The sequence below is a fragment of the Cyprinus carpio genome, chromosome A3 (genome assembly GCF_018340385.1).
Source record: "Cyprinus carpio isolate SPL01 chromosome A3, ASM1834038v1, whole genome shotgun sequence".
Classification (NCBI taxonomy): Eukaryota; Metazoa; Chordata; class Actinopteri; order Cypriniformes; family Cyprinidae; genus Cyprinus; species Cyprinus carpio.
Genome location: NC_056574.1, coordinates 33,269,863 through 33,341,951, shown reverse-complemented (window position 1 = coordinate 33,341,951; position 72,089 = coordinate 33,269,863). Strand labels below are relative to the sequence as shown.

Here is a 72,089-nt window from a genome sequence, read left to right as displayed (position 1 = left end):
AATAACCCTGGTCTAGATGATTATTGAGAGGGGTTATATTTTTAAGTCTATACTTTATTCTGCATAATGAATGAAATGTTAAAGGGATAGTTTGCCCTAAAATGTAAAATCTGTTGTAATTTTTTTTTTTTTTTTAAAAAACAGAAACAGAAATTTTTAAATAGTCATCTCTATTTGCAGCACTTGCTTAAAGCTCCTTTTCTCAGAGCTCTGAGTGGATTGGATTGGATGATGATGTGAAGCCACTGGCAAACTACCAGGAACAATGTTATTTCAATTTAAGAGTCATGCTTGCCATGAAGACAACAGCTTTTGTGTGTGTGTGTGTGTCTGTGTCTGTGTGTGTGTGTGTGTGTGTGTGTGTGTGTGTGTGTGTGTGTGTGTGTGTGTGTGTGTGTGTGTGTGTGTGTGTGTGATTGCAAAAAACAATGAAGAGAATTTGAGCTTCTTTAAAAAGACAAATACTGAAGGGAGTTATGCCAGCTACACCTTTGATAAATATTTGTTTTGCGTACTCAATTGAACCAATGTGTTTCACAATGAGTAAAAGTAATTTTTGATTAACACTGATGGTAATACTTTTTTGTCACATTTAAGTGGCATGAAAGTTTACAATAAATGTATCCAACAAAATATTTAAAACATCTTTGAAATGGTGTGTAAATAGCCTTAAAGAAAACATGAACACATAAAATATGACATTTGTGAAACAAGTGTTTTTATTTTTCCCTAAAAATATAAATAAATAAAAAGGATGTCCATTTCATTTTCCTGTAAAATGTTCTCATGTAACTTGTACATATTGGTGTTCAACACTTTTTTTATACATTATGTTTTATAATTACATTCCTACTGAAAAACATCGGTTTCCCTATATTAAATAAAATTAAAGGTTTTGGTATGCTGAGATGATACTTAGAAGCATCCATATACTGCAGCATAGAGGAATTCTTTAAGAACAAAATATGAGATCTGTGTGAAAACAGCATTTTATTTTATGTTTTTCTACATTTTTTAAAAGAATGTACATTTCCATCTAATGCAAAATGTTACCCTAACATGTACTTGTACGTATTGACAACAGACTTTTATAGGATTTAAACTAATAAAAATATATATTGGTTTGCCTACATCAAATAAACATTAAGGCTTTTCGTACGTTGAAATGTTACCATATAACACAGAGGAGGAATTAATAATAATAATAATAATAATAATAAAATCATTTAAAAATGTAATGTTTAAAACTTGTATTGAAGACGGCTCCTTTAAATGAGCGGTGTCGTAGATCCTTCATGAATGAAGCCACGTGATCAAACATCATATGACGTCTGATGATTTCAGTACAAGAGAAAGCGAATCCGAGCAACAATAACACATTTACACATCTGATTTCACTCAAACATACGTTGGATCCTCTACTCACAAATACACGCTCATACAGAAAGGCTTCTGTTCTAACTGGTGAGTCGACTCGATTATTGTTTCATCAAATATGTGACAGTGTTGTTGTGCTGAGTGTGCATGCACGCCTCCACTCACTCTCATCACATATAGGTTATATAGTCTATCATATACCTGTAGCAGCTCTATAAACGCACATGCATTTATTATTCAAAATGTAAACGAGTTGCTGTGTATCATAAACATATTTAATAAGCGTGACTGGAATCAGAGACGCACAGCCTATGAGGATTCCCTGTGTGAATAAGAGGCATTATAGTGACAGCTAGGGGGATGTGCAGAAATGTGTGGATAGACGCGCGCGTGCACACACACACACACAGACACAGCACAAAGCTGCTGTTTCATCATAAGGACGCTGTGCGCTTCAGCACCAGGTAGGGAGCGTGTTTAACAATATGAAATGATGCTGTATTCATATATTCGTATCTAAATGAGCCAATTGATTATTTTATTATACAGTTTTTCCATCACAGATCTATGACAGGTAAATATCAGAGTGAAAGAGGGTTTCATTTGTTCGAATGCTATTCAGATGTCTTTCCTGTAGGCAGGGGGAAAAAGTGGATCGCTTTGTTTGTTTAAATCGGATCGTGGATGCTGATTCATCATAATGCTGCTTGGTTCATGCATGTCTCTAGCTCAGGAATCAATTCCTGGATCTGTATATTTGTCAGTGTAATGAGTATCTGTTAAATATAGTATGACATTCAAAAGAAGATGACTTACAGTGTGAGCTTATTTGCGAAATGTTGATTAATAAACGTTTGTATTAATAAACGCTGTTTGTTAATGTACATTGACCTGTTTGAATGCTTGTGTTTGTCAGTTTTAATTCTACCAAATGTAAATTCCTGATAAACTTTGATCATTGTCTTGAGAATGATCCAAGGCTTCATTTCTGAATTTGTATTTGCTTGCTCTTATGTTATAATATGCGTAGAACAGGATCAGCAGGAGCAGGTATTTGTTGACCATAGTTCTAGGCATCAAGAGCACTCCTGAGTCCTGATAGCCATGAGCATCTGAGATCCGTATTGAGCTGAAGGAGACAGTGACACTTTAAAAGCTTTGGGAATATAGTGCATTACCCATGACCACCCTGCCTGTACTTTAGGAAAGATGCATGTAACAGTTACAGTGTAGCAGGTAAATATTTGGACACCACTTTAATCTGGCATATGCCCTGGTTACAAAACAAAAGCTATTGCAAATTTCCAGCGTTATTGGCTTGGAAATAAAGATAGAGTTCATTATGCACACAACATGCCCAGTTGCGTAATAAAGTTATACATTTTTGAAATTTAACTTGGCCTGAAAAAAAAATGGCAGTTTGGTTTTATTGTGTTCATTTGTTTACCTAACAGCTGACTTATATTTTTGTTTGATGATATTGAAATTTTAGTTTGGAGGACCGAATTTTTCCAATTTAAGAGGATTTTGAATGAGGTGTACAGAATCTTAGCTTTTTTGTATGGTACATTTATGTATTTGAACAAATTTGTGTAAGAGATCTTTTGACTTAATCAACAATGGCTTTGGGCAAACCTTAAACTGCCTAGAATTTAAAAGGATGCCCTTTTGTGTTATAAACCCCATTTATTCATATGTATTTGCACCTGCCATAGCAGGTAACAAGAACAGATGAGAAACTTCATTGAGCAGCAGGGGTTTAGACAGCGGCTTTCTTTTGAAAGATGTATGGTATATCACATGCCTTGTATAAATACAGCCTCCCTTTTTTCCTGCGATACAGGCTTTGACTGGTATTTCTGTTTAACATGAGCTGCCATTCATTGGCTGAAGCTCTGCTAGGACAAGAGTTGATGCAACCTAAAGAAAGTGTTTAATGAGTGGAGGAGGTGCTCCTCATATCTTCCATTTCTTATGCCATCTCTGTAGAAATTACAGTCCCTGAAAGAGTCCTTAAATACAGTGTTATCTGGATGCAGAGCTCTAACAGCACAGGACTCCAGAAGAGATCAATAGGGTTTTTGGGGGGTGTTGGGAGGGGTGTCGATGATGAAACTCGGTGTAAGTGAGGATGTTTTTTTTTTTTTTTTTACTGCAGTTGTCTTTTGCCTGCTGTTGCTAGGCATTTTTCTTCTTTCTGTCTTTATTTGAGATTTAAAGGGTTACTCCACCGCATTAATCACTTACCCCCATGTCGTTCCAAACCCGTAAAAGCTTTGTTCGTCTTCGGAACACAATTTAAGTTCCATAGACTGCCAAATAAATAACAGTGACAAGGTCCAGGAAAGTATGAAAAGCATCGTAGGAATAGTCCATCTGCTATCAGTGGTTCAACTGTAACGTTATGAAGCGACGAGAATAGTTTTTGTACGCAAAGAAAACAAAAATAACAACTTTATTCAACAATTCCTCTCCTCTGTGTCTCTCCAAATCAGCGTAGCACCATTTTGACAAATCTGACTAGTACGCAGGTGGCGTGCGCTCTTCTGTGTCAACCGCACTGCGCCAATGTGCTGTTTTCTTTCAAACCAAAGCGTAACTACACGTAAAAAATGTATCCTTGTGGCGCGGCTGACACAGAAGAGAGTATGCTATCTGCATAATGCTCAGAATTGCCAAAATGGCTCTACGTTGATTTGGAGAGACTTATTTTCATCCAAAATATCTTAAATTGTGTTCCGAAGATGAACGAAGTTTTTACGGGTTTGGAACAACATAGGGGTAAAGTGAATAATGACAAAATTTTCATTGTGGGATGGAGTATCCCTTTAACACTGTCCAAGAATGTTTTACTTTAGTTTTATTGAAAGATATTCTTGTACACGTGAATTAATGAGAAATAATATGTATATTAATTTATTTTTTAAGTAAATAAGGAGCCAGTTGCTGATTACCAACCCCAGTCAAAGTACTAGGGTCTTTGTATTATTTGACCTAAGTAAAAAATTTTAAAAATCCAATAGATGACCTCTTTTATCTGGTCAACAGGTCTTTCAAACTGCAAACATGTTCAATTAAATCTACTTATATATTTTTTTATTGCTCTAGCTTGTCTGTTTTCCTATATCCTGAGCTTTTATATCCTGAAGTCCCTTTCTTCAAGCACATCTATTTAACATCTTGTGTCCTTCTCTTCTCTTATTCTATTGCCTTTCTAGTACATTCAGTTTGTTTGATAACTCAGGATTTTAGCCCTTAATATTTGACAGCTTTACTCAAAGTCCAAACTTCTCGCCTGTGATTTAACTCTGGAATGAAATGCGTTTATGAAAGCTTGGTTTTCTTATTCTAGTTTTCCATTCAAAGCCTTACCCATTTGTGTGGCTGCAAAATCAATACAGCATTAGAAAGAGTCTCTAATCTTTTTGCAATGTTTGAGGGTGTCTCCAAAAGTCAATAATGAATCTACCATTCATTGAGCTCACAAATTCAATCTCTTCGCCAAAGTTGGACTCCATTGTTATCACAGCTGACTGATTAGGCTTTTTTTTCCTGAAATGTAAGCAGGGTTGACTTTGAGAGAATATTTCTCAAGATCTTCTTGGTCAGCCCCACTCATCTATCGCTGCAGTTTCTCCTATCAATTGTGCATCATTGCTTCTTCACTGCTGAAAGCATCAGAATAATTTGCATCTCTTTTTCATGCTCTGAATAGTTTATGGTTTCCCTGCCCTCTGCAAATAAATTGATGCCCGACTTGAAGAAACACAACCTCAGCCATCAGCCAAGTCTGATTTTTAATTTGCAGTTAAATGGTTCTTGACACGTGCAGGTTGTTTGATTATTGACTTAACTCTGTTGAAGAGAGAGATGATTAGATCTGCATACCACTACTTGTTTTCTCTCCTTTTCTTTCATTTACTTGCTGAGGCATATAAGAAAAGAGGTGCTGATCATGCATGAACTTAAATATAGGGTTTCTAAGCCAGTAACAGTCTTAATTAAGGGGCACCATGGCTTCTAAGAGGTCAGCAGGTTGAACAATGACTTGAATGTACATTAGATGTACACCTGATGGTTTTCACTAAAATACACACAACTTTTTTTCAGTTATTTTTCCTTGGTGGGCTTATGGTTCTTAAAGGGATAAAGAAATGTATTCACTCTTTATCATTCCAAAACCGACTTACTTTCTAAGTCTTAGGGTGTGTGTGTGTGTGTGTGTGTGTGTGTGTGTGTGTGTGTGTGTGTGTGTGTGTGTGTGTGTGTGTGTGTGTGTGTGTGTGTGTGTCCAAACAGTGTAATTCAGTGGTCGCCACCAAACATTGGTTACCAGCGTTCTTCAAAATATCTTTTGTGTCCCTTGAAGAAAGAAATTCACACAGGTTTTTGAACAACGATGAGGGTGAATAAGTGATTAAAACTATTTTCATTTCGGTTAAACTATCCCTTTAAGCACCAAATGTTTATGTGTTACCTTGTCATTCTCACTGAGGTGTCATTTCAGGTCATTTTATCATAATTAAAACATTCAGGGCTGCAATCTTTTGCACATTACAAAACACTCATTTAAACGATTGCAGAGGCTTCGATTCTGAAGACAACATTGAAAAACTACAGGAGCTAGAAAAGTGTTAAATCAAGTGTTACGCTCTGCACTGAATATTTCACAGACAATCAAAACAGAATATAAAATCTAAGACATGCAGAATAAGGCATTAACCATAAATCATGGTCATGCAGAATAAGGCATTAATATGTGCTTTATAAGTTTTAATAAAAAGCCAGTATGCTAGTAATATGCATGCTAATAAGCAACTAGGTAAAAGTGAGAATTGGTCCCTGAAGTAAAGTGTTACCTTTAATATGATTTATTTGTGTGTGTGTGTGTGTGTCTGTGTGTGTATATGTGTATATGTGTGTATATATATATTGTTTTAGTTACTAACATAACATTAGTAATCAAATTCAAACTGTTAAAGCTATGGAGTTGCAAATACAATTACTAAATAAGTTACTTGCTTATTATTATTATTATTATTATTATTATTATTAATGCCAATTTAAAGAATACAAATGATTTTACGCTCATTGTAAAGAAATGATTAACAACAGAATACTACCATTGACCAATCACATATTCCAGAGAGCTGTGTAATAATTTCAGGAGCAGTGAAATTAGTTTTTCTTTTATTGGTGGGTCACATTGTGCTGTAGAGGACGAGTAAATGGGGCAGGTTGGTGTTTCTTTAGTGTAGACTGGTCCAATGGCATCCATCTGTGTACTAGTCCCCGAGGCCTCGGAAAAAATAGGCAATCATTAACACATGACACAGGGACACAAGGCCACGGTGCTTTTGTTAGCTCAGCATTTATCATATCTATATGTACTGAAATGTATTTATCATTGGATGTATCTCTAGACCTTGCAGGTTCGAAGCATCCTCTAAATTTATGAACTCTGGCAGGGATTGAAGGTTAGAAATGATCACTGTGGTCATTTGAGTTGAGCTACACAGCCTCCTAATTGGTGCCTTGGTCGGGGTCCTTGCTGAGATCAGGGGTTTTTACCCATCATTTTGCAAGCTAGCCCAAATGTGCTGATGACACATTTTTCACAAGGCTGTTTCCTCCAACACCCCTACGTTCCCTCATTTTATTTGTTCTTTATTTATCCCCCTCTCTCTTTCTCTTTCTGTTACTTCACCTGCTTTTTTGTAAGTGGCTTCTCTCAGCATTTTCTGTTTTCCTGTGGATCTGATGTCTATTCTCCACAGATAATCAGCTCTGACTGGTCAGAGTTCTTTTCAGTGGTTTTAGTCAGCTATACTGACATCACATATCACTGTTTCTGGGTCTGATCAGATCCCAGAGCAAACAACAAACAGTTCTAAAATAATACTGCAAAAAAATCATCCTAACCTTTATCTTCATACAAATCTCAGTTGGCCAGACATAAATTCCAGCCTGGAGACTGTAGTGTACACTGTGAGTTTTAAAAGTTTAGCTTAAACATGTGCTATGAATAAATAGTGCTCATAAACAGCTGTTGAGATACCTCCTTACTTCTCTTCTTGTTAATTTGTAGTAAATTTGTGGCAAACTGCCAGAGGTTTGCAGTTCTTCACTGTTCACTACTGGCAAGTAGTTTTGCAGCAAATATCTACTACTGGAAACAATCCCAGCTCTCTCCAGCCTCTAGCAAACCTGTAACAACATCTCTAACCTTCTTATGTATGGTGCCCACTATAGTGGACAGATCTATACATTTTTAGATGGTACATTTCAACCATCTAAAGTATGTTGTTCCATCCTAACCTTTGACCATTACCTTACATTTGACTGTCTTCTTTATATGTAATTGATTCTGTTTTTTTTTGTTTGTTTTTTTTTTTTATGAAAAAAAGTACATTTAAAATATTAAACTATATGGTGAAGCAGGAAGATTTAGCATTATGTTCTGTTTTAAAATACATAATGTAATGTTTGGGTAAAATTATAATAGTAAATGCTTATTGTAGTATTATATTATAACATTTATATTTTAAGTCCACACACACATACAAGCAGGTGATTTTTGCCTAATCATCTTCTGAAGTTGATCTTTGCTATTATTTTCAATAAAAGCACTATTCACATCGTAAGAGTGCCGCAGAAAACGGTAAATAATGTGCTGCAGTAAATAATGTGGCACTGAACTGTGATAATATGTACTATCTGTGTTGCTTGCCTCAGAAAGCACCAAGAAAGAGAAGCAGAAGTTCCCTGGTTCGAGTCCCAGCTGAGTCAGAAAGTCTTTCCTTCAGATCTGGTTTCCTTCACAATCCAAAGATGTGTGAATTACAGATGCTAAGTTGTCTAAAGGTGTGAGTGATGTTTCTTTTCTTTTCATGATTTCTGGAAAAACAAACACTGTGAGTTGCTTTTCACTTACAATTGGAAATTACATTGAAATAAACGTCATTTAATGCATCCTGTTTGTCCAGAGATAGTCCAGATATAAAGTATAAATTATGTCTAAATGAAACCTTAAATGACATTAAAAAAAATGTCCATAATGAACACATTTCACCTAGTTTTTAACCTTGTAGGTTTCATGAACATCTATATCAGATGTGTAGAACACGTCAAAAAAAGATGTCATGAAAACTTTCATTCTAGCTCCTCAGTGGACACCTTTTTACAAATTTTTTTATGAAAAGATGTCTTTTGGACAACTTTGCTCAGTGGGTAATGCCAACGTTCTCTGGAAAGGTGTGGAAAGAGTGATATTTACATTCTGCCTGGTCATGTGCTGAGTCTGAGCAGCGACGTCTTCCACTTGTTGATCCAGTCCACATTGCAGTGGGAAGAAAGAAGTTGGATCCTTTTCATACTCTTGAAGATAAAGCACTGGTGAATGATGAACTCCTAAGCACTGAGAAGGTCCTTGGTCTGGAACTCGCAAATGGAGGAGCCTGAACAGAAGATCTGGACAGTTACAAATGATCTGCTCTTATCATCTGATCATGGTTGTATTTCTCTATTAGTGCTACAGGATCTTAGTGCTGCGTATGACACTATTGACCACAACATCCTTTTGAGTAGACTACAAAATTATGTTGGCATTAGTGGAATTGCATTGTCATGGTTCAAATCTTGTTTACCTGACTGTCATCAATTTGTAGCAGTAAATAACAAGATCTCATATCGATCACAAGTACTGTATGGCGTGCCACAAGGCTCAGTACTAGGACCATTGCTTTTCACATTTTACATGTTACCCTTGGGAGATATCATCAAGAAACATAGTGTTAGCGTTCACTGTTATGCTGATGATACTCAGCTCTATATTTCTTTGCGGCCTGATGAAACATACAAATTTGCAAAACTAACGGAATGCATAGTTGATATAAAAAAACTGGATGACTAGTAATTTCCTACTGCTAAATTCTGAAAAAAAATCAGAGATGTTAATTATTGGACCAAAAACCTCATATAACCTAAACCACTGTATATAGCCTGATTCGGACGGTAATTGTTTCTCATGTGGCCGTCTGTAAAAATAAATGTACATATCACCTCAGTGATAAAACACATGGATTCGGATGGCGATCTATTCACAGAGGAGGAGTGAGTTCTGTGATCCTACGAACCTGGGAATGCGCTGCTCACGTGACCAGTCACATAATTGTCTGCTGTAAATAAAATTAATTTTATTTACAGATGTATTCTTGTTATTGTGTAAAATGTATTTAAAAATACTTATGAAAAATGTATTCTTATTATTTCAGTTAAACTGAGAACAGTTAAACTGAGAACTGTTCTTCAGAAAAATCTTTAAGGTCCTGCAGATTCTTCAGTTTTCCAGCATCTTTGCATATTTGAACCCTTTCCAGCAGTGACTGTATGATTTTGAGATGCATCTTTTCACACTGAGGACAACTGAGGCACTGAAATACACCTATTAAAAAAGGTTCAAACATTCACTGATGCTCCAGAAGGAAACAAGATGCATTAAGAGCTGGGGGGAGAAAACTTTTGGAATTTAAAGATCAAGGTAAATTGTACTTAATTTGTGTTCCGGGAAACATACAAGTATCTTCTGTTGCTTACAAAGGGCAGAACTAAATGGAAAAAAAAAAATATTTCAACAAAATAAGAAAAATTTGGCCACCTTCATCGTGTTCAAAAGTTTTCACCCCCCAACTCTTAATGCATCTTGTTTCCTTCTGGAGCATCAGTGAATGTTTGAACCTTTTTTTAATAGTTGTGTTTGAGTGCCTCAATTGTCCTCAGGGTGAAAAGATGTATCTCAAAGTCATACAGTCACCGCTGGAAAGGGTTCAAATATGCAAAGATGCTGGAAAACTGAAGAATCTGCAGGACCTTAAAGATTTTTCTTAAGAACAGTTCTCAGTTTAACTGCTCAGAACAAACAAGGGACTCATGCACAACCATCACAAAACAGAAAGACAGTCGTGGATCATCCAGGTTACCACACAGAGTATTAAGAACCAAGGGTTCCCAAACTTTTGAATGGGGTTATTTTAATAATTTCAGCAATTTTTTTTGTCTTGTGGACTAAATGTAAACAACTTTTATGTACAATATCTTACTTAGGACAGTACTAAATAAAAAATAACATGCATTTAGTATGATCGCTCTTATTTTTTGAAAATTATTCACATTTTCACAGATACTGCAAGGGGTGCCCAAACTTTCGAGCCCCACTGTAGTTATGTAGCCTATATATCCGTTTATAATACACATTTTAAAACTGTATTGCATAGCTGCTGCCATAATAAAGACCCATTTTGAATGTTTGCGTGCTTTTCCTCTCTTTCTGCTCCAAGTTGCTGTGAGCAGTTATAAAGTAATGTTCTTTTAAATATTTTCCTGCATTTCAGAAATAAATATGTATGCAAATTACACCGAAGTACAACAATCTTACGGTGTTCGGAAGTGCTCAAAAAGGGTTTAAGCACTGAATTTTGAATTAATTTCTTCTTGTTAACTCAGAGATGTGGATTCGGATGGCAGTTAAATTACCACACGACCTCTGTGTTTGTCAAAAAACATTAGGTAATTTGGCCGGGGATTTTTACAGGGGTGGTGAGAGAAAAACACCGACATCCTGGATTCAGACAGCAATTAAATCACCAACTATCCCCTGTTAATGGTGAAAATCACTTGCGTCCCCCTAAGAAACGTCTCAGGTTATGAATGTAACGAGACACTGCATCCTCTAGGGGTCGCTATGGGGAACACCTCGTTGTGACCCGTGTCTGAAGCATACATTGAAAAAACACCAACGAGTTGGCCGGCGACAGCCTCTGATGTCAATACCGGCGCGACTATAAACAGGCACCGGGAGAACACGTCATTCACTTCTTTGACTGAAGCTTGCGTCCGGAGCATGGCAGGGAGCTAGAGGATGCAGTTTCTCGTTCCCTACTCAGGGAACCATGGTTACAGTTGTAACCTGAGAGGTTCCCTTTCAAGGGAACTTTGAACTGCGTCCTCTAGGGGTCGCTATGGGGAACAGTATACCCACTCCGCTATGCTGAGGGGAGTGCAGGCCAGAACCATGGCGAACACTAAGTACCAACTCTACCATTTCCATGGGAGTTGCCCCTGGGACGTTACTTGACAGTACCCCTTACGGCCAAAGGCCTAAGCTACATACCCAACTTGATTGTTAGGGCCTCGGCCCGGGGTAGAGCTGAAGGCTTGGAATCAGGAAAGATTCCTTTAAAGGGATACGGCTAAGAAGCTAGCATTTTATACTAAGTCTTGCCTGTCACACAGGGGCTACTGCTTGCTTTCGCATAAGATTGCTGAAGGAGCTGTCTCAATAGATCTCCAGTAGCAACACCCTGTTTAGATAGGTATCCGAGGATACATAGGTGGAGTGGCGCCCAAGATGAACGGGGCTTTTACCAACTCAAGAAAGGGCACGAAGCAACCACGCGAAACCCTCACCATATAGGATTTTAGAAAGAACGCAGAGTACTAGCGTGTGAACTTACCACAGTGTGGATTTAAGAAAGTGTGCAAAAACTTCACGTGCACACTTACCATAGCATGGATTTTCAAATACTGTTCTAAGGAGGGGCACTCGTGGCACTCTGATAGAGCAGCTCATAGATGGAATGGTGCATCTCAAATACAGTATGTTTTAGAGAGTCATCAACTCGATCTGTGGAAATAATGCTGGAATGCTCTGGGGAAAAACAGCGAACTCAGTCTCATATGAGAGGAGAACTCTGAATTCAGAGTAGCGCGCTCATAGGCGACCCTTCTTGGAAAAGGGGAGCGCTGCTAAACTACCACGAGAATCGCCCAAATAGCCCCTCATGTTGAGGGAAGCGATGCTTGAAGTGTATAAACAAATACACACTGGCTGAATGGAGCCCAAGGAACCAAGGTCTAATCATCTCAAGAAAGGGAACAAGGCTGAGCGTGTAACCCTTACCGTACAGGATTTTAGAAAGTGCGCAGAGTCTTGCGTGCACACTTGCCACTTACGTGGATTTTAGAAAGTGCGCAAAGTGTTCACATGCACACTGACCACCATGTGGTTTTCAGAAAGTACACAGAGCTTAGCGTGTGTACCTAAAGGTTCCTAAGCATTGCAGAGGTGCTGTACTGCATGGGAGAGGCAAGCTCAAATTTTTACAAACCTCTGGCGAGGGGAGCATCACCTGAGGCAGCATATACAAGAAGACTTCTGTAACTGCCACCTTCACTTCCCGCTGGATGCGACAGCACAACTAAGCAGCCAGGAGACCCCTCAGGGTGACCTGGCCGGACATCCATGAAATTCCCTGCAGTGCTGTGCCAGGCCTGATGATCAAGAAGGCTCCGTAGAAACCTGTGATCTCAGCCGCCTAATACCGGAAAATGAAGTTGGATGGCTGGTGCTGACGAGTGTTTAGTAAACACTGTAACTGAGCACTGCAAAGGAAACTCAGAGAGTTTAATAGTAGACACATAACCACCAGAAATTTAATACACAAGTATATACAGAAAGGGTTATCATACTCCCACCCTCCTGCGCTGGAGCCCTGCTCAAGGGGCGCCTCCTTTTAGTCCAGACCATCAGTAAGGTGGTTGCTATGAACATAGAACCAGCCAAAAACATTATAGGTCCAGCATAGGAGACTGTTATGCGAGAGGTTTCCACCTAACCTCGATCAGGTGGAGAGCTGGTGGTTACAGGGGAATTAGGAAGGGGAGGATAAAAGCAGAAGTTAAAAATCCCGAAAGGGAACGAGTAGATACCTCTGTATCGCTCTGATTCAGACGAGAACGCTGCCTTTTCTTTCTTCCCGATGTCTGCCAGGTTCATCCACAGAAGTCTCTCCGCTACCACCATGGCCGCCATAGTCCTGCCCCTGGCAGAGGCGGCCTGCTTGGTAGCCTGGAGAGAGGCCTGTGGTGCGGTGCAGCTTGGCTACCTGATCAGGAAAAAGGCCTTCGCCTCTATCCAGGTCCCTTAGCAGATCAGTCTGATATGCTAGAAGCACCACCATCGTGTGTAATAAAGCCACAGCCTGACCTGCTGCTGCGTATGCCTTGCCATTTAAGTGAGATGTGTTTCTTGAAGGGGCTTAGATGGCAAGGAGGGAGATTAAGAGAGGATGTCTCCCCCGCAGAAAGAAAGCTCTTTCTACAGGGGGCATCCTCTCATAGCCGTTTTCACGCACCGCCTTGATGTCGGCAAAAACTCTTATGCCGAAACCGATGGATGCGAGAACAAAACGGCCTCTTTCATTTCTTTTCAATCTCTGTATGGAGATCAGGCAGAAATGAAAGGCTCACCTGAGCTGGAGGGCTATGGTCGGAAAGATAACGCTCATCGAGGCGACCTCATGGTGTCACCTTGTTAGCGTACTCTCATGGCAAGTCCAACCTTGCCGTGGCGCGATCCATAACCTCCAACAGCTCTACATACGCAGGGCAGGAGAATTGAGAAGGCTTAGCCTCAGCTTCTTCACCATCCTCAAATATCTCCTGCTTTTCCTGGGTAAAAACCCAGCAGAGCACTAACCTCAGTATCAGAAAGTGTTAAAGATATAACATCATCCTCCTGAGGCTCTCTCTCGTCTGCCGCCGACGAGCGCGAAAGGGAAAGTCCCTCTCTAAATCATTCAGACAGATCCACCTGAAATTCTCACAAGCTCATTCTCCTCCGTGCCTCAGCAGCAGCGGGTCCTGAACCGCAGGAAGCAGATGGTTGCCTTTTTTTTTTTTTTTTTTTTTTTTCGGAAAGAGAGACGAACGAGAGCAGAGCTTTTTCATTGAAAAAACACTCACAATGCACGTAGATTGCCTCCTCAAAGACATCGCGTGCATGCTCTTCACCCAAACAAATGACGCAAAGATCGTGTGTGTCATCGGGTGTCAAATAACGCTGACACGGATGCACACATTGTCTAAACGCTTGCTAGTAGTCACCATGATAGACAGAGAAAGAGTGCTCTTACCGGTTCTTTCAGATGCACACTCAAAACAAAACAGTCAGTGAAGACGAAGAAGAGAATGATGTGTTCTCCCGGTACCTGTTTATAGTCGCGCCGGTAGTGACGTCAGAGGCTGTCGCCGGTCAACTCGTTGGTGTTTTTTCAATGTATGCTTCAGACACGGGTCACGACGAGGTGTTGTCCATAGCGACCCCTAGAGGACGTAGTTCAAAGTTCCCTTGGAAGGGAACAATTACCATCCGAATCGGGCTTAAGACTCAATGGCTGCTCTGTTAATTCCTTGTCATCAGTTAGGAACCTAGGTGTGCTATTTGATAGCAATCTTTCCTTTGAAAACCATGTTTCCAGCATTTGTAAAACTGCATTTTTCCATCTTAAAAATATATATAAATTATGACGTATGCTTTCAAACTTAAGTGCAGAAACGTTAATTCAAGGTTAGATTATTGTAATGCTTTATCAAACTCTGGAACAATCTACCTAGTGTTGTTGGAGAGGCAGACACTCTCTGTCAGTTTGAATCTAGATTAAAGACCCATTTCTTTAACCTGGCATACACATAGCACACTATCACATTTCTATAATTCAGATCAGTTAAAGGATTGTTAGGCTGCATTAATTAGGTCAACCAGAACCGGGAACACTTCCCATAACATCCGATGTACTCGCTAAATCATAAGAGTGGCATCTACACTAATATTAGTCTCTTTCATTCTTATTCCGAGGTAAATGTAGCCACCCAGATCCAGTCTGGATCCAGCCCAGATGGTGGATCAGCACATAGAGATGACCTCTACAGCCCTCAATTTCAGCAGAGAGCACGTCAACTAGATGTGACCCAGAGACAGATCCCTTGCGAAAACCTCGTCACCTCGACGACCATCGGCACAAGACCATGGGAAACAGACAAGACCTCTGCACCTGTGTTGCAGCCTGCAATTAAACCACGTCATGCTGGTTTCGTCTGGCCAGAGGAGAACTGGTCCCCCAACTGAGCCTGGTTTCTCCCAAGGATTTTGTCTCCATTTCTGTCACGGATGGAGCTTTGGTTCCTTGCCATTGTCGCTTTTGTCTTGCTTAGTTGGGGACACTTGACTGATTGCACAGACACTATTGGAAGACAGCTGAACTGGATGATGACATCACTGAATCATCAATGAACTGACTTTAGCTGAAAAATGACTCTATTATCTTCTTGCATTATTGACAAACTATTTTCCTGTTTGACTCTGTAAAGCTGCTTTGACACAACCAGTATTGTTTAAAGCGCTATACAAGTAAAGGTAAAAAAAAAAAATGTCTGGAACACGTCTGGATCGGTGACTAGACAACTCTGACGTTGGTGGAGAACATCCTGGCTGTCTGGAACACGCAAACAGAGGATCGCTGAAGAGAAGGCTCTGAAGTTGTTGCAGAAGATGGGGGGCACTAAGCTTGTGGTCCTTGTTGCTGTTTTCTTTCTAACTAAATAGATTGAATTACTTTTTTTTTTTCTTATTAGGACTTATTTTATTAGATCTTGTTGGGACAAATTTTTTTTATTATGTAGAGTAGAGCAACAACAGCTTAACACATAGAAAGTGTCTTTGTCTCAGAGAGAACCTTTTAATCTTTAACTGAGAAAGAGAGATTTGCAAGCTGGTGCCTTTCAAATACAGCATTTTCATTGGCCGATGCTGGCATGAGGTTTATCTGCATAGCTTAAAGTCTACATTTAAGACAATGTCTTTAAGGTTTTTCCTGTGCATAATTCACCAATTCCAGATTAACCTATACATTGTGCTGAAAATATGAAGATCAAACATCAATGGGTGATGCTGAACATTAATCCATGCATTTATATGTACAGTATATACCTTAATAGGTAAGGTCGCATTGTGTTGTATCAGAAACAGCACCCTTCAAGTTTATACAGTTCTATAAATGGATATGAAGGCTTAATCAATTTTGTGTCCATTAAGTGTGAATCCATATTAAGATCTGTTCTTCCTTTGTGCCTTGGTCACATGGCAAAACTTGTTTCTCTTTTGAGAGGAATTTACGATCATTCACACTTTAATAAGATTAAGGGAGAACAGAGCATTTGCTGAGCGGGTTTACTGTAAGTTAACCCCTCTCTCCACAAGAATAATGTTTTTTTATCTTAAGCAAAAGTCATCTTTTGTTGTCCACAACAAAAATTCACTTGGCAAATGATAAAATAAGTGGAAAAAATCCACTTAAGGGAGCATTGCATCAAGGGAGGAGCCTGTATCTTATGTAGAGATCAAAAATATCATAAAAGCTTGGATTAACCACCCAGATCATCCTATACTGCATATTAACAAATGTAAAAGGTTTTAATAAAGAGAAATTAACACACATTCTCTCTTAACAGAACAATTCATAGCATGGATTTAAATTAACTTTGTAATATATCGTAATGATCAGATCTTTTGTGTCTACGATCCGGACTGAGAAACATCTGTCTGATCCTTCAGGAAAACTCTTTTTTTATTCACAGATCTGTAGAGCGGGGCAGTGGAGAGTGGCTCTCGTGGTATGACTACTACAAACAAGGGCAACAAAGCACTAAAGGTGTGTTTAGATGATATTTCCAGAATTTTTTTTTTCTAATACTTCAAATCAGCAGAAGAAAAGTATTAAACCACATAATAAATCACGCTGCAATCACACATGCATTAGCTACCATGAACTATAAATGAGCAATATATATTTACAGCATTTTCTCAAGCCAACATACTTCAGTGCAGTTATTGGTGTGACTGTTCACCGAGGTCCTACAATACTGATTTTCTTTTTAAACTTAAGATTATTTAGTGTAAGTGTTATTTTTTGAACGTCTGCTGGATAGGACTGTAGCTTGTTTGATATCAAAGATCATTCCAATTGACCTAAGTCTCCCCTGGCCTCCCTTCCCTCTCTTTTCTGTTGATCTCATCCCTTGTGGTTCCCTGCAGGTGAAGCGAGAGCCAGGTGAAAATGGCACAAGTCTTACGGATGACGAGCTGGTGTCTATGTCTGTGCGGGAGCTGAACCTGCACTTGCGTGGTCTGTCCAAAGAGGAAATCCTGCAGTTGAAACAGCGGCGACGCACGCTCAAAAACCGTGGTTATGCCGCCAGCTGCCGCGTCAAACGTGTCACACAAAAGGAGGAGCTGGAGAAACAGAAAGTGGAGCTTCAACAGGAGGTGGAGAAGCTCGCCTCGGAAAATGCTAGCATGAAGGTAGAGCTTGATGTGCTGCGCTCCAAATATGAAGCTCTCCAGAGTTTTGCCAGAACTGTAGCCCGCAGCCCTGTTGCTGCTGCCAGGGGCCCCATTACATCTGTCATAGGGCCCCTCATACCAGGCAAAGTGGCTGCCACCAGTGTCATCACCATTGTCAAGTCCAAAACAGAAGCACGTTCATAATGCACAAACAGGAAACATTTGTAAGTATATTGGTCAGCGTATTCATCAGGCACAGGGTTATGCATGATATATGACATGATAAAATTCAGCAATATCTGCTCTGTGACTTTAAAAATATAAACAGACAACACTAAAGTCTCTCTGATGTCATTAACAACCCTTGTTGTTAATAAACAACAACTTTTATCAATATATATCAATATTACACACTTGAGGTTCCCTCAAAAATTACTAGAAACATTTGCCATGCAGTCACCGTCATGCTGTACTAAAGATTTTAGACATGGCCACTGTATGCTTTTATTGTATGGAAAAGAGCGTGGATATTCTGCTAAATATCTTCTTTTTGTGTTTCATGGAAGAAAGTTAATCATACGTGTTTTGACTGACACAAGGCTTCATGTGAATTCAAACATGTATGACCAACTTGAAATGTCACAGTTTTCATTATCTGGTTTTGGGGTTAACTGTTCCCTTTAGCTCCAACTTAAGTTACCTGTGCTTGATATTGTCCACTGACTGATATACAGATGGGGAAAACTAAATATATTCACTATTCTTTCAGAAATGACACCGTTCCCTTAAGACATAAGGATCTTGTAATTCAAAAAGCGAGCAAAAATTATTTTACTTTCCTGTTAAGTTCAATTCCAGTAGCGGAATGATGTTTACAAGTTATATTCTGAGGAATATGACCAGGAGAGGCAATAAACTACTGTATTTATGCATGGGAGAGCAGAGACCCTGTTGAGCCATGAGATATGAGAAAGCATTTTCTTAAAGATATCGCAGAGAGAGGAGGAATTTACTTGTTTTTAGAAAATATCTGAAGTTGGTAAACCGTGTTGGTAAAATGGATCATTCTAGCTTTGTTCAGAGTTGTAGAGCTGTAGTTTCGTTGTTCTGTGCTTTGTGGATTGGCTGGTCTCAGTTAATTTTCCCAAAGCAACCAAACACAAACTTTATTGTTGAATTGTTAGCAAATGGTCTCTGATATCTTACTCCAGCTACTTTGTTGTTTTCCTTTCCTGAATAAGAAAACAGAAAAAAAAAAAAAGTTATTTATATGAACAAAAAATAGTTTGATATCTATTTTGCAATTGTACCAAAAGTGGCTTATTATTGAAGTCTGATTGCTTTTCTAGTAAGTAGTTGCGTGCAGTGGGGTAGCGCGTGGTGTGCTGTGTATGTGGTCAGGTGGCAGTCTTGTTCACTGTGTAAGTGTCCAGCTGTATTCTTTAAATGAATATTATAAAGTAATATAGACAGTGTACAGAAGCCAGTCGTTCATATCAGCTCCTTCTATATCTCTGTAATTAAGATGTCTTGCACTCAGAACATCTGGGTTTTGTTGAATGACACAATTTGTAGCTTTACTGCAGCTTACTATAACAATCCCAATTTGATGCTTCATAATGGTGCAAAGCCAGTCTGCGGTTCTCTTCCAGCACAGAAGGTTGGGCAAAACACAATTTTCCTTAATGTTTTAGGGCAACAAAAATAGCAAGACCTGAATTATGTTGTGTTTCTGTTCCAAAACCTAGTGACCTGTTCATTTTAAGGCATCATAATGTGCTCTTCTAACGTGAAATCTGTTGTAAAAGACATCAAATGAGGAAGCATGGCATGGCACAGAACAAGTGACAAACTCACTAAAAAAAATTAAAGAAATGCATCCATCTATTCTTCAAACCACTATATAATAAATAGCCAATACTTTATGAGCAAAATATACAAGTGAAAAATACAGTAGAATGTGACTTGATTTGATTGTGACATAAGTGAAGGGGTTGAAAATGAATGTCAGCTTGATGTCAGCTGAACAGGAAAGGTGGATAAAGTTATTACATTTAACTATAATCATTGCTAAAATGTCTGTATATAAATAACTGAACAGTTTTTAACCAACAGTACTTATTTGTGGTATTTATTTATTGTTTATTAGACATATTGTTGGGTAAGCATAGCAATTCTCCAATGTCAAACTCTATAGACTGTTTTGTATCGGTCATTTACAGTAAGTGGCTCCGTTTCAGTACGGATGCTGCCTACCATATGTCTACAGACAGCAAGGCAATCCCTCACTAGGGTTTGGAACAGAGCTATAATATAAAAAAAGATAATTGACTGTCAATCCTGTCATTTCGCTCATGTTCTGTATCTTATGGACAGATGTTGTCTGTGGAATCAGAGCAGAACTACATACAGCATAAAGATGTATTAAATAAGCTTGATGAGACTTCTCTGTGAGAGATGATCAGGGTAAGTGAAATGCACTAATGAAATGGGCTTATTTTGATATGCTCTTCCCTGTTGTTATCTCAGGACATATGTTCAGTGTAATATAAAAAGAAAAAGCACCAGAAGTACTTCAACTTGTAACCCTGATGTGTGTGTCACAGCTGTAAAAATCAGCTGAATGATTTTGAAGTGGAAAGAAATATACACACACACACACACACACACACACATACATATACACTTTCTGGCATTGCAAAGTAATAGCGACCCTGAGAACTTTGACTGCAGATCATTGACTGTGGTTGATTTAAAATTATAGTTCATCCAAAAAAAAAAAAAACATACACCCACCCTCATGTTGCTGCAAACCACTATGAAATTTCTGGTCTGCTGTTTTTATATAAATTTTAAATCAACAGTATTTTTTAATGCCAAGTTTCAAAAAAAGGAAACATGCAATGTAAGTTGTAATGAAAGTAATGCAAATGACTTGTTCACTCCATAAGTCGTATAAGGCTAAACAATAAAATGTAAGTAATTTATTCTCTGCAAATCATCCCCTTAAACACAAGTTAAAAAAAAATGCTTTCACTCTTATACACAGTATTATACGTCATATAATGTCTATCATTATTATTAAATTAAATGTGTATTAAAGGGATAGTTCACCCAAAAATGAAAATTTGATGTTTATCTGCTTACCCCCAGGGCATCCAAGATGTAGGTGACTTTGTTTCTTCAGTAGACCACAAATTATGATTTTTAGCTCCAGTTGTTGCAGTCTCTCAGCCGTATAATGCATGGCAAATGATAACAAAATCTATGAGAGTAAAAAAAAAATATGAATAGACAAATCCATATTAAACCCTGCGGCTCGTGACGATACATTGATGTGTAAAGTAACTAAACAGTATTTATATTGTTTTTTACCTCTGATTCACGCAACGTCCGAACTGTTAGAACTCTTGTGAACACGCTTCACAGCAGCAGGCGCCTCAGGCATCTTCTTCTTATTCTTGCTTTGTTTGTGGTGTTTGGTGGATTTGTTTGTTCTTTTTCGCTAAATGTCTGTCAAGTGGACCATTGACACTCTATCTCCATTAGGAGTGTCAATGGTCCACTTGAGAGATAGGCGGCAGTAATGCACTTATAAGTCTGCGATCCGCCATAAAGCAAGCAAGAAGAAGAAGAAGATGCCTGAGGCGCCTGCTGCTGTGAAGCGTGTTCACAAGAGTTCTAACAGTTCGGACGTTGCGTGAATCAGAGGTAAAAAACAATATAAATACTGTTCAGTTTCTTGCACAGACTGATCATTTTGTGTTTTTACACATCAATGTATCGTCACGAGCCGCAGGGTTTAATTTGGATTTGTCTGTGCATGTGTTTTTTACTCTCATAGATTTTGTTACCATTTGTATACATGCATTATACGGCTGAGAGACTGCAACGACTGGAGCTAAAAATCATAATTTGTGTTCTACTGAAGAAACAAATTCACCTACACTTGGATGCCCTGAGGGTAAGCAGATATACATCAAATTTTCATTTTTGGGTGAACTAACACTTTAAACAGGTTAATTTACAAACAGCAAAATGAACCCCTTCAGGATGATAAATCCTGACCACCTGGTAAGGCTTGTTTTACAGCAATGAGTGGTAACACACGGCTAAGTAATGATGACAGCTTTCATTTACGGATGAACTATTCCTTTTAGGTGTTAACGCATTGAAACTGATTCACTGTGACAAGAATGCACTGCCCTCTTACCTCAACTCCGCCTCACATTGTAGATTCAAGGCCAGATTCTGAAAACATTTCTACCCGCCATCAGAAAGAGGTTTTGCTACAGTAAAATATGCATCCCACATTTTCAGTATATAGGGTGTATTGTTTCAGCAGTTTGATGAGTAATCTGTTTTTAGAGCTCGTTGCTCACATAATGGACTCAACACATCCACCCGTCTTGTTTTGTTGCTTTGAAAAGCAACTTTTTGGAGTTTTTACTCTTTGAGATTTTCAGCATACTTTTATGCACAGCACTTCTCTGTGGTGTTTAATGTAGTTCTTGGATAAGTGCCACACTGTACCCTTATGTGCACATAAATTATTGATACTTTTGACCAGTGATGTTTGTGGTAGTTTGTATTATAGCACCATTGTAAAAGGACTGCAGAGGAGAAAGATATTTCAGTGTGATACAGTCACTACTGCAAAGCTAAATGTGTGTTTATTAGCTCTGTTCCAAGCCTAGTTATCATCCTAATGCATCATAGGCACATTCCTGACTCAAAGGCTGTTCCAGCTGTTTGCTTTCTAAGAAAACCTGTTTTGGCCAAATTCTAAGCCAATGAATTTCTCTTAGTATATCCAAAATGATCATTCAAAAAATTCCTCCAATATGGCAGACATACTTCATACTTAAATCAGTTTTATTCAGTATAGAAAGTAGATAATTCAATTAATTGAAAAAATGTGGATGCTTGCCAACATTCTTATGTCAGAATCAGTTGGAACTACAGACTCTTGTACATCTAATGTGAGAAGCACTATCTGTGTCATTTCATAACATGCCTATGTAGCTCACTAAGTTTTGGGACAGAGTTATTGTCACTGCTACAAATTAACTGTATTGTGACTACATTAATTTAATGGTAGGCTATGCAACAGGCCTTTCATTGTTTTTATGGGTCTTGAATCATTAATGAATCCTATCAAAAATCAGCTTTTTTTCAGTCAGTACATTAATGTCAGAGTTATCAAGCTTTATGCTGATAATTCATCACTTTCTTTGTTTGCTGAGCAGGTGACTGTAAAGGGTTTTATATTTGGCACTCAGAGTAGTTATTTGTCTCAGATTTGTGGGTCATAAAATAAAGATATGAAATGTGAGTTTATGATCAGTGATCATTGATAGAATATGTTTTGGTTATTTTTATCAATGGATTGTAATCAGATATATTGCAGTGCTTTGTATGAAACACCGTAACAAAATGGGTGAATTGTAACTATTTACTGATGAAATTGTTGTACTTTTTTGCAATCTAGATACAACATTGTATTCATATTTAATAACTGTGGAGTTGAACCATGCAGTTAACCATTTTTCAGATGTGGCTAAGTTATTGATTTACTGTTGTATATAATGTATGTTTGTTGAATTACAGCTTCTTTTATTTTGTATATGACCAATAAAAATGTTTTGATAAAGATGAGGGACTTCAGGGACCCAAATACTTATGTATGTATATGTGTGTGTGTGTGTGTGTGTGTGTGTGCGTGTGTGTGTGTGTGTGTGTGTGTGTGTGTGTGTGTGTGTGTGCGTGTGTACGTTTTTGTGTTTGTTTGTGTGTGTTTGTGTTTTTGTGTATTTGTTACCTAGTTTGAGAAATATGATGATTATATAATTTCATCCAGTAACCAAATATATTTTTGGTTATGTTCCATGGCATCGTTATTGACCTAGTTCGATTCATGTAAAAATAAACCAGTGGGGAAGGCTTATTGCTCTTCATTTTGGTTTTAGGAGACTGCTATCATTTAGATGGCACAATTTCTCTCTCTGTGATCCAAAAAAAGATGTCAGTCGACCTAGTTCAAGCAACCTCTGAGAACGTTTTTTTTTTCCTGACGTGAGTAAAACACTGGAGTCATGAGCAATGTTGAGGTGTGCCTGTCCTAAATTTGGGTCGGTAGCATACAAGGCAATTTTTCCCCTCCATGTTTAGAAGTGTTTACTGGCCCAAACGCTTCTTTCATCAACACTTTTCTCTCAGCTTTTAAACTGTGGGATTTTTTTGTAATTTGAATAATTGGTCACAATTTATTTTAAGGTCCAATCTCACTATTAACAAACCATTAACTATGACTTTTGCCTCAATAAACTTCTAATTTGCTGCTTATTAATAGGTACTAAGGTAGTTGTTAACTGTAGTTATTGGGTAGGATCAGGGATGTAGATTTACATGCTTTATAAGTACTAATAAACTGCCAATTATTGTAGCTAATATAATTGTAATTAATGTCATATATCTATTATCTAGTCTATCTAGTGGCTGACCGGTCCATAGGACATTAAGAGCTCCTCAGAGATATGCTTCCCTCCAGAGGAGAGCCCAGACTGCCCCCAGGATATGAGTAATTTGGCACATGGAGGGGAGAGGTGAGCGGATGGGTGATGTAGGACAGCATTCGTCATTCTTACCCACTTCTGCAGCAGGTGCTTGCCCCAGATCTCTCAGCCTGGAGCCAGTGGCACAATTAATGGGGCTCATGCACCATCATCATCAAGACATCCACTCTTCCATGTCTCTTATATCTAACAACATAGCAGCTGCTCCCTGAGGGAGAATTATAGCATACCATTGGCTGTGTTTGGAATAGAATACAAGCTCACTATTTATGTGATATTCTTCACAAATAGTACGGGCAATGGATCATTTAAACAACAGTGTGCTACACGGTCACATGATGTTAAGTCCAGTTATCATCTTGGGGGGGGGAATGTTTTTTTTTTTTTTAGTAAAATTTTATGTGAAAAGTTAGCAGTCTGACCAAATAATAAAAGAGATATTTGTTATGTTGCTAGCATGTTGTTAGCTTTTGTTAGCAATACTTGGGTCTTTCTGTAATTTAGGGTACATTTCATGTCCATTGATGATAATTAAGTATTTTCTAATAATCTCTAAAGAAATGTCGTATTTTATCCAGTAAGAGAATAGATTACTCTAACACAAATATTTTTGTGCATTCTGTTTTTCAGTTTGCTTGACATTGCTTTTATGTCCCTTAGATTACAGTTGTTGGAGTGTCTGCTTTTTGAAGCGATTTGATCTTGAGTTAAAAATAATGAATAAAAAAAGTTAAATGGTGCATCCCAGTCCACAAACTTATGCACTATTTTATTCCATTTTGTAGTATAAATAGTGTGAGTAGTGTGTTCACACAAAAAATTGCAAAACAAAAAAGTACACACTATGTACTGTACTTAACGGTGTAGTTTATGAATTTTATAAGATTATTTGTCATTCATAATCAGAGTCTGATAGCCCCTACGCCTTTGCTATGTAATTAAAGCTGGGTAACACTTTATAATGACTTTCATTAATAAATCATGAACAAACATTATATATTGCTTAATGGATCATTAGTTAATATATATTCAAAGAGTTAGAAACGTGAGATAATGTGCTTGTTAATGTTTGCTAATAAACTTATTAACATTAGATAATGTTCAAACAAATCATTATTTCATGTAAGTTAAAATACTTACAAATGTCATTAAACTTTCAATTCCATATGATTAAGCACTTATTGAAAATGATTTTAAAAGATGCTATAAAATGATTAAAATCTTGTGTTAATGCACAACACTTCTGCTGCTGTTGAAGTGTGATAAGGTTAGGGACAGGTTTGGTGGTGTGGGTAGGTTTAAGAGTTGGTTAAAGGGTCATCAGTGTACAGGGGTCAATTTGATTACTATAAGGGAACACGGTTCAATCTGTTTATACTATATTGTTTTGATAAATTAACAAGTAATGTCTTTTAAAAATTATTTGTTTCCCCCTGTTTATGTATAATTCAAGGAATACCCTGTTTAATGATATAGTGAAGAGTAGAATACTAATGTGAGTGTTGAGGCAATAAAAAACTTTTTTTTATTACAATCTGTTATGTCAGCATTTAACTTAATTAACCACCCTTTACACAAACCTTGTTATATAAGTCCAATGCCCATAACGATACTAAATGATTAGTAATCGTTTATTAACAAATCGCAAATTATGAATAGTTTCAACTTTAGATTGGCTACTGCAAAAACAAGAACAAATGATTAATAGATTATTTGTTATGATGTGTAAATAGAGGTCTACACAACAAACAAAGACCAACAAATGAAGATCATATGAACTGAAAGTTTACCAAATATGTAATAATTTCAGTCTACATTAAATAATCATATTTTAATCATAAGGTAATGTTTAGTAAGTTAACAAGAACATTATCTCATATTTCTAGCAATGTGAATATATATTAACTAATGATCTGTGAAGCATTATATAATGTTTGTTAATGATTTATAAATGAAAGTTATTATAAAGTGTTAACCAGACTCTGATTATGAATGACAAATAACCTTATAAAATTCATACACTACAACGTTAAGTAAAGTACATAGTGTGTAAGTGCACAGTGTATCTTTGGGAAGCAACTAAAGTCAAGATTAAAGATGTGTGTGTGTGTGTGTGTGTGTGTGTGTGTGTGTGTGTGTGTGTGTGTGTGTGTGTGTGTGTGTATTTTTTTCTGATCAATTAAAAAAAAAAAAAAAATACTTTTTCTTCTGCAGCAGACATTTTGAACACATAAAAGGTGTTGACTTTGGCTGCAGCTGGACAAAACCTGCTCTTGAATCGCTCTTGTGGTACTTCAATGAAATACGTCACAGCAAAGAGGTGTTAGCACTATCTCAAGTTAGACTAATTTTTTGACTGGCATGCATTGCTTCAAGTCAGATGCAGATCAGTCTGCACAGTGCCGTTTCAAGCCAAACACACCTTATGCTAATTGTCATCTTAATTTTTTTCTGTTTTATCTCCAGTGACCTATTGTCAAGGAATTTATGAATCACCTGTCAACTATGTTGGGTACATAGTTATAATTTGGAATATTTTTATGATTTCAATTTAGTTAAATATTCAAATTTGAGGTTAATCAAGAAAATAACAGTGTGTTGGCCACACAAGGACTGCCACTGAAATTATGAGTAGAACATAGCTAGAAATATGAGATAATGTGCTTGTTAATGTTTACTAATGTACTTATTAAACATTATCTTATGGTAAACAGATAATTATTTATTTTAAATAATCATGCTCACAAATGTCATTCAACTTTCAATTCATATGATAATGCACTTCTTGAAAATCTTCAAATGATTTTAACAGATGTTATACAATGATTAAAAGCTGTTGCTAATGCACAACACTTTTGCTGCTGTTGAGGTGTCTTTTCCCACATTTCTAGCTATGTTAATTTACATATTATGATCTGTTTGCTCACATGTACAGTATATAGAATGTTTTACTACATTGCTAACGTGTTTTAACTCAGGGATATCCAAACCAGCTCCCAGAGAGTTACCATCCTGCAGATTTCAGCTGCAACACCACTCAAACACACCTGAACCAGCAAATCAAGTGGTTTTTTTTTTTTTTTTTTTTTTTTTTTTCTCAGAACAGCCTGAGGTCTGTGCAGAATTTTGTGGTCATAGCTTGAAACCTCTAGGTCTCATTTATTTTAGAAATTACAAAGAAGAAATCTAAATGAGTAAAGTTTGATGTTGGCTTAAGTCAACAGAATTTAATGTACAGGATTGTGTGCGATATGATAGGCAGTGAAGGATACTATGCTGTCTGATGAAGGTATCTCAGTAGACAGGATGTGACATGATCATTGAATTCGAATATGCCTTGTTGCCTTCTTACCTCAGCTTTTAGACACAGCCGTTGTTAGCTTCTAACATGTGTTACCATGTTAGAAGAATGCTAAAATGGATTCTATTAAACACCGGAGTCCTTTAAATGTTGATAGCAACTGACAGACATTCAAGCAGCAATTCACAATATGCATGCAAGCACTCTTTCTGAATAGCAAACCGAATGCACGTTAAATTACAAGAAAGTAAGAAAAAGACTGATTAGAGAAATGTAGCTGACATTAGATGGTGCTGTCAAGATTTGCCATGCAAGCAAACAGTGATAAAGAGGGCACTGCTGTTGCTGTCAGTCCCGTAGACTTTGCAATCACTCATGAAATGCAAAAAAAGTCAAGGAGCTACACAGAGGGTAGGCACATGTTCATTCAGTTGTTAATGTGAAACTTAATATGGGAGCAAAGGCCAATCTAATTACCATAAGTGACGTAAAGGAGATGAAATTGAAGCCTCAGATTAGAAGCAACCAAGCATCGCTCAAAACCTACAATGGGCAGGACACAGAACCACAAGGTGTGTGTAGACTCAGGGTACTGTGTGACAAGAACAAAACTCATCACCTTCTATTTATTCTAGTTCAAGATAATCTTCCAGATTTCACTGGTGGTGAAAAGAGTGTAAAACATCAATAGTCATGATGTAGTAGTAATACAGCAGGAAACAGAAAATTACATCGTATGCAGATTTTATGATATTTTCAAAGCACTGGGAGCATTTCCATTCATTACAAAATTCAATTCAAAAGAGGCCTGTAGTGCATGTTCCAAGAAGAGTTTTGGTAATACTAAAAGACAAGGAATCTGACAAAATGCCAACTCTAGGATTAATTACATAAGTGGAGTTACCATTGTGTCACATCTGCATGTTGTATTGCATTTACAAACATTTACGTACATCAAGTTGGTCAGTGCTTATGTATCTCAACTTGCACTCCATAAAAATCTATTGTATACACACATAGATATTTAAATTATTTTTTTATATGTTACCATTTGCACTTCTGGTTAGATGCTCTGCACAATGACCACAAAGTTTAATCTTATAATCTAAACCCACAGACTGGATACACTCAATGGTCTGTGTTAAAAAGAAAAATGGTGATCTGAAAGTATGCATGGATAAATGCAAGCATAAAAAGAGAACATGACCAGATTTAAAGGTGTGAAGAGATCACAAGTAAGTATTCTTCTACAGTATTTAACTTTATTTTATTTCATTGGTCAATTCATTCCAAACCTCTCTGCAAAAACTGCAAACCTCAGAGAACTGTTAAATCAAAAATGAGTTCAACTGGAAAAGTAAACATGAGCAATAATAGAAACTGCTGAAGCAAATATTGACAACAGAACCAGTTCTTACCCTTCTTTGATTCATCCAAGAACATCAAAATCTCATTGGATTTGTTAAAACCTTCATTATCCAAGTTTTACTCCAAGCATATGCTAATGGATGGTAACCAATAGCCTATGCCTTCAGGAAGAGGACACAATCTGTGTGCAGAAATGCTCTGATCGAAAAAGAGTGGCTTGGCTTTTGGATTTGAGAGATTTCATGACTGCGTGTATGGTCTGCCATTGTTCACAGCAGGTCAAAAGATCTGAATGAGATGCCTTCATCATTTAGTGTCTAATGAGAAGTCTGCAACAATATGACTTGAATTAGTGTACAGGGAAATACATGGTCTTAACTGATGTACCACCTCGTGCACTATAAACATGTAAATCCCTAAAAATGCTTTCCACTGAAGTCTGGTCAGAAATTCAAGAAAACTGCTGAGGAGGCAGCAAAATATCCAGTTTTGCAAGCTGTAATTGAAAGTTCTTGTTCACAATTCTACAATGTTAGAGCTGAGCTCAGTGTGGCGTATGGGGATCTTTTGAGATGAGAGAGAACTGAAGTGCTGACAAAAGAGATGATTTTCAGGATACATAAAGAGCATTTTTCGGATGAAGAAATATAAAAAAGATACAAGGATTCAATCTTGCAGAGCTCTTAATGAGTCATAAGAAAACTTTATTACAGAATTGACAGGCAGAAACAGACAGCTCTATAAAAGAGATAAAGGGCAAACAAGCAAACCAAAGGATGAAACTGTTATCACAGAATGACACTGTTAGAGATTCAAACTGCTGGGACAAGAAATCTGTTGTCTTGGAAGAAGTATGTCCAAGATCATACATGGTCAGAACAGAAAATTGTCAGGTTTCCAGGAGAAACCACAAAAGTCTCCTTAAGACAGAAAACAAGCAAGACTCTAAATTATCAAAAAGTGAAGGGTTCAAATCTAACCTGAAGCACAAGTGCATCTGATTATGCAGTCTTCCTCTTCTTCTTCTTCTTCTTCCATTTCAGTGGATAATGGTCATTCTGTAATGCCTATACTATTAAGATCATCATGGACCATTAGGAATCCTATAGACTTAATTTATAAATGCCTATGCTTAATGGGATTAGAAAATAATTTTAAAACAAACACCACAGACCTGTTTGATGGTCATATCTTGAATACTTTAGGCTGCATTGATTTTAAGAAATGTTGGTCTTGGAAGAAGAAGGAGAATAATAGTATGTATAATCTTCAGTTTAGCAATTCAGACAAGCAGATTAGTTTTTAAGAAAAACAATTTTAGGAAAGGAGAGAAATGGTTGGCAATATTGTCTCAAAGGTGCAGTGGTGGAGCGCCATCTGCTGGATAAATAACATGTGCTGCTGCACTATCATACATCTTCAGAGGGGCGCTAAAAGCTTCTGATAACTTTTTGATGTTAAAGGGGATGGTTCATCCAAATAATAATAATAATAATAATAATAATAATAATAATAATAATAATAATAATAATAATAATAATAAATAAAAATACTTTTAATTATACTATTATTAATTGTGGGATTGTACAGAGACATGTTGCTATCAAACTGACGTCCATGATTATTAGAGTGAGACAATGCCAGGTCTTATTCTGTCTTATTTAGACACAGAGTGGATGTGCTTAACTGGCCTGCCTGCAGTATCTGTGTCCTACTGAAAATGAGTGGTGTGTCATGAAGAGGAGAATATGACAATAATGACCAAGGACTGTTGAGCCACTTAAGTCTTGTTTCAAATAGGCAAAAACTCCACTTGTTAAACTGCAGCAATTGGTCTCCAATTTTAATGTTATAATAATAATAATAATAATAATAATAATAATAATAATAATAATAATAAGGAATGAGAAGGAGTGCTCAAACTTTTGACTAGTAAAACAAATGGAAATAACAACAAAAATATATTATCATCAGGGTCCAGGCACATGTGGACAATTAGGTGTTACAACTGAAATTAATATTGTCAAATATGAAGTGGTTTTTACAGCGAAGTTCATCTTGAATCTTAACTGATTCGATGAAGTTCGATTTTGATGAAACAGGTTACAGCAGCACACACCTTTAAGGCCTTTTTATTTTCATGTATTCCTACAATATATATTTGTGGCCTGTTAGCTATTAAAATTGTTCATTTGTGTGAAATGTTTAAACTCTAATGTACCATGTTTTGTAGAACTGGAACCAAGTTTACACTTCAATAAATACATTATCAGCTCAGTAGGTTCTGTGTTTTGTACACTGATAACACAAACCTGCTTCTGGTATACAAAAACGAGAAGATTTTGATTCTTGCGCTTTGTTTGTGTTTTATTTTAGCCTGCAAAAAAAATTTAATCATATAATATATTTGTACAAATTATAATATAGTAATTCTTTTTTGAATAGAATAATTCCTAAAATTCAATAATTTTTTGGGTTCGGGTGCTCCTGAGCTGGTGTCCGGTTATATGTGAATGTGTTGTCTGTATGATTACTTAGATGCCTCAGTTTAGCCCATAAGTGTTTGTTTTATTATTCACACTTCAACACTAGATGACTGTGTATTTAGAGAAATATTATATTAACTCAAAAGAGACTAATAAAATTGCCTCTTCATTTAAAAAGGAGAGCAATAGGCTATAATAGATCATGAATGCCAATGTGACAAATAATTTATAGTATTATTGGGATACATAAACGTCAAATGAACAAATAATAAACAATATTTCATTGATTGCTTTGTAAACTAATTCTATAAATCTATATCGGCAGTTCATCATAGTTAGCCTGTTCAAATGTACTGGTTCTATGGTTCTATGCATTTATTTGTTACATACGTCACACGTTATCAACACTTGTCACATGATATGAGAGCAGCGATTATGTAACAGCAATGTCCTCTGCCTGTCACTGCTCATCGTACGAGTCCGTGCCATATGACGCCACTTCCCGGGAAACGAATTTACAAATCCTACTATGGCAAAGGCGCAGACCTTGAATGTTAATATAGTCGTGTTGACGTTGCTTGAAAATCATTATGAGGCGTAGCCTAAAGGAAGCCAGCTAATATTCATGAGCCACGCCGTGACTGGTATGATTCGTTCCTTCGCTTACGTCCCTTCCAGCACATGAATTAAGCCTACGGACCAAACGTCTTCTAACATCACTAATATTCATGAGCAAGCCTTCACGGTAGTATGATTCGTCATTTTGCTGGCCGGCAGAGGAGGCGTTGTCCCACATTAGAACGTCACCTTCATTTAATGCTGAAGCCGGCTATCCTGGAAAAGGACAAAGATTTCACAATCTTGTAACACACACTGAATAGGAGTGATTATAGTGAATATCAGAGTGTGACTTTTGCTTTGTGCTGCAGTGCTTGTACATAGGTTGGTATAAAATGATGAAGAACGGGCATGTTGATGTGATTACAAATGATGTGAGTAGCGCTCCGGCCGCCGCAGCCTGCAGTCCGGAGAAGAGGAGGCGTACTGTCCGCGTCTGGTGCGACGGATGGTGAGTGCACGCTGGAATGCATTTTCACCGCATTGGTATAATAAATAAATAAATAAATATCCCGCGACTAGAGCTCTGCTTACATTTAAAATAGATTATATGAAGGCACTGTTGATAGCCACAGCAGTGCACCACATCTTTAACATAAAGTCTTAAAACATGAAATGCTCAAGGATGTTTTGATTGCTTCAATTAGTACTGTTACTAAAAATAATAATTATTAATATTTAATCATACTGTATATTGTATATATTGTATTTGTATTATGAAAACAAGTCTAAGCATGTCTATAGAGACTAATACAGTAAGAAAAAGTTGTATATTTGTTATAACTTATGATGCTTAAAATATAATTTGTTGTGCGTGCATTTTTAAGTTTATATATATATACATACAATGCATTTTATTTAACGTTGCCCTAAAGCATCCCCCTTCAGAATCCCATCTCTTATTTCACACTTTGCTTTAATGTGATTCACTCAGCAGGGATTGCTTGGAGTGCTAACAGGCTTGCCATATTATCTGCTTATGAGTTGGGTTTATCAGTCTGAGTTGATATATACAATGTAGACAGTTCTTTCTAAAAGCATACTTTGTCTGATGAAGTATCAGAGTTTGTGAGTTCATTTGGCTGAAAAATATGGTTTGGTGATTCATGTGCACGAGGAGCAGGATTATAGATCCTTTCTCTTTCAGAATTCCAGCCATTTCTGTCCGCCTGTGTGATGGTGTTTTTTTTTTTGTTTGTTTGTTTGATTGTTTGTTTGTTTGCTTGTTTTTTTAATGTTGAAGAATGTTTTGGATGCCAGAATATTAGAGACAGTGGAGTGAACTACCAAAGAGAGGCAGTGTAAACAGAGCACCCAGTGACCCCCCTCAAACTCTGCCAGTCCACACCTGTTAGTTCTTCCCATAAAACCCTTTACTGCATAGCAAGACAATGTCACAGTTATCCGGTGCCTCAGCTCGTAATACTGCTGGCTGCGCTACTGTTTTTTTCCATAGGTTCACCTGATGCTGCATCAGTAACTGATGCTCTGGGATCCACCTCCAGGTGTGATGATTGTCTGAAGCATGTAGAGAATCACAGCAGTTCATTCATTGGCTGATAGTGCTGAGGCGCCATGTTACCAGTTCCTCAAAATGATGTGATTCATCACGAATGAGGACACTCAGAGTAAGTGCATAGAGTGTTTGGGCTTTGGTCATGCTCAAGCTGCACTGAATGGCTTGCTAAACTGCACACACTGTGGAAAGATTCAAATGAAGCACTGAATGGCTTGCTAAACTGCACACACTGTGGAACGATTAAAATGAAGGTGCTTCATTCGAAACTCACCTTCTTTTAAAAAATAAAAAAGGAAGATCATCTGTCCCCAGTTGCCTTGGTTCTAGTCTTAGTGTGTCCTTACTAGTTTCCTTAGTTCCTTCATATGTTTATCATTTTGCGTCATGCATCTCCTTGAAACCACAATATATGTGACAGAAGAACTGACCACATTTAATAAAGAAGACTGGTTTCTCCAGAACAGCCGGCCACTGGAGGAATATGTGGATGGCTATCAACAACTTTACAACAAGGCACCCTGAAACCCTCAAAGAGCTCTTTGACCAGATGCTGCTGTTGGGGGAGGATCACTGTCCCTTCATGGAGTTTGTTGGTTACACCTTGTGGGAATGCGCATCCTCACCCTCACCGTGGGAATCATTGAGAACAATGGCAGCATTAGTGCTGCCTCCCTGGCACATGTTCTATCAGCAGCAGTTATATCTCCTACCGCTCCAGTTAGGATTCATCATCCCAGCACAGCAGGAGAGATCTTCCACCATGGACCAGAGTTTGATGTCCCAGCCTGACATGTACAGTATATTGCTCAGGAGCTAATTATACAATGAAAAACAGTCATCTCAATATGGATGGGGATCCATGGATACATGGTCTCCATGCCGAATTCACGTCTGATGCAAGTTTGTTGAACCTTGAACATGTGATTTTGCTACGTCAACTAATATTAACTGCTTGGTTTGGATCTGATCTCAGAGTAAGCGGTGCTCATGCATTGCTGCATTATTGACAATATACCTTTTATGCACATTAAATTTTGCAGAGTTTTGTTAATGTGACCGTGCCTTAAGAGCAAGATTCAGACAAGATCAGCCTTGTCACATCAGGCTAATATTCATGTCTTAGTCTTTTTCTGGATGTTATTGGCAACATGCTTGTTGCATCAAGGTTATCCAGGTATCCTGACCAAATTAATTTTCTAAGTGATTGGATTTAGAATTTGTGATTGATGGACAATGAAAAGGGAAAACACATAGTGTTACATTAATGTAGGAACCCAAATCATATTCAGAGATCACAGTATCATAGGATTGGGTTTGGGCTTTATTGGCTTGGGCCAGAAAGCAACCATCTACCACCCACCAAGAACACCTTTGTATAGCAATGTCAGGATTTAAGAAAAAAGAATCCAAGATCAGATACGCGCTAAAACAGGGTTTTATTGAAAAATAATAACTAAAAAGATTGAGTTCTTAGCAGAAATCCAACCAGCAGAGCAGAATCAAAGGATTTGTGAAAGCCAGGCCCAACACAAGGGAAGCATTCCAGACAGCAACCAAGCCGATTCAGAAGATTAAGGGATAGCCAGGCAAGTAGAACCAAAGAACGCAAGAATCTGGACCAAAGTCAGTGGCAGCACAGAGTCATCAACAATTAGACAGCCCTAACTATCAACTAGATTAGAGGAGAAGAAATAGAACCAGAGATGGAGACAGGGGTCAACACTAAGATGGCCAGTCTGATGGCCGGGGGTAAGTGTAAGAAGCTGACAAGGCTGACAGACTGACATAACAGGAGATGAGATGGCAATAAGGGAAAACACAGTGAGAGAATAAAGGGCAGAGGAATTGCAATGTGGAAAGATGAAAATAAAAACAAAGGATAGAATAGAGGAGAGATTAAGTGATCAAACTTGAGTCCGGACAAGCAAGACACGCAAAAAAAACCTTAAACAGTTAGTCCAAAAATGAAAATTACCCCTTAATTTAATCACCCTCAAGCTATCCTTGGTGTATATGACTATATGAGTTATATTTTAAAATGTCCTGGCTCTTCCAAGCTTTATAATGGCACTGAATGGTTGAAATTCAATAGTCCAACAGATGTAGAATAAACTGTGTCCATCCATCATTAAAAAAGTGTTCCACACAGCTCCGGGGGGTTAATAAAGGCCTCCTGAAGTGAATTAATATGTATTATTGTAAGAAAAATATCCATATTTAAAACTTTATAAACCGTAATCTCTAGCTTCCCTTCCGCTAACTGTCGTACGCTGACGCAGGACCTAGGCATTAGTATAAGTTCCTGTGAGAAGTGACAAACAGGGAAGCGCAGAGGAGAGAGCAAAACAAAACAGAATTTTTTTTTTTCAAAAATAATAAATATTACAGCTGCAAAGTTTCTTGTTTCTAGTTCATTTCTCTATAGTTGGTACTCAATAGATGAATTTGAGGTCACTACTGATAACTGAATGTTAGATTGGATGAGTCTTGACATTTCGTTCTACCCGTCAGATTGTCCTACCAGGGCTTACTGTGCATGTGAACATCAATATTGCATCATTTTTTTCTTGCGCTGAACAACACAATTACTGTATTTGCATTACTGTAAGGGTAGGTTTAGGGATACGGGTAGGTGTTGGCATTAATAAACCATAATTTGAAAGGTAGCATTTTTTGGTGTCGCATTGTGTTACCTACTGTTTCAGTGGGAGGTACCAAAATCTGACAGGGTAGCACAAATCGTCAGAACTTTTCATAAAGAACCCTTTAAAATTAGACAATCATTTACATTAAGTGACATTTATTAACAATATTTATTTACATTAACAAGTCAGCATTTATTGTGGTATGTAGACAACTGTTATGAATAGTTTGTCTCTGCCAAAAGTAATTTTGTCAGTGCATGTGCAGGCTGCGACTCAATCTGTTACGTCATAAGTCAGTCTGATTTGTGTTTTCATATAAATTGGCCCTTATTGTTTAAATCATTAGCTATGTGTATTATTCCCTAAACAATTACATCAGTTTGCAGTTTTCTTGACATCAGTGCAAACTATCTAACTGTACAATGAATCATTTACCATTGCTACTCTTGAAAATGTATTATTTATATGTCAGCAGTAACCAGACCACTACTGGCCAAATGTAAATGTTTATAATAACCATCTAGGAGAATACTGGTGTGAAGGTTCTTGGTGAAAGTTTAATTGCATCACTAATCCTGAATTGTCAAGATGCTAAAGTCCATTCACAATAAAATATCACGTAATCTCTCCCTGCATACTCAGACCAGGGCATAGGGCAGGAGGACGTAATGCTTGCAGTTCAAGAATGCATTAAGTCCATGCTGAGCAATGGTCAGCTTTTATTCAGTAAAAAGATTGTGGATTCAACTTTGTGGCAGACTATGAAAGCCTTCACGAAGACAAATATAAAAAGCATGTTATGTGATTAAAGTCAAATGAAGGGCAGTTTTGTGTATCTCATGACAGCTGTGTTAATGCAGTCATACAGAGAAACCCAGTGATTTAACAGGGTTTGACTGACCTCTGAAGAATAATTGACCAATGCACCAACCACATGACATGTTTGGAAGGCAGGTCTGATCAGCTGACAGTTGGTCAATCAATCACTTAATCTCACATGAGTGTTTAACTGAGAATCTCAAAGTGAAGCAAAACCATTAAAACATGATGTATAAATGCTTGAATACTATTTTTTATTTTTTTACAGTTAAGGCATTTAAATTTTTTCAGATTATATTACATTATGTCTTTAATTTTGTTTTTCTTGATTATTTCTCTTTTGTGTGAAATATAACAGGACATGCTTTGTCACATTCACTCATATATGCACAGAGTCATCGGATTTCTAGGGCTTTTTAAACACTACTGGCTTCTGCATGTGATATCCTTGTCCCAGCTCAGTTGCAGTTTGGGTGCCTGCAAAGTGCAAACCAGTTTTAGTAATTAATATTTCATGCTCATGGCCAGTGTTGCTGTTATCCTGTCTACTTAAGATACAGCAGAGTCAGGCCACCATTGGCTAGTTTTTGGCTTCATCATATTAATATATAAAAGCAGATGCTCCTTCTTTACACTCTTATTCTACTTCACTTTCAATGCACATCATAGACCTAAATGACATCAAAGATGACAAATAATACCAAACCAGAGCTATCAGTAAATGTAAAGGGAAAGACCAAGTATAAATAAGTCAAACATTGAAAAGTCCATTCAGAGGCACTCAGATGGTATGGAAAGTTTATTTGAGAGAAAGACATTAATATAAATTGAGAACGCAACAATCAGTGGAAGGTTCTCATTTTATGAATGGTTTTGCTTATCCAGGTGAGATCCTATGCCCATACGTACATTATGTCAGTAACTATTTTAAAAGTAAAAAGTTTGATTTATTCATAGAGTAATCGAAAGAAACATGTATATCATGTGAAACTAGGGGAAATCTGTCATATTTATGGTGTTTTAATGTTTTAATTGCTGTATTTCATCAGTGAAAATCATCACTGAGAAGAATAAAAAAATTATATATTTGGTCACTCTTCTGGTCTGTAGGAAAACACACAACTGATGGCTCTGGTCCTGTTGTTTTTTATGAGCTAGTTTTATAACTCTGTTATATTAAGAATGTGTGATATCAATCACATTGCTTTAATCTGCTAAACTTGCAGTATGTGAGATATTTTGGGGAAAAATGAGCGAAATTCCAATGTATAGTGAATACATAAAAAACCTGTTCAAAATTCTGCCCTTGGTAAGCTTGTAATGGCAGGCCTACACTAATGACTTATAATGACTTATTATTTGTAATAATGTGTTGTGTTATCTGTCATGTTACATGTATGTATGTATGTACAGTCGTGGCCAAAAGTTTTGAGAATTACATAAATATTAGTTTTCAAAAGGTTTGCTGCTAAACTGCTTTTAGATCTTTGTTTCAGTTGTTTCTGTGATGTACTGAAATATAATTACAAGCACTTCATACGTTTCAAAGGCTTTTGTCGACAATTACATGACATTTATGCAAAGAGTCAGTATTTGCAGTGTTGGCCCTTCTTTTTCAGGACCTCTGCAATTCGACTGGGCATGCTCTCAATCAACTTCTGGGCCAAATCCTGACTGATAGCAACCCATTCTTTCATAATAACTTCTTGGAGTTTGTCAGAATTAGTGGGTTTTTGTTTGTCCACCCGCCTCTTGAGGATTGACCACAAGTTCTCAATGGGATTAAGATCTGGGGAGTTTCCAGGCCATGGACCCAAAATTTCAACATTCTGGTCCCCGAGCCACTTAGTTATCACTTTTGCCTTATGGCACGGTGCTCCATCGTGCTGGAAAATGCATTGTTCTTCACCAAACTGTTGTTGGATTGTTGGAAGAAGTTGCTGTTGGAGGGTGTTTTGGTACCATTCTTTATTCATGGCTGTGTTTTTTGGGCAGAATTGTGAGTGAGCCCACTCCCTTGGATGAGAAGCAACCCCACACATGAATGGTGTTCAGGATGCTTTACTGTTGGCATGACACAGGACTGATGGTAGCGCTCACCTTTTCTTCTCCGGACAAGCCTTTTTCCAGATGCCCCTAACAAACGGAAAGGGGCTTCATCGGAGAATATGACTTTGCCCCAGTCCTCAGCAGTCCATTCACTATACTTTCTGCAGAAGATCAATCTGTCCCTGATGTTTTTTTTTTTGGAGAGAAGTGGCTTCTTTGCTGCCCTTCTTGACACCAGGCCATCTTCCAAAAGTCTTCGCCTCACTGTGCGTGCAGATGCGCTCACACCTGCCTGCTGCCATTCCTGAGCAAGCTCTGCATTGGTGGCACTCTGATCCCGCAGCTGAATCCTCTTTAGGAGACGATCCTGGCGCTTGCTGGACTTTCTTGGACGCCCTGAAGCCTTCTTTACAAAAATTGAACCTCTTTCCTTGAAGTTCTTGATGAACCTATAAATTGTTGGTTTAGGTGCAGTCTTACTAGCCACAATATCCTTGCCTGTGAAGCCATTTTTATGCAACGCAATGATGGCTGCACGCGTTTCTTTGCAGGTCACCATGGTTAACAATGGAAGAACAATGATTTCAAGCATCACCCTCCTTTTAACATGTCAAGTCTGCCATTCTAACCCAATCAGCCTGACATAATGATCTCCAGCCTTGTGCTCGTCAACATGCTCACCTGAGTTAACAAGATGATTACTGAAATGATCTCAGCAGGTCCTTTAATGACAGCAATGAAATGCAGTGGAAAGGTTTTTTTGGGATTAAGTTAATTTTCATGGCAAAGAAGGACTATGCAATTCATCTGATCACTCTTCATAACATTCTGGAGTATATGCAAATTGCTATTATAAAAACTTAAGCAGCAACTTTTCCAATTTCCAATATTTATGTAATTCTCAAAACTTTTGGCCACGACTGTTTGTATTTGTTTGTTTATATTAATAATTAATTAATTTTCAAAATTTCAAGGACAAAGAGTCAGTGTTTAGTTTTGTAATGTTGTATTGTACGTTTTTATTCAAATGCAAGACTAAAATTATATACAACATGTTTACAAGCATGAAAAAGAATTTGGAAAAAATCCAGGTCCAGGCACTCAGTCGGATGCAAAAGTTGAAAAGCCTTTATTATTTAAAAAGGGCTAAAGCATAAAACACCAACACGTGTCGGCTGCGTTTACAAGAATGTTTACAAAAGCAGCATGCCTGAAGTGAAATTATATTTGTGAAGAAAAAGGGTAAATAGTAAAAAAAAAGAAAAAAAAATAATAAAAGTCATAACATTTTGGTTGGTTTTGTGAAAATATTATTTATACCAAAAATTGTTTAATAGATCATGACCTGTTGTACCCTTACAAAAAAGAAATTTAAATAGGGCCATAGCAGTATGCTTAAAGTATGATGTAAAGTTCATTTAAAGAAAACTTACAAGTACACTTGCAGTATAAAACTACTAAACTAGTTTACTGAGACTATACTTCAAAGTGTACTAAAAATGCTACAAGTATTTAATTAGTAAACTATCAGTATACCTATAAGTTCACTTTTAGTATATTTGCAATACAATCTAAAAACATGGATGTAAACTAGTGTACTCAAAGTTTACTACTGTTATTCTTAAAGTATACTTTAATATACTAGAAAGTGGGTCAGTTTAGTCCCAAAGAGTATTGAAATAGTATAATTTAATTCAATTCAATTCAAGTTACAAATTGTTGCAAAGCAACTTTACAGAAAATTAAGTTTCTACAATATTTAGTAGTAGCTAATCAGTGGTGACAAGTATACTACTAGTACACTGATATTTGTATACTTAAGTATACTTAAAAATATACTTGAACTTTACTTAAGTACCCATAAAATAAACTTGAAGTTTATTACTTTTTGGTAAAGGTAGCATTGATATTTTAGTAGATAAAACTTGCTTTGTTTGCTTTCACTTGCTTCTGAATGCACTGATTTTGCCCCTATTTTAACAATTGTCTTTATTTTCTTAGCTATGACATGGTCCATTATGGTCATTCCAACCAACTTCGACAAGCCAAGGCTATGGGGGACTATCTCATTGTGGGAGTGCATACTGACGGTGAAGACACACACACACACACACACACACACACACACACACACACACACACACACACACACACACACACAGACACACACACAGTGCCAGTCAGTGTTGCTTGTTGATTATAGTGATCTTAGTACTGAGAAATTTAATAAATTAGAGTAGTTGTTACAGTCTCTGGTAGATTAAATTCATGGAGATCAGGGAATCCAAAAGAACAGTGTTTAATATAAGTCCACTTGGAAACAGACAGGAAAACACAGGAATAATCCATGCAAATGTGTAACATAGACAATAACTGAATAAATGACAGAACGACTGACTTTTTAATCAATGACTGACGTCTTTGAAAAGTTTGTTTTGCTTGCACAGATGAGAGCTGACACAAGATGTGGAATGAAGGCATAATTTAAATGGATTTTAAATTTTCATATCAGGATTTAGATGGGTTGTGATGAGAACTCAAAGGCTTCTCTCACACAAAAGTATCTAAGAATAGACAGACTGGAAGTGAAGTGGTGGAGAGAGTGGAATGGACTGGAGCACTGCTGGCAGATCTGTCGTGTGTAGCACTGTTGGCTCAAAGCAAGGTCCCTAGTTTGAGTGCCAGGAGGGCTTTCTGTGTGGCATTTGCACATTCTTCCTGTGTTGGCTATGGTTTCCACTGGATTCTCCAGTTTCCCCAAAAATCAAAAGACATATAGCATAGGTCAAATGTACCTATTTTCTACTTTTAAAATAAGCATTGTTTTAAAGCAGCTTTACTTAAAGTTGTACTCAGTGGCGTGTCCACAAGGGTGGCCACCCCAGCTGCCACCCCAAAGCAGCGTATGGGATCGAAATGCATTGAGAGCGGAACAGCGTGATTTTGACTGAAGCAGGGATTTTTTGAAAGTTGGTGAATTCTGGTTTTCACTCGCTCTCAGAGTGCTCCATTACCGCTTAATCACTAGCACAGTTAATGTCGTAACTATAGCCGTTCTAAACTTGTTCTGCCTACTAGGATTTTACTGCACACACCCACGTACAGACACATAATGGATCACACACAGAAACAAAAAATATTGTCAACGCTGCCCTGTGATTTGTCAATAAAAATGCTTAGAAACAGAAACGTTATAGCGAAAATTTCTTTGTGTTTTGAAGTAATCAAAATCCACAGCTTTACTATTAGTATAGAGACGGTCAAAAGTATTCTAATTATGAATCCAACAGCATAAGGTGAAAATAACTATATACATAAGGGAGTGTAAACAGCAAGTAAATAAATGAAACTTTGCTATTTTTTTTACCATTGATTTCCAGAAAATTTTCTGTGACGGTTACTGTTAGGCAGTGCTGGGAAGGTTACTTTGGAAATGTTATAGGTTACAGTTTACAGGTTACCCTATCTAAAATATAATAAGTAGTGTAACTATTTCAATTGCTTTATTAAAGTAATGTAACAGATTACATTTGATTACTTTTCTAAATGTAAAATACTTTTAACTGTTAATCATTTTGAAACATTTAAAGCAGGCAGGGTTAACCTTACAGTAGAACTCAACACTGATTACTATCAGACTTTCTAACACTTCATCACTTAAATTAAGATTATAATAATTAAATTTTAAACCACAGCCACCACAAAATCAGACTTTAGCACCTTTTGTTTACTTTGAGATCAATCTGATTCTGATTAAATTCTGATCATTCTGGTTTAATACAGGTTTAAAATCATAACAAGAAATAGTTTGATAGCTGTGATACTGTTTTTTTTTTAATCAAATCTTTTCACAGCTATGACAGGAAACACTGGCATCTAACAATGCCTTGGGGAGGAAAAAACAGTTAATCTTAAAGCATATGCATAAACCCAAATAGGAAATTAAGCATTATTAATTAAGTTATTGAATAAGCATGCATCTTATTCTGTGTACTAAACTCCTGAAACATTGGTGCCTCATATTTTAGAGCAGTCAGTGCAATTAAGAAATAAATCATCCAAATCTGTATGTGCTTGTTTGTGTGAAAAAAAAAACTAATGTAACCCCCTTTGTAATTGTTAACATTTTCTTTGTAACTTTAATTTAATTACACTTTTTCTTTTCTCAGTAACTGTAACAGATTGCACTTACATTTATTTTGTAATTAAATTGCGTAATTCCGTCACATGTAACTAGTTACTCCCCAACACTGGTGTTAGGGAATAGAATATACAGGGAGTAAAAACACTGATCTATATTTGCCACCCCTCATTCTGCTCTTGCCCCCTCTTTGCCACCCCAAGTATAAAATCCTGGACACGCCCCTGGTTGTACTGTTGTGTTATGTCAATAATGCCTTAGTGATTTACTATAGAGCAAGTTTTAGGACTAGCATATATTTCAGTGCTGTACTATCCACTTGGGCAACACGTTTGAACATTCAAAAGCAATTTAAGCAAGAGATTATAATATTGGCTGCTGTTGTTGTATTAAGATATTTAAATAAAGGGGTTTAGATAATGGTCATCCATCTTTTTCATTTTCTATGTGGATGTTAAAATCACCAATACTTAAGACATTGTGTACAATTCAAGTAAATCTGCCAATTCTTGAAAAAAAAAAAGTATCTATGTTACGATCTCTGGAAGGAAGGACTAAAAACCAGAAGGATGCTTAACTTTATTGAAGAATAAAAACAGAAAACAGTGTGAGCCACTCGGCTCCAAACCAGCTCAGGACAGCAGGCAAGAAGAGTGGTCAGACGAGTGGTAGGGGCCAGAGTCCAGATCTGTCCATAAGCCACCAAATCCAAACATGAGGTGAGAATCAAGATCAGACAGGGAGAGAGATCAAACGAGGGGCAGACAGCACCAACAAGGAATTCAGATGAGGGGCAGACAGCACCAACAAGGAAATCAGAAGGTCATCAACAAGAGAGCAGTCCGAAACTGGGTTCTGGAGGGAAACAGGTAACCGCAACACAAACTGGGCAGAAAAGATATACTTGAGCGAAAGAAAAAAACTACGCTAAACAAACTGAATTCACAGCCTGGACAAGATAATGGCAAGTTGAAAACCACTACTGTTGATGAAGATTATAGAGACATATATTTTTAGACTGAACACTGCATGTTACTTCTAAATGTGCTTATTCGAAAATGTCTGTTTTATTTAAATTTTTTATGTTGAACCAGGAAACCATGCTGTCTAGCTGTTAAAATCAGAAACACTTTTTGGACAGTTTGGCCAAAAATTTCATCGTGAAACAAATAACAGAAGATGGAAATGAAGTTGACTGATTCTAATGTCTTTCTTTTCATGCAGAGGAGATCTCTAAGCACAAAGGTCCTCCAGTCTTTACTCAAGCTGAGAGATATAAGATGGTGCGAGCAATCAAGTGGGTGGATGAAATCGTGGAAGGAGCTCCATATGTTACCACGCTTGAGACTCTGGACAAATATTGCTGCGATTTCTGTGTTCATGGAGGTCAGAGCCTAAACATAATAACTTGTCTAACCTGTGCTAAAACATTGATATTGAAAAGTCATTATTATAAGAGTGTTTGTATTTAATGCCTTGTCCTTGATAGACTATATGCCCAAAAGTGTGTTGACACCCTTTTTCATTTAACAGGTTTGGCTATTACAGTAATTTCTCAAAGGCAAAATCCTATTCTTACACTATATCATAGGTCTTCAGCCTTGCTCCTGGGGACCCACTGTCCAGCACCAACCCTAATCAAACACACCTGAATCAGCAAATCAAGATCTTCAAGAAGATCACTTGAAAAGTCACTGGCCAGGTGCTAAAGCAGGCTGGAAACAAATTTTGCAGGACATTGGGTCCCCAAGAACAGAGTTGAAGAACTGTGCACTATATACAGTAATATAATTCTTCAGAACTGTGTGCTTTAAATTTTTGCAGTAGTTTGGGGAAGGTCTTTCTGTCAGGTAACACAAAGGAATGTAGTTGAAAATTAACCCAAAAAAGTTTATTTGTAGAACAAGATAAACAGGTAAGTGACAGTTCAAAAACTCAAAGATTACTTAACTTGGGGGTTACTGTAATGTTTTTGCGAGTTATACAAGACTAAGTCCTATCTACTTGAATGAGGAAATCCTGAAATCTCAAAAACAGCAAACCACTCTCACAATTAAATAACATTTCATATCAGCTACAAAATCTGACATGAACTGCTCCATAAATGTTGTTTCATATCCTCAAATAGCATTAAAAAGCTTTTATTTCAGGCTGGACCAGTCAATGCACATGTGCAGCCCTAAGTGCACACTTTAGGCCATTGACTGTTTCTATGGCAACCTGAACTTCTAAAGGCAGCTGCAGTGACATAATGACATTAGCAATTGGCTCTTTTATTAAGAAGGTGGGACTTTTTCTGTTAAATTACACATGGCTATTTTACCCATTCATAGTAATGTGAATGCACGACATTGCCATAGTGAAGCAGACGGAGCAGTAGACCAACAAAGTTAAGCCGGGGATCCTGTGGAGGCCAGCAAAATGAGATGTAAAAGATAGAAGCTACCACGGTGGAGTCAACGGAACAGAAGACTACAATGGCGGAGCTGGCAGAGATGGAGACTGCCATGATGGAGTGAGGAACGGCTTCCTTGGCAGAGATGATGGAGCAAGGAACAGTCTCCGTGGCCAAGGCAAGGTAGTGAGGAACAGCTTCTATGGCTGAGACAAGGGAGCAGGGAAGCAGCCTTCGAGGCTGGGATAAGGGGAGTGCCCACCATGGTTGGTACAGGATCATGAAACTTGGGACCTCCAGACTTGGGATCACCAGGTTTGGGACCACCGGACTTGGGACCACATGGCGCATCAAAAATGAGACCACCAGACTTGGAAATGTCCAATACAGTTTTTCACGGTATATAGTAGGTTAACCAATTAATAGGTTTTTACTGTAGCATTTTTATAGTCTTTTACCGTTACAACGACGATCATTTTTTATAGTGTAGGTCACATGACAATACCAAAATTACAAATATGTGACCCTGGACCACAAAACTAGTCCTAAGTCACTGGGGTATATTTGTAGCAATAGCCAAAAATACATTGTATGGGTCAAAATTATTGATTTTTGCCAAAAATCATTAGAATATTAAGTAAAGATATGTTCCATGAAGATATTTTGTAAATTTCCTACTGTAAATATATTAAAACTTAATTTTTGATTAGTGATATGCATTGCTAAGAACTTCATTTGGACAACTTTAAAGGCTATGATTTTCTCAATATTTAGATTTTTTTGCACCCTCAGATTCCAGATTTTCGATCTCGGTCAAATGTTGTCCTATCTTAACCAACCATACATCGATGGAAAGCTTATTTATTTACCTTTCAGATGTATAAATCTCAGTTTTGAAAAATTGAACCTTATGACTGGTTTTGTGGTCCAGGGTCACATATGGCATTGGAATTACATACATACTACACACATTCATACTAAATAGAAAATACTTTTTTTAGCAGTTGCAAAGTAAGTACTGAAGCCATACTTACTTTGATTCTGTTCATGACGTGACAGTGCTCCTGTGCACAAATCAATCTATCTAAAAATCAAGCATCGCGTTAGTTCAGGCAGGCCACGTCAGTCAATCTTACATCAGGTGATAGTCAGCTGTTTCTGACACTTATCACAGCGGTCCATTTAAATTCCCATTCTCCAGCATCTCTTCTATCACATCGTTGCTCGCAAATCAACTCCCTCCTCCAACCCCAACTCCACCTAACTGAACCTGTAATCAAATCTTTTTTTTTTATTTCTCTCTTCTTCTTGTACAGTTCACTACTTTGAAAGCAATGTCTATCATGTATTTTGTATTTTCTACAACAGATGGAATTGTGAATTGTAATTATGTACGCATATACTGGATCTGTTCTGTAGCCCAGGGGGGTTGACTTGCTGCTCTCCCCACTTTTTCCAAGTATGGCTGCATTGACAGGCGTGGGGAGTTTTGCCCAGAACAGAACCATACAGTCAACACTAACTGTATGCTATAATTGTAATAAATATACTTTGATGAAGTAAACCTGTCTGAAATGAGTCTGGAAGAACTTGACATGTCTGCGCAAAGATCAGACTGGAAACTCATTGAATGCCATTGCATTAAGATTGTACAGTATGTCACTGAAGAACAGCATAAAATTTCTTTACTGGAATTTTAAAAGTGCTGGAAATACTTATATTTATATTATACTTATATTAATATTTTGAACAGTGGGGGTAACACTTTATAATGACTCATTTATAAAGCATTAACAAACATTAAGGCTTAACAGATCATTAGTTAATATATATTCACATAGCTAGAAATATGAGATAATGTGCTTGTTAATGGGGGAAGTCGTGGCCTAACGGTCAGAGTGTTGGACTTGCAACCCAAGGGTTGTGAGTTCGAGTCTCAGGCCGGCAGGAATTGTAGGTGGGGGGAGTGAATGTACAGCTCTCTCCACCTTCAATACCATGACTGAGGTGTCCTTGAGCAAGGCACCGAACCCCCAGCTGCTCCCCGGGTGCCGCAGCATAAATGGCTGCCCACTGCTCCGGGTGTGTGTTCACGGTGTGTGTGTGTTTACTGCTGTGTGTGTGCACTTTGGATGGGTTAAAAGCAGAGCACGAATTCCGAGTATGGGTAACCATACTTGGCTGTATGTCAAGTCACTTTCACTTTTTTTTTACTTATTAAAATTGAATGATTAACAGACCATTATTTAATGTAAATTGAAATGCTTACAAATGTCATCAGATTTTCAATTCACATGATCGTGCACTTTTTAAAATATTTTCAAATGATTTTTACAGAGGGTTTACAATTGTTAAAAGCGTCATTAATAAATCATTAACAAACATTATATAATGCTTAACGGACCATTAGTGAGTGCTTAAAAATGTCATTAAATTTTCCATTCATACAATCAAGCACTTTTTTAAAAATCTACAAATGATTATAACAGAAATTATACAATGATTACAAGCTTATTTGTTAATGTTCTTTTGAATATTAACAAATGTCATTAAACTTAAGTTTATACAAACCCGATTCCAAAAAAGTTGGGAAACTGTACAAATTGTGAGTAAAAACAGAATGCAATGATGTGGAAGTTTCAATATTTCATTCAGAATACAACATAGATGACATATCAAATGTTTAAACTGAGAAAATGTATCATTTTAAGGGAAAAATAAGTTGATTTTAAATTTCATGGCATCAACACATCTCAAAAAAGTTGGGACAAGGCCATGTTTACCACTGTGTGGCTTCCTTTCTTCTTTTTATAACAGTCTGCAAACGTCTGGGGACTGAGGAGACAAGTTGCTCAAGTTTAGGAATAGGAATGTTGTCCCATTCTTGTCTAATACAGGCTTCTAGTTGCTCAACTGTTTTAGGTCTTCTTTGTCGCATCTTCCTCTTTATGATGTGCCAAATGTTTTCTATGGGTGAAAGCTCTGGACTGCAGGCTGGCTATTTCAGTACCCGGATCCTTCTTCTACGCAGCCATGATGTTGTCATGATGCAGTATGTGGTCTGGCATTGTCATGTTGGAAAATGCAAGGTCTTCCCTGAAAGAGACGACGTCCGGATGGGAGCATATGTTGTTCTAGAACTTGGATATACCTTTCAGCATTGATGGTGCCTTTCCAGATGTGTAAGCTGCCCATGCCACACACACTCATGCAACCCCGTACCATGAGAGATGCAGGCTTCTGAACTGAGCGCTGATAACAACTTGGGTTGTCCTTGTCCTCTTTAGTCCGGATGACATGGTGTCCCAGTTTTCCAAAAAAGAACTTCAAATTTTGATTTGTCTGACCACAGAACAGTTTTTTCACTTTGCCACAGTCCATCTTAAATGAGCTTGGCCCAGAGAAAACGCCTGCGCTTCTGGATCATGTTTAGGTATGGCTTCTTTTTTGACCTATAGAGTTTTAGCCGGCAATGGCGAATGGCACGGTGGATTGTGTTCACCGACAATGTTTTCTGGAAGTATTCCTGATCCCATGTTGTGATTTCCATTACAGTAGCAGTCCTGTATGTGATGCAGTGCCGTCTAAGGGCCCGAAGATCACAGGCATCCAGTATGGTTTGTCTTCCGGCCTTGACCCTTACGCACAGAGATTGTTCCAGATAAATCTTTGGATGATATTATGCACTGTAGATGATGATAACTTCAAACTCTTTGCAATTTTTCTCTGAGAAACTCCTTTCTGATATTGCTCCACTATTTTTCGCCATAGCATTGGGGTAATTGGTGATCCTCTGCCCATCCTGACTTCTGAGACACACTGCCACTCTGAGAGGCTCTTTTTATACCCAATCATGTTGCCAATTGACCTAATAAGTTGCAAATTGGTCCTCCAGCTGTTCCTTATATGTACATTTAACTTTTCTGGCCTCTTATTGCTACCTGTCCCAACTTTTTTGGAATGTGTAGCTCTCATTAAATCCAAAATGAGCCAATATTTGACATGACATTTCAAAATGTCTCACTTTCAACATTTGAAATGTTATCTATATTCTATTGTGAATAAAATATAAGTTTATGAGATTTGTAAATTATCCATTCCTTTTTTACTCACAATTTGTACAGTGTCCCAACTTTTTTGGAATTGGGTTTGTATATTACCTAATGGTATTTTTACATTTACAAATTAAAAGAAAATAGTAATAATAATAATAATTTAAACTTAATTAGTAATTTTAAGCTCTTCACAAACTATTCATGTTAACATATTCATTAACTCATAATCACAGTCTGTAAAGATCAGATATTTGGTCTGTGTTGGTTGCATAGACTTCTTCTATATTCACATCTTAACCAGTCATTTATTAATTATTTGTTCATGTTTTTGTAGTACTCAAACTAAAGTGGAAACTATTCATCATTTGTAAATCTTTATAAATGTTAACTAACGTTTAGTATCTTAATGGGCTTTGCGGGACTGTTAGCTGCTGTAACAATGTTTGTGTAAAGGTTGGTTAGTTATAAGTTTAGCAAAAAAGCTTCCTACACATCACAAATCACACACATTGTAATTTGGGAGCAAAACTTTTTTATTTCCTCAACACTTAATATGGTATATTACTGTATATCATGAAACATAATATTCCTACATCAACAGGAGAAAACTAATAAAATTGAGAAAATACTTCATTTATCAAACAATGTAATATAAACAGATTGAACAGTGTTCCTGACCCCTGTACACTTCTGACCCTTTCACCAACCCTTAAACCTACCCATACTACTAAACCTGTCCTCAACCTTATCACACATCAATAACAGGAAAAGTGTTGTGCATTAATAAAAGCTTATAGTCAAATCATTTGAAGATTTTCCAGAAGCACATGACCATATGAATTGAAAGTGACATTTGTAAACATTTTAATTTACACTTAATAATTATCTGTTATTTACTATACAATTTGTGGCAAAGCAGCTTCACAGAAAATGTAAGTTTCTACATTACATATAGGAGTTTTTCAGTGGTGAATATGTGAAGGTGATGTCCATATGGCTGATATGTACAGAAAAAAAATCATCCAGTTAGTTAATGATATGTACTGTATTCAAACAAACGGTGAACATTATTAACAGTAATGATTATATGTTGCGATCAAACTTATAGGAAAATTTGGTAGTTTTGTATGTTGGTTTAGGGTTGGCATCATCTTAAGTCCTCTGAGAGGTTGGCGTCATCTCTTATCAGGTGTTCAGTCATCTCAGATCTTCGTAAGGGCTGGATTCAGACGGAAGCTTCTGTAATTCCTACTGTAGTTACCTCAAGATTCCCATCCCGTGGCAGAAACAGAGAAGGAAATAGAAAAATATAAGCATAGCTGCTGTTCAAACCAAGGAGAGAATGATAATGTGCATTTGTTGTACCCCGGCTGTACCCTGTCCCAACCTCGGGTACTCTGACTACATCTCTGTTATGCTAATTCCAGCACACAGACCACTTCTGAAACTCGTCAAAACGGTTCAAAACTCATCACAGTTTGGCCAGATGATGCTACCTCAAAACTACAGGACTGCTTTCAGTGCATAGACTGGAACATGTTTAAAGAGGCAGCCACCTACAACAACTTCACAGACCTGCACTGTACACTGAAACTGTGAGTGCTTATATCAAAAAGTGGACTTATGATGTTACAGTCACCAAGACCATCACCACACGTGCAAACCAGAAGCCGTGGATCAAAGCAGAGGTTTGTGGGCTGCTAAAGACCAGAGATGAAGCATTCAGATCAGGAGATAAAGCAGCCCTCAAAACAGCAAGAGCCAATCTGTCCTGTGGCATCAAAACAGCAAAACGGTCATATGCTCCAAAAATCAACAATCACTTCACAGACAGAAGAGACACACGGAGCCTGTGGCAAGCCATTCAGACCATCACAGACTACAAGTCACCGCCACAGGCCTGTGATGACAACACATCCCTCCCGGATGCACTCAACCTCTTTTAGTCACGGTTTGAAATGCAGAATGTCACACCTGCTCAAAACTGCCCATACCTCCCAACGACCAGGTGCGCTGTCTGTCTCCAGCCGATGTAAGGAAGACCCTATCTAGGATTAACCCACGCAAGGCTGCGGGTCCTGACGACATACCTGGCTATGTACTGAAAGACTGTGCTGCACAGCTGACAGATGTCCAAACAGATATCTTCAACACCTCACTGAGCCAGGCAGTCGTCCCCACATGTTTCAAATCCACAACCATCATACCAGTACCAAAAAAATCACCTGTCCTGTCTAAACGACTACCGTCCCATAGCGCTGACTCCAATCATGATGAAGAGGCTTTGAGAGGTTAGTCATGCACAACATTAAAACCAGCCTCCCCAACACACTCGATCCGCTCCAGTTTGCATACCGTCCAAACCACTCTACAGACGATGCAATTTCCTCCACCCTCCACCTGGCTCTTACCAACCTAGAAAATAAAGACTCCTATGTCAGAATGCTTTCATCGACTTCAGCTCAGGATTCAACACAATAATCCCACAACAGCTCATTAATAAACTATACCTGCTGGGCCTTAACAATTCCCTCTGTAATTGGATCCTGGACTTTCTAACTGGAAGACCTCAGTCAGTCTGTGTCGGCCTCAACACCTCGATCACTACCACACTGAGCACAGGTGCCCCACAAGGCTGTGTGCTTAGCCCGCTGCTCTTCACACTGCTCTTCACGCTGCTGACCCATGACTGCACTGCCAAGTTCACCTCCAACCACATCATCAAGTTTGCGGATGACACAACTGTGGTAGGTCTCATCAGCAACAGCAATGAAACGTACTACAGAGAGGAAGTGGCACAGCTGGCTGAATGGTGTGGCACTAACAACCTGTCCCTCAATGTGCAGAAGACAAAGGAGGTTGTGATGGACTTAAGGAGAAACTCCGTGGACCACCCCCCACTGACCATCGACAGCTTGACTGTGGAGAGAGTCAGCATCACTAAATTCCTGGGGGTGCACATCACAGAGGATCTCACCTGGACCACCAACACCATGTCATTCTCAAAGAAGGCACAACAGCGCCTACACTTTCTCCGCCGGCTGAAAAGTGCAAGTCTCCCTCCACCCATCCTCACCACATTCTACAGAGGAACCATAGAGAGCATGCTGACCAGCTGCATCACTGTCTAGTATGGGAACTGTAGTGCAGCAGACCGCAAGACCCTCCCACGGACAGTGAGCACAGCTGCAAAATCATTGGTGCCCCTCTCCCCTCCATCCTGGACATTTTCCTTGCACGATGCTCCAGCAAAACCAACAGTATCGTGAAGGACCCCACCCATCCCTCCCACAGTCTCTTCCAGCTCCTACCATCAGGAAGACGGTATCGGAGCATCAGAACCCGCTCCGCCAGACTGCTCAACAGCTTTTTTCCCCAGGCTGTGCGAGCCCTGAACTCAAATTACCCCGCCCTCCTCTGAAACCCCCACACAAACCCTCTACCTCCTGAAAAATGGACCATCTCCCCTCCTCCACACCCCAAACCTTACCACATCACAGAAAAACTGTCTGGAACAATATTTTTTTTTCTTTTCACTAGACACTTTTCGCTCTCACTGCTGTGTGTAAACATTTATATATAGTATATTCATATTCAAAATCTGTCAGTAGATTAATTGTGTATAGGTACAGTGTTTATGTGTAGCATTTGTATAGTTTGTATTTTGTTTGTTTTTTATTTTTTTTTAGTTTATGTATAGGTAGACATTTATATATACTGTAGTATTTAAAGTCAAAATCTGTCAGTAGGTTAGTTGTGTATAGTTATAGTATTATGTGAAGCATTTGTATAGTCTGTATTTTTTTTAGCTTATGTATAGGTGAACTTTTATATATAGTATATTTATAGTCAAAATCTGTCAGTAGGTTAGTTGTGTATAGGTTTATACTGTTTTACTTTGTTGTATGTCTGTATTTATGTAGCACCGTGGTCCTGTGAGGCACGACATTTCGTTCCACTGTATGTCCACACATGTAGCGGAATGACAATAAAATTCAACTTGAACTTGAACTTGATCAGACACATCTGGAGCACAAGGTTATGAGATACATTATGCAAATGCTTGGCTAAAGAGTGATTAAATGTCTTTCATCTAGATTTAAACAGAGAGAGTCTGTCTGAAACCCGAGCGTTGTCAGGAAGGGTATTCTAGAGTTTGGGAGGCAAATGCGAAAAAGCTCTACCTCCTTTAGTGGACATTGCTATCCTAGGTAATACCAAAAGTCCAGAGTTTTGTGACCTTTAGGGAACGTGATGGATTGTAGCATGGTAGAAGACTGGTTAGGTAAGCAGGGGTGGAATCTAAACCATTTAGGGCCTTATAAATAAGTAGTAATATTTTGTAACTGATACGGAACTTAATAGGTAGCAAGTGAGATTGTAAAAATTGGGGTAATACGATCATATTTTCTTGACCTGTTCAGGACTATAGAAGCTGCATTTTGGACTACCTGTAGTCATGTAATCATTAGGCAATGTTTAATAAGGTTATAAGTAAACATTAAAAAGCACATTATCTCATGTTTCTAGTTGTCTGAATATACTGTATATTAACTAATGATCTATTAAGCATTATATTACAGGATATAAAGTGTTACCGCATCACTACTCTCCTCTGGAAATAAAGCTTTCAATAACTTGTTTGATCTTGATCCTCCATGCACAGAATTTTGGGAACAGTATTCAATACACCACTTTCTGGTTACACTCCTTTTGGCACTTTATGCAGGGTTGAACTTACAATAAGAAGCACTAGTGTAAAATTGTCTTTTCTCAGATGACACATCCTTGTGAAACTCAATATGGAAACACTTATGAAAGCTTTATTATGACCTAAATCAGTTCAGCTGTGGTACTGTCTCCTCAGATGACATCACTCTTACCGTGGATGGGAAAGACACATATGAAGAAGTGAAGAAGTCGGGTAGGTACAGGTAAGCCACTCTGCTGCTCATACTGCTAATGTTTTGCACATGTTTATTACAGTTCTCATTTAAAATGGATCTTTACAGAGAGTGCAAGAGAACCCAAGGTGTTTCCACTACAGACCTAGTTGGCCGCATGCTGCTCATGACCAAAGCTCATCACAGCAACATGGTGAGACCCGAAACATCCTCAACATTTGTAAATGCAGACAGTTCTCACTAGACAAGCTTGATTTCAAATATGTCAGACATCAGTTCAATCAATTTAAATATATGTGGCATTCACAGTTGCATTACAGAGTACTATAGTGTGCATTAGCATAAATTCATCAGTGTTTTACTGTCATGTCCAAGGGGACAGTGTTTGGTTGGTTGGCATTGTCCATGCCAGAACTAAATCATTTTGGGTTGTAACACCTGTTTTTATGGAAACATTTACCATCATACTTTTGTTCGGTTTTATTGGTTTGCTTGTCACTTTGGTACCATGTTTACACCATTATCACCTCCACCTTATGTCTGTAAAAGCCTCAGTTGTAATGGAACTGATAATGAAAAGTATCTGTTAAAAAAATCTGTCCAAGTTTTAAAAAAATACCTAGAATACTGAGGTTTGTCACAACACACAAACACAAAAATGTACATGAAGTACTTACACGCAATACACTGGCCAAGCTTCACGTCTGCTTTTGCAAACTTGTGTAGAGTATATTTCTGATATGTCTCTGGTATGCTATAATTACTCATTGCCAAATTGGACATTAATTTCTGCATCTTTCTTTCTTCTTCAGGGCAGTTCAGACTATCAACAGTACACAGACAACTTTGGAAGAGTAAGTGTTTTATTGCCTTTTGGTTATTCATGTAGTCTTGTAACTTTTTTTTTAAAGAGTGAAATGTTTAGTACACTACAGAGGATTTCTTGGGTATTTTGGTTATAAATCAATTATTCCACCAGTACTACAGTATTGTACAAATTTGTGTACAAAACTGTGTTCTTGCCTTAACCGAGTCAGCATGGCAAGCCTGCAATAATAATTTGGCAGGTATCTTGGGGGTTTTTTTTTTTTTTTTTTTTTTTTTTTTTTTTTTTTTTACAAATGTCAATAGAGAGCCCAGAATTCCATAGTACAAATTATAGAATGGAAATTTGATTAGTCATTCTCAGATCTCCCTCTTTAGGGTCCCAGGATTGTTTACTTGTTTTTCTGCTTTGCCCTTTTGTTCCTCGTTCTGCTTGCATTGCCCTCACATGCCTCTGCCAAGTTGGCACATAAAAAACTTTATTTTCATCACAGTCCATAATCAGAGACTGAGCCATGAATGGCACCTCTGTTTCTGAGTTTACCATTGACTAAATAATTTATAGTCATTGCCTCCAAATGGAGAGAGAAAAGTCTTTAATGCCCCAAGGATTTCACTGGATGCGACAAAAACACCCATTGCAAATGATTTGTTCTTGGACCTGTCAGAGCCACTAAAGGGCTCACATCGTGCTCCATAAATTGTACTTAAGTGTAATTACTATAGGAATGTGCATTATGAACAATGATTAGAATGCCATCACTCATTTGTTGTTTATTGCTGTAATGTTTGTTATCATTTCTGTGCTCCTCACCACAGGGCCCTAAGGGCCACAGTCCCTGGACAGGAGTGTCACAGTTCCTGCAGACATCCCAAAAAATCATCCAGTTTGCATCAGGGAAGGAACCACAGCCAGGAGACACCATCATATATGTGGCTGGAGCTTTTGACCTGTTTCGTATCCTTAAATGCTTAGACAGTAATTAGAGCACCCAAAATTTATTCTGTTAAAATAAAAATGATAAAATAAAATATAGTATTTAAGTGTTTGAAAAAAATTTAACTGAACGCATTCACAAAAGAGATTTTTTTTAAAATATGGTGGAGGTGTAGATTGTCATTAAATAACAAATTCTGTGTCTGTTCCTTACACAAATCGTTTGACTTCAGGCGATTGAACAGACAGAATCAAAATGACAGAAGTTTTATTTTGGGGTAAATTATTAATTTAAGATTGGAGAAGACAGTTGGTAAGCACTGGTTCCTTACAACATTATCAAGAGCTATGACAGCTATCACAGTACTAAAAATAAAATAGCTTGGAGACAGGACACGTCCCCCTCTTAAATAAAGGTTTATAAATCAATTTTATATACAAAATGTATAAATAATCTCACTGGACCATAAACGGTGTTATCATTGTTACTCTGTTCATTCTCTTATCTATTGTCATTATTATTTGGCAGGCTGGGAACTTTACATTAAATGCTCTGCAGGGAAGAAAAAAAAAGAAAGGACAATATTGTCCTTCTTTCAAACATACAGTGTGTGAGCATATATTGGTCTATGCTGGTAATTATTCTTCAGCATTAAAGCAAACAACTAACACAGAATAGATTGGATTTTTGTCTAAAATGTTCTATTTGTTTAATAATATTTAAATGGCTGACCTATTCTTTCTGTAGAAAATACAAATTAGACCATATATTTTTTGTTACCATGGGTATTTTTACCAGTGCTGTAGTTTTTCTTACTTGATTTGTGAATGTACACACTGTATTGTTTTGCATTCTTTGTTTTTTCTGAGAATGCAAGTAAGACAATATCAATGTTGTCCTCTTTGACCTGATGCAATTCAGACATTGGCCATGTGGATTTCCTGGATGCAGTGTCCCAGCTTTCAGAGAAGCCATATGTTATTGTGGGCTTGCACTTTGATCAGGTAAGCTGAATACAGGAAAGTCTTAGGAAATATCTACAGGAAATACACATTTTCATTTTCTTGGTTGAGCATGATAATCAGTGTTTTTGAAATGACATAAGAGATGTGAGAAATGAAGGAGGAACTGCATGTTTTTTTTTATTCTTTTTATTATCATCACTCTAGGAGGTGAATCGTTACAAGGGGAAAAACTATCCCATCATGAACATCCATGAGAGGACTCTGAGTGTGCTGGCTTGTCGAGTGAGGACTGATCGTGCATTGCATTGCAGTTAATGCCTGTTTATGTCTTGATATGTTTGTTATTAAAAGTTTGATTTGAATTTCTTTATTTTGTTTTTAAATCTCCCAGTATGTCTCTGAGGTTGTTATAGGAGCACCATATGCTATCACAAAAGACTTATTGGAACATTTCAAGGTAAACACTCTTAAATTGTGGTGAATTTGATTCTTGACTTTTGTCAGACCTGTTTGACAGAGTTAGATATAACACCAGCTTTTGACCATTTTGTTCACACATACAGTATTTAGGATTGACAACAGTATTTACTGTACACCTTGTATAACTATAAAATAATTATATTTTATTATAATTATAAAATTGATTTCAAGATCTTCCAATTAAAACAATACAACTAAATGTTAAATAAATTTAATAAATAAAAAAAAATTCTGTAAAATTACTCTGTAAAAAATAGCTTACTAGAGATTCAGATCAGACAGATACTTGATTTGTGGCCACTATTTTTTTTTTTTTTTTTTTTTTTTTTTTGACATGTCAAGCTCTGTTTTTTTCGTACATTTCATTTGTAGAATTTACATAATACCTCTGGATCACCTGTTATCCAGCAAAAACAAGGAGTTACTGTGTTATATATAATATTACGTATTTTACTATTATTTGGTAGAATTCATTTTTGATTTGAAGCCATTATCCGTGGTAATCAGGTTCGGGGACATCTGTATTGTAGAGTTAAATGAGGAGGTCATGTAGGAGGTCATGTAGGTCAAGACTTCAATTGAGAATCCTGAAAATTTAAGGGAGTCAGTTCGGTTATAGAATACACTCTTGGTAATAACAGATTTGTGTGGGAACATAACTGATAAATCAGGTAAACCATATTTTGCTGTGCAAACATGGCCATAGAGTAATACACTGTCCCCATGGTGTAGGTTGACCTGGTGTGCCATGGGAAAACTGAAGTGTTTCCAGACAAAGATGGATCAGACCCATATGCTGTAAGTGTCAGAATGATAATTACTCAAAATGACAGCACAATACACTTCTGTTTATAATATGTGCATGTTTTCCACACACAGGTACCCAGGAAAATGGGAATATTGCAAACAATGGATAGTGGAAACAGTCTGACCACTGATGGCATTGTGCAGAGGATCATCAAAAACAGGTGTGTACATTCAGCTCTGACCTGTTAACATGCACTTTCTTAGTTTACTGTCATTTGCACATTAACTTAACCAGGGGCACAACTGGGTTAAATGTGCACTGGGGTAAAGGGCTCAATTTCATTTTCCTTTAAACCACTTGATGGCACAAAACATAAACATAAACATGCACTTTTCACTATGCACATGGAAATTTGTCTGATACACATCGATATTTCATTTAAAAATATGACCAGTTTTACCACCTATATCTATTTTTTTATTTTTTGGCATTTCCTGGTTTGAGACTAAAATTGCCATTACAGCTAAATAATTTCAACACAGTCCTAAGTGTCCATATGTCAACTGGAAACATTTAATGTACTTATAATAGGAATCCATGCATAGGTCAACACAGGGGTGTCCAACTCAATTCCTGGAGGGCCAGAGCCCTGCAGAGTTTAGATCCAACCCTAATTAAACACACGGGATCCAACTAATCAAGTCCTTCAGGCTTATTTGAAAACTACATGCTATGTGTGTTGGAGCAGAGTTGGAATAAAACGCTGCAGGGCACCGGCCCTCCAGGAATTTAGTTTGAAACCCCTGGGTCAACACATTCTAGAGGGTTTAAAAGCAAATATTTGCAGCTCATACTTTTGTTATAACAATAAAAAAATAATAGTAATAATTATTATTATTAGTAGTAGTATCATTATTATTATTATTCACAGTCAGATTTGATTAATTCTGTAAGGGAAAGTGTTAAATAATAGGGGGATAAAAGTAAAGTAATATTCAGCCTGTTATGTGATCTCACATCGGCCCCTTTAGGTGAATCTAGAATATTCTTTCAGTAGTTCTTTAATAGTAAGTTGTGATGGACAAGCACTGTCAGCAATGATCAATGCAATGCTAGTTTTATTCCTTCCTGTGCCTGCCAGGCTGCTGTTTGAGGCTAGAAACCAGAATAAAGAGATCAAAGAGATGGCAGTAATCCAGGCCATGAATCGACGAGAAGAAGAGAAGGCTAAAGAGAGAGAACAGGCTGTGCTGTAGGAAAATACATCATCAAAGACTAACAAAACGAGGTACATGCAGTTGACTCTTTTTTTGAAATGTGTCCACATTCTGGACTTACATACTGTTACATTAGAATTAGAATTAGCATGTGTTGTTTTGGGAGTATCTGCTTTTGTGAACCACTTTCGCACTCTCCACCTAAAGTACCTCTTCATCATTTCCTTCTGACGGCAGAGGGCCATTCCCTTCAGATCTATTCACTGAGAAGGAGGCTGGTACTTATGCTGCACTTTGCTGTGTGCAGGATGTTGCCACTTTGATGACCAACATGACCTATGTGACCTTTACCTCCACATGTAACTCCAGAGTTACTCCAAACTTTGCTTGGAAACCAACACTCCTGAAGATCTGAATCCATCAGAAGAGCATTACAGTCTTCTGTCCTAAACTGTGTATTAATTATAAAGAATTAATATGTATCTGTCATTATTAATGGCTAATACTAATATGAAGTATTTTCCATTGTAAGGCACTCCAACAAAGTTTTATAAAAACAATTAAAAAAAAAAAAAGATGAAAATAATAGTTAAGATATCGTGTTCATCACACATGCATTTTAACTTGGTTTTTAAAAAAAATGTTATTGTTTTTGAACTTAACCATTGTAACTAGTCAAAAGGATATAGGAGCATATTTTAGGATGGTTTTGTACACAAAAGTACCATAAAAGTCCATATGTCTTGTACTTTATTTTCCCAAACTTCTGCAGTCAAGCAAGAGTATTGAGTGAGAAAACAGCATGGAATGTCAGACTTATTCACTGATAATTTCCCCCTCTGCTGCAGTTCTCAAGATTAATTTGTGGACGAATTGATTTACACTTGCCGTGTAACAAGCGGTCGTGTGACATGTTGCCCATTGCAACTCATGGAAATGTCATGGTCACCAGTAACCTTTTTAAATCTTGGGGTAATGTATTTATTTTTATTTTTTGGAAAATAGCACTTCACACTGTCTACAACAAATTTTTTTATAATACTAGCTCTTAGAGTAAAAGTGCTGATCCAGAGTTAGTTCCTTGTTTTTTATTTTATTTAGATTGATTTTAGAAGACAATTTCAGCATTTTAAACTGGGCCACATTATACATGAGGACAGGCATACACTCATTTACAGTCCGCATATACAGTATATTTTTTTGATGTTGCGTTTATACCAGGAACTTGTGCAGCATGTGCTACCAATTATAGCCGCAAGAGGTCCTCTTATCTGTGGAAATCTGTGTAAAAGAAACGAAAATGGACTGAAACCAACTAACTCTGTTTTGATGTGTTGTGCTATATAATGTGTATAATTATAAGTAATGTTTATTTTTGTAGATGATAGTACATCCCCACTTATGCCAACATACTAGTCAACTTGAAAGACACAGGACCTTCTTTTTTAATTGAACAACTAAGGTGCTGTCTAGTTATGGTGAAAAAATGCCCCAAAATAGCACATTAATACATATGATCCCATGTTATTTATTCCTGTATTGTTATCAGAAAGATTTATTGTTTTATTTTTATTTTTATTTTTTTATTTTTTTGTTTTGTTTTTGTTTTTTTGTCCTTGCAAATATAATACTGTGAAGTAAAACACATTTTCATAATTGTTCAAATATATCACCCTCATCAATAACCACATAATGGTGTGTTGGTGTTTATTTATTTGCAAAAATTCAAATGGTAATCATTTGGAAGTGTGGGATACTGCAGATTTTTAATCTCGCAATCCCCTAATTTCTGGTTTTATAGGATTAAATTCATAGGATTTACATGATTAAATCTACACACAAATATAAATAAAGAAATAAAAATGTAAGAGATCACGTCTGCCTGAATAAATATTTAACTATTTATTTATTTATTGGACCAGCAAATTCTAGGAGTGTTTGCTATTATTATTTTTTTAAAGCAATGCACTTAATCGTTTTATTGTAGTTAATCGTTTTATTGTAAGGTCTTGCGTCACTAATAAAGAGAGCACATTTAATTATAAAGTCCCCATTCTCTCATTATTTTGAACATTTGAACATTTTGAACAGGTGTGTTGCGCGATGGCTATAGCCTATACCCTTTTTTAAATAGAAACGTTTCGATGTTTTGACTTTTTAACATCCCTGCAGGTAAGTTAAATATAGAGTTGTACTTTAAAAGACAAAGTTGACTTGAGTAGTAGTTTATTCTTATAAAATTGTCGTGCGTGAATCTGAGAACTGCGCAATATGACCAAAAGTTGAGAGTTCTATACTTTTATTGCCTGTTATAGTTTTGCCATAGAAACATGGTTGAAAATAAATCAATAATAATAACTCTGTTTATTTATTGAATTCCTTAATGTAATACGCATTCCTTCTAAAGCACAATTGAAATCTAGCATAGTATTCTGTTTGTAGTTTCTTGTCTGATTTCTGCAGTAGCAGCTTTCCACTATTTTAAAGTGTAATATGCTGCTGTACTGCAATATTTTGTTCCAAATAGGTACTTCAGAAAGCGGCAAAAACAAGAACTCATCAGCTTCAAGGTGCAGCATTCACTTAGCTATTTTATTTGGTTGACACCGTTAGAACATTGTTGGCATTCTTACAGTATGTTAATATAGGTTTCTGTCAGGATTACTGTTGCATAAGACTGGATATTAGAACTGCACGCTGTGTTGGGGAGATGTTACTTTTAAAAGTAATGCATTACTATATTGCACTTCATTTAGGCTAACTAATTGTTTTAGTTTTAGTTACATTACTTTTGCATTACTTTTTCTCATCTGGGCTGGACTTGCTAACAAAAAATTAATAATAACACTCTTATTTCAGCAGGAATAAAAATAAATAAATAAATATAAGAAAAAAACTGTGCATACACAAATGTGATGTTTAAAGGAGACCTATTATACCCCTTTTTAAAATATGTAATAAGCCTCAGGTGTTCCCAGAATGTGTCTGTGAAGTTTCATCTTAAAATACCCCACAGATCATTTGTTAGGCTATATAATTTTGAAAATGCCTATTTTTTTTTTCTTCTTCACATTTTTCACTGTTTTTTTACCAATAACAACAACAACAACAACAACAATAATAATAATAATAATAATAATTTACTGGGTTGATCTTTCATGTTTTCTGGGTAGGTAGATGCACTGGGGACCCAATTACAGCACTTAAGTGTGGAAAAAAGTCAGATTTTCATCTTATGTCACCTTTAACTGAAGTCATTTGTATGGTTGGTTGAATTAGACCATCAGAGGTCAGCAGTAAGATGTTTGTGGAATATTCTGAGTTTGCATTTCACTGTTTTTGTACAGTACACGTAAGATAAGTAAATGCATGTTCAAATGTCTAGAGCTACAATAACCATCATCATGTTTACACAGCACACACAACACCTTATGATTTCTCTCAACATGGAAACAAGAAAGGTCTTAATCAAGAAATGGAAAAAGTAACTTGAGTTACTTAAAGATATTTTCAGATATTTACTTTGTTACTTTACTAGTTGATTATGTAAGTCAAGTTAATTGTAATGTTACCCTCAACATGGCATGTAAGTTCTTTTGTTCCAAAGTATTGCATATTTCTTGGAAGCATACAAGTAAAAATATATGCATATATTTCAATATATTTGTTGTCTTGAAGCATCAGATTCAATACTTGAGTATTAGATATTTGTTATACATTACTTATAGATACAATATGAAGATGCTTCCGTATTTCATTTTCAGGCATTTCCTTTATCTGAGGGGAAGTTATCTCAAAAAATTAATTAAAAAAAAAAATCTACATAAAAAAAATCATAGTACTAAATACAAGGTTAAATGCTGTCAGTGTCATGGTGTGGTGGGGGAGAAAAGCATGTAAATGAAGAAGATGATACAAAGTCTTTAGTAATCCACATAGGGGTAATCCATAGGGAGAAGGCAGCTTATAAGGGGAACGTTAATTAGGGTAATTATCAAGACACACCTGAACATAATGACACAATCAACACGAGACAGAAACTAGTTCACACAGAGAACATGAGGAATGAAAACAGTCCTGGGGTGGGACAGATCACCCCCCTCCTGAAAGGCATGACCCTGCACCGTAGAGAAGGAAGGAGACGGAGGAATGGCCAAGGGCTGGCAGGAAACAGGTGGAGACTTGGGCAAAGGATGGAGTCCCGGGAGGGAGGACGACCAACAGAGTCCAGGGAGGTGACGATGGAGGAAGGAGCCAGGAAGAAAACAGGAGGGAGTCAGAGCAGGAGGAGGAGCCAGGCGGGACCAAGGCCACAGCCATGATGGCGGCCCATGGTGGAGCCGACGGAGGGAGGAGCCATGGTGGAGGAAGGGCCGACGACTCCGGGGGACTGACCGACGGCAGCGGAGCAGGAGCCCGAGGCAGAGAAGGAGAGCCAATGAGCCAGGGTGACACAGAGGATCTGGAGGGCCAAGGCAGAACAGATGGTGCCGGTGACTGAGGCGGAGGCAGGGATCCGGAAGGCCGCAGTGGAGCCGGAGCGACAGAGAACTGAGGTGGAGCCAGAGGGCAGGAGGAGCCTGACAGAGCCAGAGGGATGGAGGGACAAGGTGGAGCCGGAGGAGTGGAGTCCCGAGACGGCAAATGGTCAATGACAGACCAAGGCCGAGCCGGAGGGACATGGGAGCCCGGCAGAGCTGGTGGACTGACGGGCCATGGTGGAGAGGAGGGAGCTAGAAGCCATGGTGGAGCCACTGGTTTGCAGGGCCAAGGCGGAGCCCGGGATTCAGGGGCTGGAGGCGGAGACAAGGGATCCTCCAGCCATGAAGCCGATGGAGAGTGGCAGACCAGCAGCAAGTCCAGTGCACAGATGGTGGGCTGAGGGTGAGCTGAGGGGCTGCAAGGACACAGCGGTGGCTGAGCTGAAGCGGTAGGGATGATAGGAGGCAGCAGGAGAGGGAGGGTGGGTGGGAAATCCAGGCACGTATATAGTTCAGGGTAGCTAAAGAGCTCTGATGAAGGCAGAAGCAGAACAGACATGTATGCATCTATATCCAGATTAATAAGATCCTCATTACTGTCAATAGAGCCCTGTTCTCCCTCAGCCATGATGCAGTAGGCGGAGCTTTCTTCTACGCTCTCGCTGTTCATAGCATTCTCCACCATGGCGAGCTCTGTTGCCGGCTCTCGCACCTGGTCTGTTGGGTCAGGCTTAAGCTCTGAGGCGATCCTCAGCTCTGTTGCTCTCCATGGTGATGGTTCATCAATGGCAGGCTCTGGATCTCTGTCAGGTGTGGCCTCTGGCTTAGGCTCCGTGCAGCAGGGAGATGGTAGGCTGAGCTCTGGGTCCGGAGTGAGGCTGGTGTCTTCCGCGATGTCCACAGTCAGAGGCGATCCACAGGACACCAGCCACACCAGCCACTCCACAAAGGTGGCAAAATTACCCTGAGGACCATCTCCGGACAACCGCACTCTGCACTTGTCATTAAGGCTGGTCTGAAGTGCAGAGGCAGTAGTCCGGGTAGTGGGTATGGTTAGCGATTTCCACAAATAGTCTTTTATGATCCTCAAGGGAAAGGCTCCTCTGCTCCAGGAGGAGGAGGAAGATAGCAGGATGAAACATGACGAAAAGAGAAACTTACAAAACAGAAAATAAAATGAGGAGAACATGCCACTTTACTTTTTTAGGGTCCGGTTTTCTAACACGGTGTTGTGCGGGAGAGAAGCACATTAACGAAGAAGATGATTATGATGCAACGTAATCCACATAGGGGTAATCCACTGAGAGAAGGCAGAAACACACTTACACATCGATGAGACCAGACAACCAAACACTGAACAGAATTCAACTTATAAGGGGAACGTTAATGAGGGTAATTGACAAGACACACCTGAACATAATGACACAATCAACATGAGACAGAAACTAGGTCACACAGAGAACATGAGGAATGAAAACAGTCCTGGGGTGTGACAGTCAGGCAGCAACACCACCAAATAATGTTTCAGATGGAACTATATAAGGTGTCCACAAGCAAAATCCTTTAACTCATTCTTCAGTGTTCTCATTAAACCCTTAAAACTTTCTGTTAATATGAGTGGTGCTTCTCTTTACACCTTTTACCTGGAAATAATGCAAACTTCAAATCAGAGCATGGGTTGCTACATGAATTTGTTTATACTAAATACCAAATGCCTTTCTTCTTTGTCCTATTAACTTTGTAGTAAAGCTCACATTATACAGCCATCAAAAATGAAAAGTTTAGAAAGAACATTTATGCTTTGATGCCTTCATCAGCCTTCTATTGATTCACTTCATATTAAAAGAAAAAGGAAAAACAGTTGTTTTAAATGAGTAATGAACACAGCGACTAAATGAGTTATCATAACTTTAAGCCAATTGCGTCTGAGACAAAATTAAAGACAGCCATGTTTTCTGCTTTACAGAAAAGTATGTGTCATGCTTGAAAGATATGAATTATAAACAGTATTGGACTATGCTGTACAGTAAGTTACATTGCCACAACATTAGTCATATACAGCACACTGCATGTTTTACTATTCTCCAAATGGTTAATTTGTTTAATTATTTGGTTTCTTCTAATTGTACAGCCTGCTGTGTTGGATAACCTGCTAACAAATATGAAGTTTGTGGTGCATGGCATGGGAATACTGGGCATAAATCTGTCAAACAAGAAGAACAAGGTGAGTTCTGCAGGCTATCCATACCTGTTCTTTATGATGTGCATGGCAGTTCCATTAAATAGGAGCTAAATAGGAAAAGGAAAAGGAAAATAGGAAAAGGATCTGCCACCCGCAGTTGATTTTGATATTCTAGGTATTATCAAATTGCCAGAGTTTTGAGAATGCAGCGGACTTGGAGGACTATAATGTAACAAGAGCTTGTTCAAATACTGAGGTGCTAAACCATTCAGGGCTTTATAAGTAATAAGCAATATTTTAAAATCTATAAGATGTTTAATAGGGAGCCAGTGCAGTGTGATCTGATGCGATACTGTAGCTGATGGCTGCATGGTTACAAATTTTATTTCTAATAGCATCGATCTTAGAAGTAAAGATCAATAAATAAAGTCAAATTAAAATCAATTTGTCAAGGGTCACAAATAAGTAGGTTCTTGGGGCAGAAATACCAGTTTTTCTTTCTCATTATTTGCTTTTTTGTTTGTTTTAACCATGATTCAATTTAACATTTTTAATCTTATGACCAGGCCATGTTCTTGACAGAAGTTTTGACAGGTTCAACCACAGGTCGTTCAGATTCTTTGCTATAATATTCTTATAGGCCCATGCACATGCCATCAGTCTGTGTAAGGATCTGGGCACCAGGGCGGCAGTGGCCAGAGGTCACGAGTTCCAGCTCAATGATCCTGCACTATAGTGAGTAATCACCTCTCTGCCATTTGTATCATTACATAATGGACCTTAGAATGCCACTGTTTGGTTCCCTGAAATCTGCTGACATGACTCTGTGATGTCCACCTCATTTAAGGGATACTGCACACAAAAATGAAAATTCTCTTATTTACTCACCCTCATACCAACCCAGATGTAGATGACTTTCTTGTGGAACACAAATGGAGAGTTTTAGAAAATTATCCATCTCTGAGTCCAAATAATGCAACTGTTTGTGTCCCTCAAAGTTGATGCTTCAAAACCACACAAAACAAACATGACACTTCCGGCCAACTGTCAAACATTATAACAAGTCAGAAAACACAGTGACAAATCCGAAAACAAAATAACAAGTCAGAAAACACAACGACAAATCAGACAATCTGGAAGAGGTTCGGAGATGGTCTTAAAGTAGCTTGGTTTAAATGTATTGTATGAATTGCGCTTACTATGGAATAAAACATACGGAGTGTCTATTTACACTTTGTGCAAATAACCTGCCTTATTGGCATAAACTTCGCTCTCCAACATTTTTCAAAACTTTAATAGCAGCTGTAATTAATCAGTTCCAGTGGTGTAGGTGGTTAAGCATGTGGCCTTGGCTTTTTGACACGATCGACCCGGGTTCGATCCCACCTTTTGCCGGACTTTGTTTTCTCCCTTTATTTATTTTCAAGAAAAATTAAGGAAATAATCAAAAAGGTGAAAATAAAGTATAGGGTAGGAGTAGGTAGGGCTTTATTGTGCCAATAAGGTGGCATCCATTTAATAATTTGAATTAAAATTATTATTTACACTCAATATGTTATTATTGCATACTGTTTTATAATGTACTACAATACTGAAGTGCACATAATTCCCACTATTTGCAATAAGTAGTATACAGGTACATCTCAAAAAATTAGAATATCATGGAAAAGTTCTTTATTTTTTGTAATTTAATTAATTAAAGCAAACTTTATTATATTCTAGGTTCACTGCATACAAACTGAAATATGTCAAGAGTTTTGTGTTTTAATTCTGATGGTTATGACTTACAGCTTAGGAAAATTAAAAATTTAGTCTCAAAAAATTTAATATTCCATTTTGAGCTTGATTATTTTGATTAATTTTGAGTATAAATATTGCGTACCTCCTGGGCTAGTCTAGAACATGCAACCACAATTATAGGAAAGACTACTGACTTGACAGTTTTCTGGGAGACGATCATCAACACCCTCCTAAAGGAGGGTAAGCCACAGAAGGTTATTGCTGAAAGGGCTGGCTGTTCACAGAGTGCTGTATCGAAATATATTCATAGAAAGTTAACTGGAAGGAAAACGTGTGGTAGGAAAAGGTGCACAAGCAACAGGGATGACCACAGCCTTGGGAAGATTGTCAGGAAAAGCAGATTCAAGAATGTGGGAGAGCTTTACAAGGAGTGGACTGAAGCCGGAGTCAGTGCATCAAGAATCACCACACTCAGGCGTCTTTAGGAAATGGGCTACAGCTGTCACATTCCTAGAACCAAGTCACTCCTGAACCAGAAAAAAAACATGAAAAGCATCTCACCTGGGTTAAGGAGAAAAAGAACTGGACTGTTGCTCAGTGGTCCACAGTCCTCTTTTCAGATGAAAGTAAATATTGCATTTCATTTGGAAATCAAGGTCTGGAGTCTGGAGGAAGACTGGAGATGCAACAGAATCCAAAGTCCAGTGTGAAGTTTCTAAAGTCAGTGATAGTTCGGGGTGCCATGATGTCTGCTGGTGTTGGTTCATTGTGTTTTATCAAGTCCAAAGTCAATGCAGCCATCTACCAGGTGATTTTGGAGCACTTTATGCTTCCATCTGCTGTCAAGCTTTATGGAGATGCTGATTTTATTTTGCAGCAGGACTTTAGCACCTGCCCAGAGTGCCACAACCACTTCCAAGTGGTTTGCTGACCATGATATTGCTGCTTGATTGGCCAGCCAACTCACCTGACCTGAACCTCAAAGAGAATCTATGGGGTATTGTGAAGAGGAAGATAAGTAACATCTGAAAAACAATACAGAGGAGCTGATGGCCGCTATCAAAGCAACCTGGGATTGAATAACGCCTCAGCAGTACCACAGGCTGATCACCTCCATGCCACGCCATATTGGATCAGTAATTCGTGCAAAGGGAGCCCCAACCAAGTATTGAGTGCATAATTAAACCTACTTTGAAGATCTTGAACATTTCTGTTTTGTAAATCTTTTTTTGATTGATCTTTGAGAAAAAAAAAATATATTTTTTGAGGTACTGAATTTTTAATTTTCCTAAACTGTAAGTCGTAACCATCAGAATTAAAACAAAAACTAACAGATTAGGATTATTTATAGACCAAGATTAAGGATTATTTGTAGAGACCAACCCAAATTACTTGTTTTTAGTCTTTTTAACTGGAAGTGCCTCCCATAATTTAAAATGCAGTAGGCTTGTGAGGAAAAAAAAAGGTGGATACACTCTGCAAATTCAGGCCAACTCGCCAAATGTTTTCAACATTCTTTTAAGGTTCTCAGCTCATAATTCCTCTCAAATGATGCGAGCCACAACCACACAAACATCAATGATTGACACACAATATCTCCCCATGGAAAAACAACAAAAACGGCTTGCTACAATAGCAAAATGGGACTGTGTATGTCAGACTTAACCCAAATCGCTACGGTTGCTAACAGATAAGGTAGGATTAAAGAGTTAGGCTTTTCTGGTGTATTCTTACATATTTGACTCTGTGGACTGAGGATAAAGGCCTTTATTTTCAGTTAATTCATGTTTGATAAATAAATAAAAAAATTAAAAGGCCTAATTCTTTCTTTCTGTCTTTATTTAGCCTTAATGTCTTTTTTGCTTTAATTTGTCAACTTTTCTTTTAACAACAATCATCTGCATTAAAGCCTGGAGTACCACATGTAATGGTCCGAGATGTCTGCAAAAACAGATGGTTGATGATGATTACTGTTATTCATACTATTATGTGAAGCTTGATTGAATTTGTGCTCCTTTTTTTATGAGTACAGTGAATCACAGTTCCATAAAACCATCCTCCTACCCTCCACATAACAGCACATAATTGCCTGATCTCACTGAGATTTAGTGTAAACACCTAACCTGCTTCATCACAACAAGCGCTGAACTCTGTTTTACACCCTTCATTCTGTACCACTTCAGTTATGCATTTCCTTATACCGTCTGTCCATTTGTTAATGTTCCTATTAAGAATTGGGATGGTCATACAATCATTTTAAGAGGAGTTACTAATTGATACAACATGCTAAAAATTTATTCTGCAATGGACAAAAGACAATAAGGCAGGGATGAATAATTTGAAAGGATTGAATGGCTTCAGATGTTTTTCATTTTTGTTTAATTTTGCATTTTAAACCAAATTTCAGGTTTTATTTATGAATAAAATTGATCTGTTTGGTGAGAAAATACTGTATTCTGGGAGACACTTGCACCTTTATCAGCCAGACTTCAAAGGTACTACACATTTTTCAGACAATATTTCTAATTTTTTTTTTTTTACTTCTGTGGAGCATAATTTTACTTTACAGGGTTTGCTAAGTAAATAAGCTTGCTGAAGGTACAAAGTATTCAATCAATGACCATATCTCTCTCTCTCTCTCTCTCTCTCTCTCTCTCTCTCTCTCTGTGTGTGTGTGTGTGTTTCTCTGTTGATTTGTTACCCTTCCATGTCTAATTGACCCTTTGCTATGTAAATTAAAAACTGCAGATACAATAATGCATCTTTTCTGGATACATTACATCACTCTTATAAGAGCCCTAGGAACAATGTTTAACCATTGCTGCATAATTTCTGTACAATTCAGTTTATAACATATTTAGACACACAGGACTTCTTCAGACTGGCATTAGGAAAATCTTACAGTAGCTTAGGTAGAAATGTCACTAATATTTTTAAAGCAGGGTTTAGCAAAGTGTAATATGGTTCCATATTTAAAACTGTATATGCTACTTGTGTATACTGCATACTGTATGTAATAGTAGTATAAAAATTCACAAGACCATCATTGTCTCTTTAACTTTTGTAATGATATTAAGTAATGTTTGAATATATTCAGGAATTGATTCATGTATTTCTGTGTTGAGATGCAGGTCCTGACCGAAATGTGAGTTGTGCTGCTCAGTATGTGACTGATCAGTTTGTGGCATGCGCTACCACCTCAGGCAAGATGGTGTACTCTCACTTCACCAATGCCACAGACTCCTCCAGTGTATGTAACGCCTTCCAGCTCACCATGAGCTCTAGTGTTAAATACAACCTTCAAACAGTATCACTTCTCTAATTAATTTTTTATATTCCCATTTTAATTTTTTTCTGCTGTTTCTGTGTCCATTGTTAACAGAATTGCTTATTTTTAATGGATAATGAAAACTATATATAAGTGCAATATATATATTTGTAATATTTTAATTATGGGCATCTTTGATTTGTTACCTGCTTAGTTAATTGACTTAATTGTGGGATCATTAAAGAGCTGTAAATAAATGGACATATTTATATTTAGCTGGATGTTATGCTTTTTACTATGTGTCTACTGTAAAAAAAACTGGATCTGGTGAAGTTGCTGAATGACCCTTCAATACGGATGTCCTTACAAGATCTGAAACCCAAGGGGCCTTTACTACAAATAACTTGATTGGTTTGAAAATAAACTGGGTAATCAAAAACAAGACAAAAATATTGGTACTTTGTGATTGTTAATATTATTGGAGCATGTTCATAGTTAATGTGAAGAAATATATCGGGGATCACTCAGAACACCTGGGTGTGAACTTGACTTCATACATCCACTAAAATTAACTGCCACAGCCACAATTCAATTCAATAGCCAAATAAAAGCTATTGTTAAAATATTAAATAAATAAAAATAACAGTTTTGATGTTATCTAATGAATGACATTCAAACATTTTATTCCACATAAATGCAATTTTAAGAGTGCAATTGTTCTCACCTGGCTCACAAATATGTACAGTATTGAATGACTAAAAGGGGCTGTACAGTAAATAAAGTCTAGTTGAGGAAATGTGCTACTGTCCTGGAGAA

The 72,089-nt window shown here is 37.5% G+C and overlaps 2 protein-coding genes across 7 annotated transcripts; both read left to right on the top strand.

The window, feature by feature from the left end:
• The first annotated feature begins 1,308 nt into the window (after positions 1–1,308).
• On the top strand, positions 1,309–20,240 carry LOC109047388 (transcription factor MafG-like). Of its 3 annotated transcripts, XM_019065108.2 has the most exons (4): positions 1,314–1,464; positions 8,113–8,241; positions 16,849–16,922; positions 17,306–20,240. In XM_019065108.2, the coding sequence occupies exons 3-4, from the start codon at positions 16,887–16,889 to the stop codon at positions 17,756–17,758; spliced, it is 489 nt and encodes a 162-aa protein (XP_018920653.1). In that variant the 5' UTR covers positions 1,314–1,464; positions 8,113–8,241; positions 16,849–16,886; the 3' UTR covers positions 17,759–20,240. The 3 variants fall into 3 exon arrangements, with proteins under 3 accessions (XP_018920660.1, XP_018920653.1, XP_018920665.1); XM_019065115.2 differs by lacking the exon at positions 8,113–8,241 and having other exon boundaries at positions 1,309–1,464; XM_019065120.2 differs by lacking the exons at positions 1,314–1,464; positions 8,113–8,241 and adding an exon at positions 1,490–1,841.
• An 11,501-nt stretch (positions 20,241–31,741) lies between these two features.
• LOC109059053 (ethanolamine-phosphate cytidylyltransferase-like) lies at positions 31,742–71,711 on the top strand. 4 transcript variants are annotated; one of them, XM_042730885.1, is made up of 15 exons: positions 32,223–32,353; positions 33,359–33,530; positions 40,936–41,024; positions 44,300–44,461; positions 54,393–54,459; positions 54,538–54,622; positions 55,242–55,283; positions 56,074–56,212; positions 57,114–57,196; positions 57,362–57,439; positions 57,549–57,614; positions 58,370–58,435; positions 58,517–58,605; positions 59,527–59,673; positions 59,840–60,967. In XM_042730885.1, the coding sequence occupies exons 3-14, from the start codon at positions 40,943–40,945 to the stop codon at positions 59,639–59,641; spliced, it is 1,074 nt and encodes a 357-aa protein (XP_042586819.1). In that variant the 5' UTR covers positions 32,223–32,353; positions 33,359–33,530; positions 40,936–40,942; the 3' UTR covers positions 59,642–59,673; positions 59,840–60,967. The 4 variants fall into 4 exon arrangements, with proteins under 4 accessions (XP_042586818.1, XP_042586814.1, XP_042586807.1 ...); XM_042730884.1 differs by lacking the exons at positions 33,359–33,530; positions 59,840–60,967 and adding an exon at positions 70,754–71,711 and having other exon boundaries at positions 31,742–32,353; XM_042730880.1 differs by lacking the exon at positions 33,359–33,530 and having other exon boundaries at positions 31,742–32,353; positions 59,910–60,967.
• The last annotated feature ends 378 nt before the right edge of the window (positions 71,712–72,089 follow it).

Bases quoted from the DNA above. Each gene is read 5' to 3' on its own strand.
- LOC109047388 (XM_019065115.2), top strand. From the start codon at position 16,887: ATGACTACTACAAACAAGGGCAACAAAGCACTAAAG. The intron at 16,923-17,305 runs GTGTGTTTAGAT...GGTTCCCTGCAG, and splicing joins AGGGCAACAAAGCACTAAAG to GTGAAGCGAGAGCCAGGTGA.
- LOC109059053 (XM_042730884.1), top strand. From the start codon at position 32,238: ATGATGAAGAACGGGCATGTTGATGTGATTACAAATGATGTGAGTAGC. The intron at 41,025-44,299 runs GTGAAGACACAC...CTTTTCATGCAG, and splicing joins TGTGGGAGTGCATACTGACG to AGGAGATCTCTAAGCACAAA. The intron at 58,606-59,526 runs GTGTGTACATTC...TGTGCCTGCCAG, and splicing joins CAGAGGATCATCAAAAACAG to GCTGCTGTTTGAGGCTAGAA.